This window comes from Diadema antillarum, unplaced genomic scaffold (assembly GCF_040938485.1).
Source record: "Diadema antillarum isolate AM-2024a unplaced genomic scaffold, OU_Dant_1.0 seq00000767_RagTag, whole genome shotgun sequence".
Lineage (NCBI taxonomy): Eukaryota > Metazoa > Echinodermata > Echinoidea > Diadematoida > Diadematidae > Diadema > Diadema antillarum.
The window spans coordinates 486546-547493 of record NW_027271657.1 but is presented as its reverse complement, the minus strand read 5'-3'; the positions used below and the strand labels follow the sequence as shown (position 1 = coordinate 547493).

Sequence of the window (60948 nt, the reverse complement as noted above, 5' to 3'; positions counted from 1 at the left end):
TAGCCGCAATCTTTCAAACAATTTTGATATGATCGAGGGCTTCAGAAGATGGAGACGTTGCGTTGGTATATCGGAAGAAACTACCTCAATGACTGCAAAATAGCGTCCTGCGTGTCCATTCTCGTTGACACGTTGTGATTCATTGTCTTCTAATCGCAACTGAAGAACACACCATGATTAGGTGGACATCTACATCCTTTCAATCAGGTCAGACAGAACAGGTTCCGAAAAGTTACAAATTCATATCTACATTCGATGACGCACTATGACAATCGAGTACTAGTAGTCCTCAATCCAGGGGGATAAATGAGTTTGTCTACGTACAATCCACAATGTCAGAATCAAGTATCCATTGCCACACTATAGCTGCACACTGGTCCTGCGTGTCTGTTTTGCTTCACCCGGTGCACAAACTGTACAGATGATCAGGCTTTTGAGTTATTCACCGCCTCGGCAAACACGCCTTCGCTTAGAATCAAGAAGCTCTTAATGTTTAAAGCTCTTTGGTGGAATTGTGTCTCGTTCTTTCCTATCTGTTTGATTTCACCGAATAGGTTACAGCGATATAAGCAAAGTGGGCAGATGTCAATAACTGCAAGAGGAATCACGAAAATAACCAAACACAATTGAAATAACGCCGCCGCCAAATAACTCTGGGAATAATAACCTGGAAGGGCAAACTATGGAAGTCAACACTAAGCCCACATTCCTGAGATATAACTGCTGATTTTAAAACCACCAAACCGTAGCGCATGACATGAGGCCTATAGGGGCAAAGGTAGACCCATGGGCAAGTATAAGCTACTTATTTACAGACACTCCTCTTTTTTAGTCAGTTCCATAGAAGGGAGAAATGCCGTCATTGAATGAATGATTACCAAGCCATGTCACTCTGTCCTTTCTAGATATAAAGCATGCAGGGAGACCCGGAAACCCGGTCGAGCAGCTAGGGACTACCTTTTTGCTACAGCTAGCCGAGATTCAGTCTTGTACGAGTATTCGTAACCATAGTGACGGTCAGCAAGTCATACTTAGATTTCATGGGTAAAGCTATTTCGGTGACTTATAGCCATTATCCGTAATCCCCTTCACATAATTTCCTCTAAAGACGCCGTTTCCCATCAGGATCGCCCACACACAAATCAACATGGAACTGTAATGATGACTAATGAGATGATGTCTTCTTTCCTGTCACTTCTTGTATTTGATTGTGGGGTGATCGACGTCTAGAGAGATGGCGAGCCTTTTTGACTTCGCTGATTGGGACTAGATCCATGATAATGTCGTGGGATGAATTGATGATGATGATGATGAGAATAATGATAATAGTAATAATAATAATAATAATAATAATAATAATAATAATAATAATAATAATAATGATAACAGTAATCATAATAATGATAATAATAATAATATAGGTTTTCCCATCCGTTTTCGCACTCTTGTCATTCAGTTTCAAAGATTTATTATTCAATTTCGTCCCGAGAAGCGCGTGGAACGCAAATCCTAACTTCAATTTCGTCAATTGTCATTGTAATTCGTTTTTCGTCAAACATTTTCGAAGACATAGCATTCAAAATCGTCTATTGTCATTGAAATTTATCCCTCCCGCTGACGGATCGCAGAATGTGAAGATTAAATTCGTTTTTGTTCACAAAATTTCATGACTCTTTAATTCAAATTAGCCAGATGTTGTCGGTTCTTCATTTTGAGGGTGAACCAACTTTAAGCCGACATATTTTTACTTTCTCTCGTAAATTGCATCGTTACACATTATTCCCTAACCATTTGCTTAGACAATACACACGAAAAACATGGCTACCATAATTATGTTATCCATTCTTTGACATTAAACAGGCTAAAATTCTACACTTAAAATTTTGTCTTTAATCATGTTTGCCTAGAAATCGTTTGTCAGTGTTTTCGTATGCGCTGTTTGTATATACAGTGTGTACTCGGATTGCTTGTGTGTGTGTCTGTATCTGTGGTTCTGTGTGTGTGGGGGGGGGGGGGGGCACTTGTGTGTATGTTAACTCCTGAATGTAAAATGTGAACGGTTTCAGAAAAAGAAAAAAACATGAATGATTGGGAAATCACACCGGATAGAGATATGAGACGAATATGAATGAAAATTTAACGAAAATGATTGACAAAAGACGAAATCGCGATCCTGCTGTTTCGAGTGCCGGCTGCGAGTGAGACTGACGAATTTGAACTGTAAATGACGAAAATGTATGCCAAATGACTAAATTGAATGGACTTTATTTGAAAATGAACGACGAAAGACGAATTTGAAAGTAAGATTGGCCTATTCCCGAAATCCCGCGACGTAACTGAAGTAAAAATTTGTGAAATTGATTGAAAAAAGTTGGAAAATGAATGGAAAACCTATAATAATAATAATAATAATAATAATAATAATAATAATAATAATGTCTACATCCATCATGGTAGCATTTTTAGTGGTGCTACTGCTCTACCATAAGTTTCAGACTGGACATCTAAACGAAGATAAAGGCAGGTATTATTATTGTTATTCTCCTCCATCTTTTCATTCATTATTGCTAAATGTTAAATTAGATGACATGCTGCAGTGCTGAGTTGAAATATGGCATCTCACATCCGTTAATCGTTGAACTCAGTGCTTGGTGAATTCGACAATTTCAGATGTTATACGAAACACATCTTCCCTTAAACTCCAGCGTTTTGCAATTTTTGCATGTAATGTCAGTTGTCTCAAGGGTGATATAATCGGTATCTTACTGCTAACTGTCGAAGTCGTTTCTTATTTGTTTTCTGTTACAAAGACCGAGTTTGAACTCCTGAGCTCTTCACTAATTGTTTCAAAACGAGAATAATCACGGAAAGCAGCCTTGCCATATTCTATAACATGCCTTCATGCCATGCATGTATCATGTGGCTGATATATTATTTCAATGTCAAAATTATGATCAAAATTTTCTTTCTCTTTTTTTTTGGGGGGGGGGGTGGGGGCGGGGTAGAATCGAGGTACCACTATGTGCGGGATAAAAGTACATTATGTATAGAACTCATGATAATGGAGAGAAAGACTACATCACGATTGGCCACGTTATCTACTTTACATCATACGATTCGGTATAAAGTATCTGTATATTTAGCTGACAAGCCTGTAAAAGACGTTTGATTAGAATATTTATCCAGGGATGATTCCGAGGATGAGCTGACAATGTGCAATCTAAAAGCTGAGGGTCAATAGGGGTGTAGCCTTCATGACTTTGACTTCGGCAGAGAATACGTGGGGTCCGCTAATTCTTTATATTGACACCGTCTCGTTAACGTTTGAATATTATTCTTTCTTGATATCCTTAAAATCGAGGGATTCGAAGGGATTAATTTGACCTTGTTAGTCTTTGCACCGTCACGTCGTAAGTGAAGATTACGGAGCACCTGTTATTAGTATTAAAGGATTACCGTACTATACAGGAGACAAGTGCTTTATGTTTTGTCTTGCATACATTCTGTTTCTAAATCTAGTGGGTAAAATCACGCGTCTAGTCCATTTTGGAACGTCTTCGGAAAAAGAATTTACTCAGTAATAATGTTATACCTTGTCAAATAAACACAAAGAAAGAGAAACAGCAGACCAATCATCTTGCCAATGCGCTCGAGCAGAGAGAGAGAGAAAAAAACAGCCCGAAATCCAACATTTATTTTGATGTCAATAAATTGCTTTTAATAGCCAGGGGTTAGAGTTAAGTTGGATTTTTTTTCCACATTTGAATGTGTTTTTGTTTTTGTTTTCGTTTTTGTTTGTTTTTTGGTTGCTTTTCGGGGGGGGGGGAGGGGTTCCCAGGCAAATGTTATTTCTTGGACTAACCGCTTCCACAGACCGTCATCTTACTTTATAACACTACATCTGTGCTTTTGGTTCGTTGGACGTTAGATTCAGTGCTTTCAACAGCCTCGAACAGATCTTCATTTTCCTTTCTTAAATTTCTATAATAATCTGACGCCCACCCGCAAATATCCCCGATTTGTTGGCTTCACGTCAGTAAGCTCTTTTCAATGCAAAACATGTACGTTTTATTCTTTCGTCACAGCACGTTTAATCCTGACCTGGTAATGCGCTGATTCAGAGTTTGTCTGAGTAATGTGGTAAGCTTATCAGAGCGCTCTCACAAAAGTCTTTGCTGCCCTCATTCGTAATTTTTTGTCAATGACTCTCTGTACGAAGGTCAATGGTCCTCGCAACAGTGCGTTCTAAACATTGAACAACAGAGTCAGACTCTCTATCATTGGTGAGATCCAGAGATTATGTAATCCTAATTCTCCTACACAAAATACTCAAACCGCAAATAATACTCACGTGGCTATTAGTACTTCAAGTTTGATATATCCCAAACTCATGTTAGGCGGCCTACTTTGAAGTTAGTTTACTCACTTAGATTACTCTCTGTATTCTTTTGGGGGTTTTTTCAGTAGGGTGACCATCCCAAAAAGGTAGGCCTATGTTCGTACGACGTCCATAAGTCACAAGATATTGGACAAACAAAGTTGCCAAAATATGAGTTTGTGTATTCAGTTAAGACGCCTTCCGTGCTAACCAGAAATGTCAAATGTGCTATTGTTCACTTCCTATATCATGGGTCCATCTCGGCCTATGCATTATAATACCCCATTCTACGACAAATCACTGAATGATCTGAAAGGGCAATACCAGTCCATATTCAACTGTCAGTGACTGTTAACCTTACAAAATACTAGAGTAGAAACAGACCAACAGAATGTTACTTTTTTTTTTCATCAAAAAATGACATGAAATAGCAATGACGTGTATTCTCAAAGTTTCACATGTTTCAATAGAATATCAGGAGCGGATCTAGCGTTTTGCTAATGGGAGGGGGGTTGAACCAATGGGGCGGAATTTTACGTGGAAGATCAAAAGTGACAATCATTGTCACTACTGATAATGGACAACCCTCTGTGTGTGTGTTTTTTTAAATTTATTTCCACACAAAGACATCTTTAATATTTCACTTTATATTCGAATGTGATTTTTTTTTCATCAAATAAAATCAGCAGTCCGTCCACAAGCCCGCTCGCACACGTACACACACACATACACACACACACGCATGAGCGCACGCGTACACACACACACACACACACCCACACACACACGCAGACGTACACACATGCTTGGAGCTTCGAGCTCCTTCCAATTATTTTTACGAATTGTGAATTGCCAGGGTGTGGTGGAGTGTATATACGCCCTATTGAGTTTTTTAAATTGTGCTCCTGAATTAGAGGAATTCATCATCGATGCCGTTTCCCGTTTTATTATCGTGTTTATTCCAGCATTTCTTCGCATTCACTACTGCCCCTCCCCTATTCACACTGTTTACTCCAACTCGCCTTTCTGCAGTAAGAGCTAACAGGATAATTCAAGCAGTAAATCTGCTAATGGGTAGTTCTTTATCTTCCTTTTATATTCCTTGTGATAGTGCTTTTCATGATCATTGACCAAACTCTAAGTTATTCTTTACTGTTATGGTAATTCTCCTCTAAACTTTGTTGCATTTATCTACACTGGTCTCTGTTTGTAGAAGATTTGAGTGTGACTCAACAGAGACTATTTTTACATCCTGATTTTCATTTCAAAGTAAATATGAAGTTAAATTTAGAATTGGCGAGACAGACTTGGTAAATATCTAAACATGGATATAAGTAGTAGCAAAGTTCGAGTATCATCAGCTATATAATAGTTTTTGGCTGTTACCCTGAGTACACTGTGTATGAGAATCAATGTGCTGAAATCTCAAGTTGGATTCATTAACATTTATATTGTACATGTAGTATGGCTTCATTGTAAGAACTGAAGGCCCGTGATAAATGATGTATAGAGGCATGGTAGAGAAGAGTTGGATCGTATTTTGACTAAAACTCTGAAAATGTGGTGTTTGTGCATATTATTTGGATCTGATTCAGGTGATCATCAGAGGAACAACAATCAAATGATAGTTCCAGATGATGTACAGTGGGAATGCTGGGTAATTAATTCAACAGCACAATTTATGATACCTGCATTTTATTACAAAATTTTGATTCATTTCTTTAATAGTTTCATTTTGATTTGAGACATGGAATCAAAAAGAGTAGTATTTTTCAAACATGTCAGTGTACATAATTGAAATCTAATATTATGTGGTATATTGAAATATTAATGACACTACTGTATTTCCGCTCCCTCTCCAATCAAATTTCATAACACTTGTACATTTCATGATATCTTGCTTTCAATACAGTAAAACTCAGACATCTATCTTATTGGCTTTCTTTATTGGACATTCATAAACATTCATATCATAACAATGTTTTACATGCCTATTCCTTTCAAAAGTAATCACTTTGAGAGAGACATTTTTTAGGTGAGCTCTGAATGTCCTCTTGCATCTCTCCATCATTCTGCATTAATGTCAAAGTTAATATTTTCTTCTAAAGAAGCAAGAGTTGATTAATGGAATGTAGAGTAAAGATCTTATTCACATGCAAAAAATAATTTCGTCTTTCACAGTATTGTCCCTTGTTATATATAGCATTTTATAGACCTATTCAGTCTTAAGGCACTGTAACTTATGTCAGCCGTAACTAGGGGTGGGGCTTCCAAATTAAGATCAGATGATTCACTGGGTTATACAATGAGTCAAGTGCATTGCTATAATCAGTGCATAAATTGAATATTGTTAGGCATGAAGCCCCTAGTTATGGCTGAATTATATACCGTTACTTTAGCATAAAAAGCAGCACACAGACCAAACAGGTTTATGGTGTACCTGTACAGAAACAAACATGGTAAATGATATTGTTTCTGATGCTGATGGCCTATGGCTTCACAATGTGGTAGAAGTCTTTATTAGGACTATTTGGAGGCAAGAGGGAAGGGAGATGAATGGACAGACAGTAAGAACACGGGGATTCTTGGAGGCTTCTTTAGACCACTCATTTGCCATCATCTGGTCAGTGTGACATCTAGTACCATATGTCCCAGAAAAAAATTACAGCGGGACCCTCCGCACCAATAACTTTAATAATAGCGAATTAATCCAAATATACTTTCAGGGTGTGAAACTATAACTTATTACCCACATTTTACAAAAAAAAAACCCATTCGATTTGCTTCAGTGGTCACAGAGAAATTAGGACTTTTGTAGAGCATGTTAGGACTCCCTTCCCTCTAAGTTCTGTCCATTGTGTTCACACATTGGTATGCAGTTACAAGAAAATCCAAGTGCTAAACTTGGAAAAATCAGACCCATGACCTGCTTTAAAATGATCGACATTTCTCTGTGACCATTTAATAAAATTGAATGGGGTTTCTTGCAAAATATAGCTATGATGTTATATTTCAAGACCCTGAACAGTATGCAGATAGTTAAATGTCGGAAGTTATCAATGCAAAAATCCGGTTGTAATTTTTTTGGGGGGACATCCAGTATAAACACCTTGGAGCATTGGGAGACTGTATAATAAAAAGGCTGGCCAGAATCAAATGTATTTTGGAATCTCTGTAACAAATTGTGCATAGCAGACATGCAACCAAAGAATCTTGCCTGGAGTTGACTGTACTGATGAGCATATACTACCATGCACTTGTACACGGACGTGCAATTCTATTCTAGTATATGGTATTCTTATGTATCCCGGTGAGCAGTGTGATGAAGATCAATTCAATTTGGCCAACCTCTTGTTCCCATACTACCCTGTCATTAAGATTGCTGGCAGTATCAATAAATATACATGTCTAGCATTTGGTCCTAAACAAGGACGTCAATACAGTGCACTCCTATTATAACGAACACGGTTATAACAAAATTATGGTTATGATGAAGTAAAATTTCAGGCTACATCAGTATCCGCTCTATGTATTTTATTGCTTATTTGTTCGGTTATAACGAAATTTCGATATAACGAAAGAAAACTGTTGGTCATCACGAGGACTTCATTATGACGGGAGTCCACTGTAGATACTGCCATAGTAACAGGCTCACTTGGTGACTCTGAGGTAGAAAATGTGAAATGGGTTCCTATTGTTAGAGTGAGAATGGGGTATACCAGTACAGCTCCTAAACTTCCATCTGAGTTGCCATTTTTGACACACTTCAGATTAATATTGTAGACTTCAATTCATGATTTTTAATTTTGGCTGATTGAGAGCGTAACATTTCACATAAACATACTTTACATGAGTAAGTGCAGGACATGCTTTAGGCTTCCTTTCAACTGAGCTAATAGAAAGAGACTGTGTATTACTGCAGAGGCATCATGTTACACTCAATTTTTTTTTTCAACTTGTCTTGAGAGTTGCTTCCTGTAAGGCAGCCATTACTCAGTGTCATGCACAAAAAAATACATTCATATGAAATCTTCTCAGTCTCCATATATCTATTTAATTTTGACTGCAATGTAATTAATATCCTATCACATTCTCAACATGTGTACTTAGATCAGTATGAAAATATATCAATACCAGCATAAACAAAGCCATACACATATCATATTCACACAAACCTGCATACACTGTATGCAAATGTCAGAGCTATTTTACAGAGTAATGCAAATACATGAATCAGCAGAATCTTACATACAAGTGTACATGTAGAGACTCTAATAAACTTCAAAAATAGGTCTCAATCACTAATCTCAGAATACAGGCTGCATGTATTCCAATACAGCTAAAATTAATCCCACTCGCTAATCCAAGAATACAGCTTGCATGCATTCCTAAATCTGATGCTGTGATCCACACAACATATAGGTGTTCGCAGAGAATCTGAAGTCAAGGAAATAATTTATAGTACAGTTTCTACAGGTCAAATCATATCTCTGTATAGCAAACAATTATATCAGAACCTATGAACCCCCTACGTACACACAATGTCAGTGCTAGGCACTGTGTGAGGCTTATGTAAACAGGTCATATATGTGTGCGAGATAAGGTGCATATTTAATGCAGCTTAGTAAGTTTATATTAGGCATCACTAATTGTAACCACAGTTACTAAGTTTAGCAACAATCACACAGATCACAGAGAGATAGAATAAATGATGCAGCATTTTCAGGTTCCATTGTAGTTCACTTCCTTCGCACATTATTGAACACAGATAAATGTTCAAATGCAACAGCAGCATATATCAATCTAGAAATACTGTGTGGTTAGATGATTCACATATAGACGACTGGATTTGCATGTCTAACTCTATTCTAGACTGTAAGTAATTTATTCCTTTAATGCCTCTGTAAGTGGGCTGGGTAGCAGAGATATTTTACAGGACTCCATTTAATACACTAAATCCACCATCATGTCTGGATAGATCAAATAATCACTGAATATCTTCCCTTCACCTCAGTCTCTGCAGCATTTATTCTTTACTCTTCCATTGATGACATCACAGTTTGGACTTGGGTCCACTATCCTCCTCATCATTCCAGCTGTATGCAGGCATGTTGTTGTGATCTGTACAGGCATATAAAAGCACTCGACAATTTACTTCACTGATATGGGCTCCATTTCATAAATCTTGTTATCAGTGACAAGTTGTGATAGTTGTTACAAGCTACTGAAATCCTTGCATCTGATTGGCTGAGAGCAAATTTGTCATAGATATGTGGCAGTTGTCACTGATAACAAGTTTTATGAAACGGGACCATGGTAAGTCAAAGGAATACAAGCGACCACTACAAACAGGTGACCAATAAAATCACTCAGTTGTTATGCATAGAGTGTAATGCTTGGACTTTTGGGATTCCCACAAATGGGTATGATAGGGAAATTAATCAAATAACTCTAGGATGGTAATTCACATTGAACAATAGTAGGTTTTATCTTCAATGATTGACACATAATTTTCTACACATTAACACAAATTCTGCACATTTGCAAAGTTCAAGCACTTTTTCAGTCACCATTAATGATATTCTGAACAAATCACATTCTCTTGATGTAAAATCAATACGAAATTATAAAAGTATGTGCATTTCACTTTAATAGGTATGACCCAAACCCAGGGCTTTTCCATTGGTGAACATCATTCCAGTGTCCAATGCAATACAATACTATCTGATTCTTAATTGATATACTGTAAAACATGATATATTCGCGGCATGAAAATTGTGCAAATTGGAGCCGACGGCCTTTCTTGTAGCATGGAATTTTCACGAATTGCCTCTAGCATCCAATGCATATTGTGTAGGCAAAAACTTTCGCGTGCATTTTAATTTCACAAATTTTGGAGCTCACAAAATTCGCGAAATTAAAAAGCCCGCGAACATTCCTTGTTTTATAGTATTCACTTGAAAAGTCGTGTGTATTTCTTAATTCTATGGGAATCTAAGCAAGAAAATTATGCAACTACAATGTCCAGTGAAATGAATCAGGGCACATAATTCACTTGGTAATGTTATGAATTCGTCGGCTGAGAATGATAAGGGCGTTAAGTTGCCACTAAACCCATAGTGTTCATGACCACTTAGCGCCCTTCTCATTCTCAACAGACGAATTATGGTCATCACTGTGACGTTGTAACAAGATGTTGTGACAAACTTTGATATTTTCTAGAGAACAACTCCTCTAATCTTTGCAAAGTACAACAATGATTACCTCAATGTACATCTCCACTGTAGCTGAAATGATCAATATCAACACATTATAATTACTTGTATGTTGTAGTCATCAATACCCTTTGATAATGCATGGTGTCAAGATTTCTCTGAGACACAAGCACACATTTTTTACTTTTAAAATATCACTTATTCTATCTTCACTGAGATAGACGTAAAGCCAAGTTTTCTTACCTCTGACCGTGTAGTTACCAGGCGGTCGGTATAGGCTGCAACCTCCATCAACCTTAATAGTTTCCCCAGTAATGTATGCTGCTCCTGGTGACAGCAGGAATGATACCGCTGCAGAAACCTTTGCACAAAATTAAACACAAACAATGAGATGAACATGTGAAGCATTAAGTTCATATGTATATAAGAAATTTCACTTCTACTTGAGAAAAAGATTGGCTGGTAATGTCGTCATCAACTATGGCTTTCAAGACTTCAATTACACCTTGCCACTGATATACTCTGAGTCCCCAAGAGTGTGGCTTTAGTCTCTATTTACTTTCTGGGAGATGAAAATTTGCAGAACATTTTCAGACATAACCTCTGATAATCATTTACTATCCCCAAACCATCATGTTTTATCAAAAATGAAATCAACTATTTGGCCTGCTGCAAAAGTATGCTGGCATAAAAGTTAATTCTTTTACTTGTGACAAAACAACTACTGTAAACATTGATATTTTCGCATGACTAATTTTTCGAGCTGATCGTCTCAAAAACATATTCGTGGGTTTTAGAGTTTACACTGCACAATTGTCAATCCATTCACAACATGCAGAAAAAAAACTGTGAAGATATTTTCACAGGTTTAAGAATTTGCACTAGCCAGAAGTTTCGCGAAACATGTGAAAATTACTGTACCGCAAAAAAATGTCTGTGTTTACAGTAATCAAATGGAGATAGATAAACAGAAAAAAACAAGATAAAATGCATATGACTTATGGTAAAGGTCATACCAGTGTTTATTCAATCACGATCAAACCCTGATACCAATGCATGGGTTTTAGTTTTCTATTTCTCATCGGTTGATTTTCACACTCTACCTCACAGCCATCCTCACCTCTTCTGGCGTGCCTAGTCTCTTTGCTGGGATAGCTGGTATGGCTAGCTTAAAGATCTCCTCTGTCCCATAATGCTCTGCGGCTTCCTTTCCATACACTGTCCCCTGCAAAAATATTCAAAGCTTTGGTAACATATGCAGCAAAATGAAAAAGGTCCATATTTCTAGGCTACGCAGAAGTCATATTACAATGTATCATGGTTTAACCCTAAGTAGGCCAGGCTATTTAGGTAGGTGATCAGATCTCAGCTGTCAGCCATGCGATCGCGATGAAAATCAGCAAACGCATTGCGTGCATGTGATGTAATCTAAAATCCAAATGTAATTTAAAGTTGATTTTTCAACTGTAGCACTCGCACAGGAAACCCGTTCGATCACATGTGTCCCCCGAACCCGTCTCCCATACCCCATCTGGATTACTTTTTAGGCCAGAATGTTGTATAATATGGCAACTGTCGCAGGATACAATAAAATCCGACAAGAAATGAGGCAGTATAAAGCACATACATGGAATATGACATGTCATCCTATAAAAGTTTGAACAATGAGAGCGCTGGCAATGAAAACTTTTGTTACCTAGAATAACTCCCTACAAACCCCAATAGCAAGTTCGAATAAAATCCGACAAGAAATGTGCCTGATAGAGCATGCACAAGAAATGTGACTGGCATCCAAGTTGGAGCACTGAGGGCACTACCACCACAAACTGTTGTGTCACTCATGACGCAATCTATAGGGCTGTGTTGTTAAATGTCAATAAATCGCTTTATTTTATTTTATATGAATTAATTATGTTAGTTTATGCATAAAATTCGAATTTGGCTGGAAATCATTAAATGAAGTCCCCAAACTTCAAAATATTTTGCTTGAGGACTCTTTGGTGAATTCTGATTTAAATTAGGTCAAAAAAAAATTGGTGTTTATCAATTTTAATTTCTTATGTATTTTATTGTTTTGATAATTTCTTATGTATTTCTCTGTTTTTTTAACTTTTTGATTTTTATTGTTTTTTCAATGGGAATCATTGGCAACACTATTTCAATCATAAGAAACATAAAATTAATTGTTTTTAATCACTAGAAGTAAAAATAATGATACAATTACGAATTTCAGATAGAAACCTGATTTGCATCGGTTTTGTACACAAAATCACGTTTTTGAGCAATTTTCAGTCTGACATGCACTTACATAATGTTGCATAACTTCGAAACCATGTACCCGGACGTTGCAAATTTGGTCTAAGTTGCGCAAGGCTTCAAGGTAAATTGTCATGAATCGCCATGTGGATGCGTTCTCGCGTTGCGGAGATGTCGCGCGAAGTGTCGAAGGGGGGCCATTATGGCTGCCTCCCCCCCCCCCCCCCCCCCTCCCCCCCGTAAGTTTGGGTTAAAATAAGCACTTTTGCAAATTTTGACATGATCAGGGTGACCTTAGACCCTGTAAAAGGTGAAACAGTGAGGGCAACATTATCAATAGGTATAGGTGTATAGATTTGACTATGATACATCTACTTACCAAATTTGAAAAAAAAATCGGTCAAGAAACAAGGCAAGCGTCGCACACACAAGCAGACCCTGTTAAATTTACCTTTTCATGTATAAAGATGGAACAAGCGAGGGCTCCACCACCAAAAACTATTGGCATCTTCATTTCACTCTAATGTACCTCTTTGCCAAATTTGAAGAAAATCTGATAAGAAATGTGTCTGATAGAGCACACACAAGAAATGTGCATTGGCATCCAAATCGGAACACTGAGGGCGCCGTCACCACAAACTGTTGTGTCCCTCATGTATCTGAATGTATTCTGAAATTTGGAATGTAGGGATGAGTACTCACCGGGGCAACAGAGTTGATTCTGATACCATAGGGAGCCCACTCCACAGCAGCAGTCTTGGTCAGATTCTCAATACCAGCTCGAGCTGCACTCGTATGACTGTCGGCAAAATTACATTACACAACCAATTTAGCACACTGTGTTTGAGCTTGTTTTCATTTAAACTTATTTTACATGGGAAGCACCTAAATGCTTATGAATACAAGGTACCAAAGAACCAATGGCTCTAGGGCCCCTCCAAAGGACAAGGCAATAATGATAAAGTACCTCACCAAGGGCCACAACTGCTGCTACCACAGGATTTGAACTGAGGACCTCATGCAGGAGATTCATTGGTTTTATCCCCTGAGCCATAATGATACCTTATAATTATATCTTCACTGATATACATCCTTCTGACCATTGACTAACAAAGATATTTAGCAAATGAAAGAACAAGAATACATTTGCCAAACAAAAAACAGAAACATCAAATATATGAAACAATGAAACCATTTATTTTCCTTTTAAAGATTTTGAAATTATGAACCTTTGTGAGTGTACAGTAAACTGTGTCAGCATAGAAAGTATTTCCTCATGACAACAAAAGGCCAGCACAGTCTTTGAACATTTGGCACAAGGTTCCAGTTTGATGTTTTGCAGCCAACAATTCTAATCACTGAATCAATTCTGGGATGATTGGTCTGTACTGCATGAACACGGAATATGGATATTGAGGGCTTCCACACTTTCACTGCAACAGAAAATACACAGTAGAAGATTTGTGAATCAAGAGTGTAAGTATACAATTGTAGGTATCTTGATCAAGAATACCCAATATTACATTCCTGCATTTTTGGTTCTTCCACATTAACCAGACAGTCAGTTATCCCGATCCCTGTTTCACTATCAATGTGACAAAAAGACCAGTGATAATGCAGTTCATCTCACCCCATCATTGGGAAGCCCTTCCAGAGATCAACGATAATGTTGACGATGGCTCCTCCATGCTCTCCCATCCAGGCTTGAAAAGCTGTCAACAAAAGTTTGAATAGCATATATATTTCATTTTGATTTTTTTTTAATCAATGAAATATACAAATACAGATAAAACAAACCGATGCTTGATACCTGAATGACACAAATCATAATGCTTCATATTAGACAAAATTGTGATGAGACAATCCATGTACATTCTGATCAATCGCAATACTGTGAATAGATGGGTGTCATTAGCTGAGAAAGAGAGAGATTTTGAATAATTTGTGCCTTGAATGGAAGCAGTTAGTAGATATTCAATTTCAGATGGAATCTGTCTGACAGAATCTATCTGATCGCGAAAGTTCCACCTATTCACTATGTTTCCACAGCACTATGAGTATATTTTTTAGATAGAAAGAGTGCTGGATATGAGTCCACTATTATCATCTTGTTTTGTTGTATTTTTAATTAATCATCAAATACTGTGTAATGTATATATTTAAAAAAAATGCCTTGAATGAGTAAAGTAATTTTAGGACTGTTTTTGTAAACTAGTTCATTGATAAGAAGTGATTAGAAGAGAAGACATCACAGCAGTGTACAAAATCCTCTACACAGCTGCTCTTACCTTCTCTACAACATAAGAAGGTCCCTGTAAGGTTAGTATCGATGACAGCATTCCATCCCTTCATTGAAATGTCTTCCAGTGGACTTGGGAACTGACCACCACCATTGTTGACCAGGAAGTCAATCTTTCCAAACTGCTCCACAGTTGCTCTCATGAGTGATTTTACCTGGCAACAAGAAGTGATGAAATGTAGTGATGCCATAAAAGGCATAACTGTTAGTGGTGCCACATACTTAAAGGGGAAATCCAGCCAAAATATAAGTTAGTCTAATAAGAAAGAGCAAAATATTACAAGTTCAACAGTATAAATGTGATTGAAATCTGATGATAAATAAGGAAGTTATGACATTTTGAAGTTTCGCTATTTTTGGGGGGAAACAGTTCTTGAACAGTCAATATGAATATTCAAATGGCAAAGTGAGCATGTCATTCCCTCACAACTTACCATATAGTTTGTACATACAATTTTGAAATTTCCAGTTTTTTTATGCCCGAGGCTCAAACCCTTGTATATCTAACTGATCACTATTCTGAAGTTATTCAACCAGGAATAACGTCATGTTTCACTCTTCAATGACATAAACATTGAATTTTCGTCATTTTTTTGTACACGATCAAAGGCAAATTGTGAGGGCATGACATGCATAGCTCACTCATTTGCATATTCATATCCACTGTACAAGAACTGTTTTGCAGAAATTATCAAAACTTAAAAATTTCATAACTTCCTTATTTTTTTACTGATTTCAGTCAAATTTTTACCATTGAACTCGTAAGATTGTACTTTTTTTTTTATCAGACTAACTTATATTTGGATTGGATTTCCTCTTTGAAACAGATACAGCAAGCCTTTTATTCCAAGCAGTGAAGAGAGCTTTGTTTAAATTTTTCTCATTGCATGAGGATTTTTTCTTTAATTATTATTTGATACCTAACACAATGTACTTTAGCAGGGCTCAACACTAACTTTTTCCTCTGGGGGGTGTTTCATCAACGCTTGTCAGCACCGACAACTGTCGGCACCGACCAATTTCAGCAGAATCCTCGGTTTTGATTGGCTGAGATGCTCTGGTCACAGACTGTTACTATGGTGATTCAAGTTGTCGGCGCCGACAAACGTTGATGAAACACCCCCCTGGTCAGTGGTGGTACATTCAGGCAACTAAAATCTTTACGAAATGAAAATATGAAATTTTGGTGACCCAAAAAAGAAATGTTAAGGCCCAAAATATATAGATATACACAACAATCTATTTTGAATCTTAAAGGTCCTGTTTACCTTTGGGAACAGTGATTTCAAAAATGTTCAAGATATCACTTTTGATGCATATGTGTAGGTCTGGTGTGTCACAAAACATCCTACCATGTAAAATTTTTGCAATAAAGCCTAAAATATAAGGAGATAGCAGTATTTTTCTCATTAAACCATAACTGTAGACGGTTTAATCTGGCAACATTTTTATTATAACAATTGTGCACATTATGTCTATTTAACAATACTTAACATTGATTATATGGATTCAAATTTTTACAGTGGTTGTTTCTATCCCAAACTCACATTTCAAAATAATTTTAAAGCACTAATGCTGGGTTTTTGTTTCTTCTGCAAATGGTAAATTATACCTTTAAGTGCCTGATCGGGCCACCAAAAGATAGCCTTTTTGAGAATGTGGTGGCCCGACATCAATCTTTAGTGGCTCCTGGACACCGCTACTGTCAAGCTCTGTTTAAGAAATTAAATGCATCATTAGAGCATCAGTCAAAAGGAGTAAAAATGGTTTATTGTTATGAATTCATGTGAATTCTCTACAAGCAAGAAATTGTAAAATGTCTCAAAATAATACAGGCAACTATTGGAAGACTTTAAAATTGCTTATTCCACCACTGAGTTGTATGCCTTTGTGACCAACCAGAAGTGCATCAAGGAAGTGATTATATTGATAGAGACTGATCGCTGAAGGAGTGTACTCTTGAGAAAACCTGGGTGCACGTCACGAGACCAACACCAACGAGTCATACAGCCAACAAGTTATACAGCCCACGAGTCATACGGCCCATGAGTTCAACACTAAGCAAACAAAGTCTACGAGACCGACGCATTAAACCCTGTGTTGTATCTGTCAAACTCGTGGGCTATTTTTACCTAGAGTCTGTCTCAAGGGCTTTATTTGCCTAGTGTCAAACTTGTGGGCTGTAGGATTTATGGGCTATATTACTCACGGGTGTCAGTCTTGTGGGATGACCCCGAAAACCCATGCCTACCTCTTCCTCCTGCCTGATGTTACATTTCATGGTCTGGATACTAGCTGTTGTTCCTTTTGGTAGTAAGGCATTGAGCTTCTCGGCTGCTTTCTGTAACCTATCAACTTTTCTTGAAGCAATAACTACCTTACAACCTGAAAGTAGAAATATATGGAATTCAAGAAAGGACATCAGTCATATGAACACTTTGCACAGGTTTGAGCTTATTTCAGCTGTACAGTTTTGTCATTGCTGAGATAAACCTATTATGTGACCCACCATAACAAAAGGATCTTAAAGTCGCTGATGGCTGAGCCAAGAAAATCGAGTTTTGAAGTAAGATCATCAAAATCAGTCAAAATGATCGGATTTCTGTTTTTGGCATAATTTTGTAGTGTAATGTATCATCTATCATCTGCCAAAATTTTGAAGCTAAATGATCAAAGGAAAGGCAAGAAATTAGCATTTTTCTGGGCCATGATTTTCCAACTTTCAACAGAACAGAAACGTGTCCAAAGATTTGGATTTAACGCCGCAAATAGACTCCGCCCCTAGCAACGAGGGAGTGATCTTATTGGTCAGTGCGTGGCATCCTGGTTACTAATTGGTTGTGCATAGACCGCTGGCGCTAAGCTTGAATGAACATTGTGGAGGTTGCTAGGAGCAGGGAGGTGTGAGAGAGAGCTAAGAGCATACCTTCTATTATGAAGAGGTGAAAACTTCTTGCCTCCCCTTGATCATGATAACGTCAGAAGGAAAACTTTGGAGGCAGTTTTCTTGAAACACTGATTTCCTTAACCACTCGACATGCGCTAATAAAATCATCTATCTCTGCAATCAGGTACTTTTATGAGTCGTGTTATATTATGAAATTAAAGAAGATGAGTAAGGGAATAATGTCATGTCATTTTCAGAAAATCGTCCTCCCCCGATTTTCAGATCCTTTAGTTGTAGCAGGTCACATATATTCCAAGTGTAACTAGATCTACAGATGCTAGTTAACTTGGGTGTGGACAAGTTTAGAGAAGCTACAAATTTGTAATAAATTTAAGATGTACCTACGATCAAACTAAAAGCAACAACAACAAAAAGGCATGCAGATGTAGGAAGTCTAAAATAGATATGGATTTGGAAAAGTCGACAACTCATTAAAACATAAAACCTTGAAATTTGGTGTTGGCCTTAACCAATTCTTCCTTCAAATCCAGCTAACACTAACACTATGGACAGTCTACGACAGGAAGATCTATACTAGCTAGATCTATGATAAACAGCCAAATGCTTCAATTCTTTCTTCTTCATTTTTTTAGTTGACAGTTAATGACACCTAGATGATAGATCTAGACGTATGTGGCAATGCCATGGTAAATATTGAATGCAGAGACATGATGTGCTTGCCTCTTCTTCGAAATGGTCAGAAAAGTTTCAAGGGATTCTGGCAACCCAGTGGTTTAGGGACCACGCTCTGCACATCCCCACCCACACTCACCACACACAGAGCAGATTGCCAGAGCGAGAGGGATTTCAAAGCAAAAGGAGATGCAGGCATGTTTATGATACCCAACATAAGTGACTACATATGGGACTACATACTTCGGACTGTTAAATTACAAAACATTTCCGATGCGATACGAAGCACGGTCGCGATTATTACCTAAAAAGAGCAGCTCCTTCGTTATGGCACGTCCCAAGCCTGTTCCACCTCCGGTAACTATGGCAACTTTGTTTGAAAACAATCCTGACCGGAAAACACTTCTGCCGGCTTGATTCATCTTGTCTGTAATGTATACGGTTGACCGTACCCCACCGTGAAGAGCTACCTGTACCTGCAGCTAGCTAGCGACGAGCGCCCGCGATCCCGATCCGACCCGATGGAGTTATCCTGAGCTAGCACTATGTACCTTGTGTGCTTGGTGTGAGCTGATCGGCGAGACTGACTGACCTAGACACTGCATCACCTGTACCTCCCTCGCTCGTATCGTAATGGAGGTGGTACCTTGACCTGATTCTACGCGGCTGGCACCTATTAGTGCGACTTTTGTCGGGAGGATTGTACAGAATCTACCCTTATCTGCGGGTGACTCCATGCGACCTAAATTTCTCCACTTGATACATCAATGAGTAACTCGACCTGTCTCTGACATGATCTGTATAGGCACCCTGTATAATATGATGCCCCGGCCATCCCCTAATGACTGTCTTTTTTCCCAAAAAAACATCAAAGGGGGGGGGGGGGGAGGGAGGTTAACGATATGTACATAGAATCTGTATCGGCTTAACGGTGACGGTCCTGTAATGTTATAGTAAAACTTAAAGAAAAACAAAAATATCCAGATTACTCACTCTCGCCATCTTACACCGTCTTCCTTCCTTTGGAAGATAATCTTGGGGATTGGACGGTTCTTACGGATCCTATACTGTCTAGTATGCATCCCTAGGTTGGTGAGAATGATGTACAATTTGTGTGAGCCCCCCCCCCCCCCTCCCCCCTCCCCCCGTGGTATGTAGGGCCTAGGCCTATATAGGCCTACTAGTAAAACTGGTTGTGAAAGTCGACATCAATTAGGCCTAAACAGCGTTATATTTCGATTTGTCGAATTCATTTTCATCCATTAAGACGCGTAGCACTTTAAAACTATATACGTGATGTAGTACACTAACATTGCGATTTCTCCTCGTATAGGTAGTCTCTCTACAGACGTTGACATAATGCATATTGATCACCATTCATTAAGCGATTTGACACATTTTCATCCCCTCCCCCCCCCCCCCCCACACACACACACATACACACACAAATAGTTTTCTTTTTCAAGTTTCGATCTGGTCTGATAGATGATAATGGTTAATCGCAAAGATGTATTTATAGAAACACTCAGACTCAAATATAGTGATCAATCGAAAAACAAACACTTACTGTTAACGATTAGAATAATAACATGAGTTCGTTATAGGTACATTGAGGCAGAGTCCTAAATTTGGAAGCATTGTTTACCCGAGCGGTTTATTGACTGATGTGATAATAATACAGTCACATATTATACTGTGAAATGTCCGTTTACATTATTTCAAATAGTTTCATCCTTCCAAACCAAAAATACAATCTCAAGAAAATTGTTTTCTTCTATTGCTGATAAAAGTAGAATATCGGGAAGTATAGTATAGACAACCGCTCATAAGAATCCGACACATTTTTGTGAAGGTGATGGTCATAAAACGTCAGTAAGTAAATCAAGCTTGTACCCTTGATGTGCGGCACGTAATACGTATCTGCTATCAGGTGGCAATTAAATTCGTTGTCTATTGACTTCTTGGCTATAAACTAGTGTGTGGAGTGTAAGCTATAATAACATTAGTGTATTCAAGTTTCCACATTAGCTCTGCTTTAGTTTATTTCACCATTACTCTCCTGATTTTGTTTTTCCTTTTAATCACAGAATCTGCATCTTCCAAGAGAGCTCGCACTTTAAAATCACGCCCCTCCTCCTCACGCGGGATCCATGAGCTGTGACGTAATACCCATGTGAAACATTGCATGGCTCGCCAACTATAGTTTTAAAAGGTCGATACTATAAAAATGCATCAATTAATATGAAATCTGCTATATAGTCACGACTTTTATAATAGTCACGCTTAACCAATCGGATTTCAACCGAACCCCCACTCACAAAAAAAAATATGTATAAAAATATGATAATGATAATAATAATAATAACGAACAAACGCATGAAAACTGAAATTATCAAACGCGCATACACCCATTCCATTCATGCATCACATACAAACATGTACACCATGGGCCCCAACGAAAGTTTACAACTGTCTCTAAAAGTTGTTTGCTCAAAAAAGTGGGAACCAGTCGGAGGGAGGAGAAAGAGAAAGGAGAGGAAGCGGCAGACCACCATGAAGTATCTTTATTCAATCTGTTTATTCACATTGCCACTAAACCTGATTGTCCATTTTATCCTCATTGCACTCGGTTTGCGCAAATTGATCGCGTTCTGTGCGTAAAAGTGTAAGCAAGCACTAGGGTTCACGTCACGAGACCGACACCCACGAGTCATACAGCTCACAAGTCATACAGCCCACGAGTCATACAGCTCACAAGTCATATAGCCCATAAGTTATACAGCTCACGAGTCATACAGCCCATGAGTTCGACACTAAGCCAATTAACAAGGCCCACGAGACCGACACATTAAGCGCCGTGTTGTATCTGTCGAACTCGTGGGCTGTTTTTACCTAGTGTCGAACTCGTGGGCTGTTTTTACCTAGTGTCAAACTCATGGGCTTTATTTGCCTAGTGTCGAACTCATGGGCTGTATGACTCGTGAGCTGTATGACTCATGGACCTGTTTTCAATGTCGAACTCGTGGGCTGTATGACTCGTGGGTGTCGGTCTAGTGGGATGACCCCTGTATATTATACATGTATTATTGCAATACTAATATAAAATATCATTTTGAGCAAGGCTTCACTGCTGTTTGCGCTTTTCCAGCTCATAATCAATAGTATACGGGTGACTATGGAGCAGAAATAAAATCGTATGGTACCTCTACTGCGTCACGCTTATTATAAATGTTTGAAGGTGACCAGTTTCTATATCGTCCATGAAAACACAGTATAAACAAACAAAAGATGATAATGATATGGACACTGATGTTGTAGATTTTGCAGCCATGACGATGGGAATAATATCAAAATGAACTGTTTACTACCAAGCTCATGGTACGCTAACATGAAGGAACATCGGTAATCAAAAAGAAAGACATTTCCATATCAAGCAAGTGTAAAACATTTAATACAGATGCATCAGAGCCCAGGGTCATGTCGATATTTTGTCAAAATCTCTTCGGTCATGTCGGTATCTCGAATTTAGATTTGACATGATACGTAGAGCCACAGTGGAATAAAACTTTGTGTAAACAATGATATGACAAACGATACCAAACGAGAGAACAATCATTAATGAAAGCAATCGACAAAACGGAGTTATGTGTTCTATGATGCAATGCTAAACGAACGAAAATTAGTTAATGACAGATCATTTCCAACACATGCGGGAATGACTGTGATTATTGCCCATCCACGTAATTACAGTGAGCCCAGGTCTTCGAAGTGCCAAACTGAAGGCAATCTTGAATTAAAGCTTAGCGGTTTCTTGACAAGTTAATTGTATCTGCTCTTAAAAGTACTTTGACTTATCCTCATGATGCAACAGAATGATTATCGTAGGACGTGTAATATTATGTTCTAACCTCTGGATCTGAAATACTCATTTAATGCTAGAATACTATCTAATGCTAGCATACTTATTTCAAATGTGTGCACAGAATAAAACATTCCATGAGTTCCCTCTATACCGACAGTTACAAGCTACACATTTTCATCTCAGAATGTAAATTGCAAATTTTATTTGTATTATCATCCAAAATTCTCCAGGATGAAACAAGTTAAACAGAGAATCATGGGTAGACCCTGCTTTAATTATACACAAGCATGACAAATTATTGAAGGGTGCATTAATGTCAGATAGAATATCCATGAGCAATGAGTGGCAACAGCTATACCTGTATACACTATAAAGAAAAAAAAAAGATCATATTATTACTATACATTGTCTTTGATAACAACTATATAATATAGACTTCACTCAAGATACTCATTTCAATAGTGTCAGTCACACAAAAAAAGGAATTCAGCGTAAAAACAAAGCCTTCACTTCAAAGGTATAATTCTATCTACATGTATTTCTTTCTAGTGCCACTTACGCCCCCCCCCCCCCCCCCGATTCCGCCGGCCCTGCAAGTAACACACTACACTGTATGTCACAATGTGGGTCTATAGCAGAGAGCTCAGAGGCAGCGGATTAAACAGGAGATAACTATGACCAGTGCACCTGGTAGCCATTTCTCAAAAACCCAGGAGCATAATATCGTATGCCTCGACATGGCAGTTACATTTTGCTCTTGACACACGTTACAATACAGATTGCATTGTATCTTACATAAAAACAATCGATCCAACGCACCTCCAATGTAGTAATGACAGCGGTGGAATCATAACAATAACGGTAATGACAGCGATAACAACAATGATTATGATTAAGCCTCAGCATTGATAACAAGCATTTTTCGTAGAATATGGATTGTAGCTTCCAGGACGAGAAAATGAGGATTATATTTTGATGATTTCCTGAATTAGCAATGAGCAACATAAAGAGAGGAGCACTAATCTGCTCTATCTCTGAACTTTGGTCAGAATGTGGGTTTTTTTTCTCATCACCGTGTTACTGCTTCTGAAGTGTTTTATTGACGATATTAAGTGGCCGTAAAATGTGCAGCCAAATTGTTTTCTGGTTTTTAATCATCTCCATGGGACCCATGTTTTCAATGATGATATTTGAGAAGTATTTTGTCCTTTGCGGCAACTCTGATACCACTTGGTTTCAGACAAGGGTTTTCTCTGTAACCTCCCAACCTTAACGTCCCGGATGTGAGGCAATAATCTGCACAGTGACTCCCTTCGAAAGGGGGGATATGCCTTCTTGATTGATCCCAAGCTCCTCCACTTAAAGTACTTGAGGTACAATCCGTCATTCTTGGCAACTACCTTAAGGTAATCGGCGAGCGCTTTGGGTGAAGCAAAGTCAGCAGCATGTATGTAGGAGCCTGGTGGAGCGAATTTGAGGAAGCTGACTTTTCTGGCGCCGTATACTACAGGAATGGTGTAATGAAGGAGGGCAGTTTGCCAGAACTGGTTCGTGATGTACTCTTGGCATTCTGCGTCTTCAAAGGCAATGAAAAACTTGTACTGACCCATTAGCATTCCACATTGTTCTGAATCCATGGGAAGACAAGTGAGATTGGTACAAGGGCCGTATCGGTCGATATGAATGTGTTTGGAGAGCTCGTTCAAGTATGCGTCTCGAGGCCAATATGTGTCCGTCCCACAGTTATTACCCATCCACGCCATTATTTTACGTTTTCCTGAATGATTTGGAATGACCACATTGGTGTCCATTGGTTCATCTGGAATGTAATACCCAAACGGTGTCGTCAGCTCAGATGCAGACATATATGTCCAAGAGAGATGAACGGGAAAGCTTCCAAGCTTGGGATTTAGTTTTATGGCTTTAAGTGGTGCTAACATCGACATGAAAACCCAGAGCTGGTTGGGTTTATGTAGGGAATCTGATTTCAGACCGTCTATCCTTCCTCTCAACGATGAAGGAGACAGACCAAAGATAACTACATCCCTGTGTTTGAGGTCAGTCTCATTGGCAGATACACTAACTTGGAGAGAGCATTGTACTTGCTTTGGCTCCGCATCACATTCAACCTTGATATCACGTCTATGACCAGCAACTTTCTTCAATTGTGACGTCAGACTAAGAAACTCAGACTGTCGACTCAGCAAAATTGGTTTAGCGAAGATGAGGACGTCATAGACGCACTCCGGAAGTGATCCGTCCGGAGCTGACAAGGCCACTCTGTCTTCCAGGGCTCCTTGGAACTTGATGACGTAGGGTGGATCGATGAGGTTGATGACTTGGAAGACGGCTACGACGGTGACGATTCCCAAGAAGAAGGCGTAGGGATAAAGACATGACCTGGACACCCATGCCTGTGTGCAGGAAACAGAAAAGTGCGTCTATCATATTGCTAAGAACTGTTCAGGATAACAAGTGATACAATCGAATAGTAATCTATCGTTCAGGTAATGAGTACAGCGAAATGTAAGCTCAAAACAGTCCTGTAGGTCCTACTTAGTCTGTCAGGTAGACTGGAGGCGAAATCTTTCTCGACGGAACTTTTAATAATATGAAATCGATGCACTCCACGCAATGGATTATAGTAAAGTTTCTGGAAATCAATCAAAGGAATTTCTTGTGTTTTCAGAACACCACGTGTGATTATAATTGCAGGGAATCTATGCCCAGATTGAAAGTTTATGCCCGGCCAATAACCTATTAATACCTCTACTTCTTGCACTGTCTTGTGGCCATCATTCTTAACATTTCTCGTGGTCTACTGACAGTCCATTCTCTACCCCATTTACTAATTCACGTCCTTAGATTTTTCTCCGACAAGCATCATTTTGTCACGTAGTCAACCCTTTCCCCCATCACCTAAATAATGCACTTTCACCATAAGCAGTGATATCATGTAACCACTCTATGTACAGTTCTTTCATGCTTTGTCTCCACATTAGCCGTGCCACGCATCCTTATTGAATCAGAAGTCGTAAAATAGAAACACAACTAGAAATGTCGCTGTGGCGACTGGAATGCCTCCGCCATAATGCATGGTTCTCCACTAGGTCTACGTATAGAATGACTTGACAATGCGTGATGGCAGTTTGACATAACTGGGAAAATATTAAAATGACATGTTTGTCCCAAATGTGTTGATTGTTCACTTTCCTTGAACCAGGTTTAATTTGATGACTGGCTATTGTCTATCAAAAAGAGCAGGTATTGGGGTTTTGAAGAATTTTACTTGACTTTTGATCCTTTATGAATTGATTTATTTCCAAGGTATGGAGAAAAAGTGTAATTTCAGTATTACATAGTAAAATTTTAGCATTTTAACATTGCATTTGACCCTTGACTTTTCACCCTTATAACCCTAAATTCCCATGAGAATCACTGTCAGGCAGTACATGCATACATATGTACAAAGCTTCATAATGATAATGATACCTTGAGCGATTTTCGAGATATGGAGGAAGAAAATGAAATTTAGCATGTTCACTTGACCTTTAACCTTTTGGCGAAAACCTTTCCAAGCAAATCTCTATTGGGTAATATGTGTATACACTAAGTTTCAGAAAAAACTTGCAGGCATTGCATGGATATGAGGGAAATAGTGAAATTTTGAGGAGTTGACCTTAACCTTTGACCCTTCACCCGGTGACCCCAAAATTCCCAAGATAATCTGTGCCAGTCAGTACATGTATAATTATGTACCAAGTTCCATGAAGACACCGTGAACCACTTCCAATATATATGGAGAAAAAAGTGAAATTTTAACATATTCACTTGACCTTTGACCTCTGACCTTTGACCTCATAGCTCGAAACTCTCTCTAGAGAATTATTGGGTAATACATGTATACACTAAGTTTCAAGAAAATACCTCCGGCATTACATAGATATGGGGGAAATAGTGAAATTTTGAGCAATTGACCTTGACCCGTCGACCTTTGATCTTGATCATGTGCACCTTTAAGTTGATAGGCACAACTTTTCCTACTCATACACATACATGCCATGTTTCATTAGGATACCTCAAACGGTTTTTTAGTTACCCTGCCCACAAGATTGATTACGGACGGACGGACGGACGGACGGAAGGACGGACAACCCGAAAACATAATGCCTCCGGCGACACTTCGTGGCGGAGGCATAAAAACATTTACGACATATTATTTACCAATAAGTAATTTAGCTTACCACCATTCTGTAATGACATTGAATAGCTGACAACATGACCATGGCGTAACTTACGCAGAAATCATTATTCGTTGTGTTTAATAAAAAGTCAAACTATAGCAATATAGCGGCAATCAGTCAACTTCTTGTTTGTTTGTTTGTTTGTTTATTTATTTTCTCAGAAAATACAAGGTGATAGTTCAATGATTTTAATGATATCTTCGTGTTTTCATTAAGGTAAAAGTAATGTTACCATAAGCACACAAAATTAGGAAATGCAAGTGTTAGTGACGTCACAGACAAGAGACGGAGCTGAATGTCTCTGCAGATTAGCATGATAACAGCCTTTGGAGTGAGGCAGGGAGTTAGTTTGTTTGTTTGTTTGTTTGTTGTTGTTGTTTTAAATCAAAAGGGAAATTGAACTATACCTCTCTCTGAAAGAGTATCATATTCGATCTGTTTTGAAAACTAGTGTCTTATCTGAACACGGATTGTTAAATTCGTATACTTGATGTATCGTAGGATGATTTTAGGAATGACATGGAAAGCGTTCACGTGTGTTAGTTCAGAGAGGTGGGAAGAGATCTTCCCATCTCTCTGGTTAGTTCCAGTATTACACTGTATATAGTAAAGCAAAATATATCTCTTTATGCCTCTTTCACAGTCACCATTGCTCCTATCAATATATTGCCTTGCTTTATATATACCCAAACATAATGGTTTGATTAACTCATTAGACATTTTTTCTCTTAAGTAGATGTAGACGTGTTAGAAGTGAAATAGGAAAGTTGGTCGCTCTCTCCCTGAGTCTCCCACTTTCCGGATTGAGTTAAAAGGAGACAGATGGATGTTTACCGTCACACAACTGACCAATAGCTGCATTGCCCGTCTGAGCGCCTCCAGAAAAGATTCCCATCTCGCACTCTTGGTGGCGCTTGTCATCATGATGCAGGTGATAAATTAGACTTGGTCAGGATGTCAGGAATCCCCGAAATCGGTTCGCGGCTTTTCATTGGGAACATTTTGAGTGTCTACCAACATCAGGATCTGTGATCATAGACGTCATAAAATAAAAGTTAGAAGCATTAATGCCATCAATATTTTTCATCAAATAATTCAGATACAATTGCAGGTTTTGTCCATTATCGGTATCAAATCATGCACACCAGGCTCGCTATATGGACAAATCGTATTGAAAATCACGTATATTAAACACACGCACTCAAACGCAAACGTATACATACACTAACAAACATACACATACGTGTAAGTATGAATTATACTACAATGTTTAGTTAGTTGTAATTTGGAAACATTAATTATATTGAATGCCACCGTAGGCCTTTAAGACAGCAATATAAGAACATGGCGTATACAGTGTTTCTTTACTAAGATGCATTCTGATTTGATGTTTACCTGATGATCCCTACACGATAAAAGATACATTGCTGTAATTTGTTTTGTGGTTCCTTTTAAATTTTGCAGATCTTTTTCACAGATCTTCAATGCAGGCTATAATTCCAATCACACATTTTCCACTCTGAAGTCACACTTCATGGTTGCGCTGCAAATTTGGGTCAAAACCCACACGAAAATAAGGACTGAGCTAAATGTATTTGTAATGCAATTAACGTAATTGCTCGTCAAGAGAGTGGCATGCAAATAAGATGGGATCAAAGTTTGATTTCTCTGTGAAACATTGTGGCCACATTGACATTACGATTAACGTCCAAAGGTTCAGAGATACGCCACAACAAGTGCATAACACTAAACTGGTCAATTATGGAGATCGGGGGAAAGAAGAAACTCCTTCATGCAATATGATCATGATGATCGAACATTCAGTTATGTGTGTGTGTGTGTGTGAATTGATACCACCTAATATGCAGCCACATAACGTGTACACAGTCATCCGCATGAGACACTCAGGAAATTATTATGAACTTCTTAATCAGTGTCTCGCATTTGTTACAGAAAATGCATCAGTTATCGTGATTCATTTATTCATGTTAATGATTTGATGAACGACCACGCAGAAAGTAGAAAGCATTCGTAACATCGATGCCCCATCGACAGGTATACAACCTTCTTAATATTGCCGCTGTGAACCAAGGCATGAAGAAATAATGATACCTGTACTGGATAACCTGTCGGTCTGTTGGCCCCTATGAAACCCAACCTGCCTTTGGGCAAACATAACTTGTTGACCAAAGTCGACATTTCAGTTCGTAGAAGTGGTTGCTTGGATCGAGAGGTTGGGCAAATTCATGCACGGCTGCTAGCGCACATACCTATTCCACACCTAGAAAGAAGTGGGGATAACCGTCTTATAGTGTGCTGCGTTTATGATCGAGTCTTCCTAAACTCTTTCCTCAACCTGAAGCTATTAAGACACCCATTTTATGCGATGTCCTTCTGCGATCAACAACTCCATTATCCTATTGTGAGTATGAAGAATCTGTTTTGACCTTCGTTTATTGTTCACATTTCTTGAGTAGGTTTCATCGAAGCAAGGAGCTGTTTTGAAGCTCCTTGATCGAAGTTAGTGCCTGGACTGCTTTAAGGCGTAAATGAGCAACACAATACGTGAGTTTTACGACCGTGTCGTATAAAGAGCAGTCTCAGGAAAGAGTTATTTGGCATTGGTAAAATGCCAAGTTATAATTCGGCCGTTTTGAATGCGAGCTCGTAAGGTCAACAATTGAATACTAGTAATGAATTCTGTCGAAGAAATCGTCCCTCTTTTTGATATTCCCTCACTCTCTGCATATCGTAAGACATTATGTCATACAATAATTATTGATATCATTATTGTGCCATGGTTTCGTCAAGCAACCTTACTACCGTTTACGGAAACGCATCTTTTTTTTAATTCCTTGATCTATTTCTGTTTTGTCAGTCTTGTATAATGTCCATTATTCCAGATTGCGTCGACATGTTATGGATCAGTCTGTTACTTCAAACCTTCTTTAAAGAGGCAAGACGAAAATGATTGCCATAATAGTTATAAAACGTCTCCATGATAAGTCACATTGAAAACGATATTCTACAAGCAGTACACATAGCGACATAGCTATCAATCCCATTACTGCAGTGGCAACCTATAATAATCAAATAAAACTTCATATCTTGCCTTAAAGGGGAAGGCTAGTAACTGATCAGTGGGAATCAGTGGAAATGCTGGGAGATAATTGTTCCAATCCTTATGGGATTCATTCAAGAGTTCATTGTATATCTATTGTTGTGTGAAAATGATTTGCTTCAGAACGGTCTCATATTCAAGTAATGTGCAGATTAATGCTCCGTCACTGACCAGGGACGCTAACCTGGAAGCACTAAACTGCACATTACTTGAATATGAGACCATTCTGAAGCAAATCATTTTCACACAACAATAGATATACAATGAACTCTTGAATGAATCCCATAAGGATTGGAACAATCATCTCCCAGCATTTCCACTGATTCCCACTGATCAGTTACTAGCCTTCCCCTTTAAGAAAGTTATACAGTGATAATACAGGTCCGGTCAATGGAGGCCCACTGATTTTCAAAACCACACCTCTGCATATACAAAAGTCAGTATGATTGTGATGATACATTATTACACACTGTATAGCAAAGTAAAGACCATGCCTTCTGCTGAACAAGGTTGTTTCGGAGAAGGACGAGTCTACTCTTTGCACTGTAGCCGGGGATTCCAATGGCATTTAACAGAGCGTCACGAAGCGTTGTCATTTGAATGTTTTCACAAAAACAAATATGTCATTTAGGGGTCTAGGGCAATTAGCCCCTGGGCAATTACCCTGCACCCTTCCCCTGGCCCTAATCCTAATCCTAATCCTGAACCTAATCCTATCCCTAACTCATACTCCTAACCCTAACCCTAACCCTAACCTTAGTCTTTACTCTATAAGCTTACCACTAACCAGTATTTAGTCGGGGGGTAATTGCCCTCTGGGGGTAATTGCCCGGATACGGTCATTTAGGCCTACAGCTAGCTAAACCACGAATACTTGCAACGTGACAACTCTCTTTCTTGGCTATTTGTAACAGCAGATATAGCGTGTTGCTAAATTATTATGAAAGTGCTCAAAACGTGTTGATATCAGCGCTATAAGGCAATTCCGATGGACCCTCATTTTTCATTGCCCAATGAATATGCAAAAACAAACAAACAAAGAAACAACACAAAATAAAATGCACTTCTGGACTTAAACCCATTTTCCTAGAAGACTGACACTAACCCTTGTCCAGGGAGAAAGGACTTAAACCTTCTGTTGAACAGTTAAAAGGGTTTAAGTTTTCCTTTACTGCACAACAGAAAGTTCGATCGTTTGAATCTTGCATTTAAATGGTGAGGGCTAAAATTGAGGAGATGAGAGCAGATGGCATATAATCATCTATCGTATATTGGTACTCCAGAGGAAAAAAAAAAAACCCAGCGAGTTTACACATTGTTCTCTAAGCTCATAATAACTCACGTTTCTTCATTATTCTGTATTATCACATAGATCTGATATTTGATTTTTAAAAATGCTACTAGAATAATGTGCACGATTTGTTTGTGTGTTGCTGTTTATTTTTTTTTTATCGCATCATTACAATGAAATGTATGAGTAGTGGGTTTTATGTATGATTGATCCAAATATAAAACCCACTTCACCTCTTTGCGCACAATCATGTCATAATTATACTGACTATTCATTTTCAGTGCTGACACATCGATTCCAATGCATATGACGTCATGACCCTTTACATTAGAATAATCGTATTACGATTAACCACAAATCTTGCAATAGTTGCAACATTGATGTGATTCATGCATTTGAGCATTGCAGTCAACTGTTCCTTTCAAATTTGGCCTAGTTAATACTACATAATTATGGCCGACAACTAGTGATTGCGATAATTTATGATCGAGTCCAGAACTACTTTGTATGTCACGATCACACTTGTATACCTCACAACTCAACTCAAATGTGCAGCCTTGTCCACTGGCTAACAGACATAACAGAGACGGTCGATACTGTACTATCCTTCTCTTTTCTACAAGTTAATCTCTGCTGCAAGCGGGAAACAGAAACAATAACCACACAGTCTAAAGACGTTCTTCCTCTAGGCAGTCTCTTTGTTTTATCGTGTCTCATCATATCTGTTAAATCCGTCTGTCAACAGCTATTATAATGCCGTCTCTATTTGCAGGCCATTCTTGTTGAATTGCATCCATTGTTTGTCTTCTTGGTTGAACTCCCTTTCCCATCTTTCCTAATATCTTTCTTGCCCAGCCCTTCCACTCTCGTCCCCTTACTTTCTTTATGTGGGCCTTTATCTTTTCTACAATCACTGTTCCATTGTCCTGCAATCGGAGTCAAGTGTCATAGCTTTTCTCAACTGAATGTTTACCCGCCACTTGTGACGTTGGAAACCATGGTCTCACCATCCAATGCGTTTGTGGGAAGCGGGATAAATATCAAGCACCATGCTGTATGCATGCTGTACCATTTATCAGGTGTACCAGAGTATACGAATGATAAGAACGAAGTACAGATAGATAGGGCCTATTACTAGTAATCGATCCTAATGGAAACAAATACTCAAAATACTCATGTTACTGACATTCTTATACCACTTTTGATGCTGGCATTGGTCATCTATATGTTTGTGATTATATTCATAGCATGTGGTTGATAATCCATTTTTTCAAGAAACGAATACACGCAGGGATACTATTTCAGTCATGACACTCTTTATTGTTGCCGTCGTCGTTGTTATTATTATCATCATTATCATCATTATTATCATTTTGATTTTTGAGGGGCGTATCATTCAGTTGTTTATTTACGCCTAGATTGAAACGTTGGATGCAATAGTTACACGTTTATTTTAAATGCGTTGTAAGGACGATGTAGTTATGTGGATTATTGAATGTAAAAACCCTCTATCCTCGATATCTTAGAAAATTATCAAGCAACATCTAAATAACGTGCGCCATCGCGCCTTGGGATAGAGATTTTATTTTGGTAAATCGGAATATCTGTTTACGTAGCAATAATAATCCGCTGTGCTGTATTATCTTACAAGTGTAGCTGCATAAATCATCACTTTTGACGGAAAGGGTTGTTATATCATTGATCAAAAGCATGATTTTATGATGTCATTTTGCACAAACCGACGGGAGCGATAGAAGGTGATGGCATCATCTAAGGAAATTTGCAAAGTGGCAGAATTGATTTGTAAGCAATATCACTATATTCCATTGCCTGTCGGTGAAAACACATGCAATTTTAACATTTGTTAATTTTCATATCCTCAGCCCGATTTTGATCAAACTTCTACATCTTTTTTTTTCTGATATTTACTCTATGAAAGTTCAAATGTCGCGTAGAATTGAACTTCATAGTATAAGCCTATTCCTTTGTCTCTACAAAGAGTGACCGTTGTCGTCACTTTAAAGAATAGCACTTTAGATAACACTTATTATGTTGAAAACATGTAATGCTAGTAGTGCTTGTTCTAAGCTTTACAGACCTTTTTCCCGAACCCAAATAAGATAATTAATCGAATAATGACTACTCTTAGAAAACCAATGTTGTCTTCTAGCTAGCGTGCGTATGACGATGTCCAAGTTTGTGATCGAAAACGCACATTTTATACTCGACAGCAACCAATAGCTTTAGTCTAGTTCACTTCTAACTAATTCACTTCTAAGGTGAGTTCTTTTTTTTCTTGCACTTAAAAAACAACAACATGGAAGGTCAAAGTAAATCAATAATCAATTATTCCGTCACATCCAGGCTGAGACAAAGCTACACACTGTACATAAACACTGCAGCAGTCCCGGGGAAGTATAGCCAGCGTAAAATCACAGTCAAACAGAGCTGTTGAAGAATAACTGACAGTACATAATAAGCTCTTCTAGAAGTGAACGTAAGCTGAGATTTAAAGCCAAGTATTGTTATCTTACCTTTGATTCATTTCCCATGTCTAGAAATACTGGACGCACTAGTCTTGGAACAACCAATAGGCTACGTAGATCGTGTCATGTCGCAGCCTTTCTAACTTTAAAATGAAAGAATGTGGGCACCTGTTTCTACGGACGCCTTCCTACCGTCAATCTTTTCCTTGAGTCCCATCTCTTAACTCACCAGATATTTTAAGTAAGGCGTATTGTTGACTCTTGTTTGCTTTTTCCCCGTAGGGCTGATATCCCTTGATTGAATGGAGAAAAAAAGTCGTGTGCCCATTCATAAATGACAACCGTAGGCAGGTTGAGAAAGGGGCCTTACAACTCCTTCAAGAAGCCTGGTAAACGTGATCATCAAGTGACAAGAAGACAGCAGCCTATCGTTACGTAATTAGCAGACCGTCCTTACTCTGGCTTAGCGCATAACAAAGGGCAAATACTGGTGTACCACTTGTTTGTTTCCCCAAATCACCTTTCAACGAACCGGAGAAATAATGCCTGTACAGCTAACAGGCGCTGCATGTGTTCGGGCATGTATTCGTAAGACTTCTATAGAATGGCCGACATATAGGCCTATGTCTGCTATGCAACAATGAATTGTTCACTATAGGCAGTGGAAGTGTTTTCTACACGAGGCCTTTAGCGCTGCTGTACAGATTGCTCCCTGAAGTGTAAAATGCGGAAGAAGGCGAGGCGTTTCAAGATGCAGGGCGCCGTGAGTAGTATATCAGACCTAGTACGGATGCATACTGCTTTTTCTCAGATCCGTAGACCGAGGTATTCATAATCGTGTCGGGGTATGAAGGGAACCCTTCAAATAGAACATGTGTATTTCTTAGCATGATCGCAATACGACCTGTGAATCGGATGATTAACGGCGTATGTATTCACCGGTCTATTATGTATACACTTCACCCATGCAAACATTAAGTTCCACGATTAAAGGTTTCTAAAGGAGAGTATGGTTACTCAAGATGTAATGCAATGTGATATTATGCAGTGTAATGACCTGTCGTTTTGTTGTGGGTACCATAATGGAAGATTTGATTATTTGTATCCTTTACGAATTATCAAGGCGATAATGAAATGCACTGTGGTGGGAAAATAAATAGCCAAAATATAAAATTGAGATACAGACGTATTGAAGAACGTTCCTTCCAGCCACTGTAGTTGATGTCTAAGTTTGAATCAATAAACACTAACCGTGGCATAATCTACTCTCAAGTACGGTTCCACAGACTCAGTGACAGTTACTATCTTAAAGTATTGCTTGAAGTGAAAATGCTTTGACGGCATATACAGCACTAAATGAAAACTCTTCCGAGGATCTTCACTCATGCAGTCATCTTCTCCGACAAGAGTCCATGAAAATAACAGGGGATTTGAGCAATATAATTTGTTGTGTTTTTATCTTACTCATTGATTATTTTGGATATAGAATCAATATGTTTTGTTTTCATTTGAAATATCCTGATCTTTTGTTATTTTGGTTTTCAGATATTGACGTTATTCTGACGGGAGACCGTTCCTGTATTCCTAACGTGACCTGATGAACGGAGAGTCTAGACAGCCAGACACGATGGGAGCCAGCAGAACGTGTAAAAGATTACTGGTAAACCTTTTTTTAAACATTTTTTACATTTTGCGGACAAGAACCCAAGCATTCATAATCATGATCAAGTCATGTGAATGTCAAATAATATTACTGTTGGTGGTTGAGTATCGGACATATGAATAAAAACTTTCAGAACTACATGATGTATATTGAAACTAAAATTTTCAAACATGCTTTTCAATAATTTACAAGATAATTTAAGTCTTTTTATTCGATCGTTAATTGTCTTTATTTCGATTTTCGATTTTTATCCAGAACACCTTCAATATGGCAAGGCTTGCAGAGCCGTTTCATGTTTAATTGATTGTTTTTCGAGGGTCCTGTTTGAGCATACACCGACATACTGTGGTACATTTATTAAGACAAAACAAAGTAGGGCCTACCATCGACAACATACTATAAAATGACATAAAGGTGACATAAGTGTCAAAATATAAAGATAACATGTAATATTTTACGTTTTAAGACAACATAACGTAATCAAACATTACATTTATTATATTCAATACGAAAAACATACCGAAACGTAGAAGTATACATAGACGTATATATCTTTCCTTTCTTTTCATATTTAGCATGATTCTTTTTGATTATCAGTTCAGAATCAGCAAACAAACATTTTGTTGATGATATGTAATCGTTAGATTATGATTGTCATTGTTCTGATTTCTGCAGTGCCGGCGAGTGAGTCTCCTCCATCTCAAGGCCACAGCTATAATTCTTGTCTGCATCTGTAGCTTCTTGACCTTTACTTACATCGCAGTACCGGGCACGGGGCATCACAAAAATGGCGCCAGCAGAGACAACGTTCGAACTAACCAGGAGCCAGAGTTACGTGATACACAAAACGGCGATGAAACGAGAACACATCTTGGAAAACGCCAATCAAGCAAAGTGTCTCGAAAATCTCATCTGCCTAAAAATGTTAAGCGTCGTTTATACATTTACTGCGAAATGAGAGCAATATTGACTTGGCACGAACTCCAGGACTTGGTTTTGTGCGTACGGGTGAAAGAAGGCGAGCCAGATACCAAGCCCTGTATGGTGCGCTGTCCTAACCATGATCAGCAATTAGAGATAAACCTTGGAACAGACTTGCAGGAAGCTAGGACCATGGATGGAATCTTGTTTGGTCTGTCTCCTTTCACCATGGTTCATTCTTTTCAAAAGGTTCTTGGCTACACACCACCAAACGACCAGCTGGTGGTATTTTACAGCATGGAGAACGCGCTACGTATGCATAAATGGAACTCCCGACTTGGTATCATGAAGTATCATATAGACATGACTTACGGTTCATATTCCAACATCAGCATCCCATACGCGTATTTCCAACCATACGAACACAAAAATACTAGCATGGTGAATAGGAACTGGCTGGAAGGAAAAACAGAGCTTGTTGCGTGGATGGCCAGCAATTGCAAAGAGGTTTTTTGGCCTCGAAATGAGTTCATAACCGAGCTTCAACGATTTATAACTGTCGACACGTATGGTCGTTGCGGAAACCTCACCTGCCTCCCGCGCCTATCTGAAAAGTGTATTAAAATGTTGAGAAAGTACAAGTTTTACCTCTCAATCGAGAACTCAGAATGTGACGATTACTTGACAGAAAAGATCTGGGCGTCGGCTCTCGAAAACGATGTCATCCCTATCGTGTACGGTCCACGAAAGGCTGACTATGAGAAGTATGCTCCACCAAACTCGTACATTCATGTTAGTGACTTTTCCTCGGTAGAGGAGCTGGCTCGATACATCCTGCGCGTGGCAGGCGACGCCAAGCTGTACAACAGCTACTTCCGATGGCGGGAAGATGGAACAGTCTTCCAAAAATACCCCAAGCTGCAGACGCATTACTTTTGTGACGTGTTACCTTACTTGGACTCTGTTCCAAATCACAGAACGCAGCTGAAGGACTCGGAGTGGTTTAACTCTTGCAGGCACGATATCAAGATCTACAAAAGACACAATTTTACTGAAATCCAACGGCTGAGCGAATGGAAACCCTGGAAGTAGATGTAAATGGGCCTGTATTTGAAGGAAACATGCTAATAAAGTAGAAAGAAGCTAGTATGCGTAGTACTTCCAGAGATCATTTCCAATATGCATTCGAACATCCTTAATAACTGTCTCATGAGTAACTCCGATGAAAAACTGAACGTCTGCAAGACCTCCAATACCTGCAATTCAATGCGTTGGTATCCTCAAACTTTTCTCAGGTACCCTTGGATTAAAGTAGGTATCGTTTACAGAAGAGCCCAAACCAGCGTTGGCTCTGAAACGTAAAACAAGAAGTGGCCAACTTAACAAGTGAAAATATCTCAGAAGGCCTAAATGTTCAAAGAGGAACCTAACGTGTACAAGGTCTTTGTGGAGAGCTCTAGAGATCCTCACACAGAGTTTACAGTTCGATTCCTACCCAGTGCATTACGTGTTATCCTTGGACATGGTGTTTCATTGGATGCACGTCAAAAGTCCGACACCCGAGAGTCATACAACTTATGAGCCGTACGATCCACGAGTCATAAAGTCCACGAATCATACGTGTCACGAGCTATACGATCTACCAGCTCAACACTAGATCCACGAGCTTGACGATAGGATAACAAGGCTCACTAGCCCGACACTATAGGCGAAACAGACCGACATGACACTACCGGGCTAAATGAACACAGTGTCGGGCTCGTGGGCCTTTTTTGCCTAATGTCGAACTCATGGGCCTTACCTCGTTTGCCTATCTTCAAGCTGGTAAGATTTTTTTTTTTTTTTTTGCGTATAGTGTCGACCTCATGGGCTGTATCTTAACGACTCGTTGGCTATTTGACTTGTGGGCTGTATGATCCATGGGTTAATTGTACGACTCATGAATCTTCTTTTTCCAAAGTCGAGATCGTGGGCCGTATGACTGTTGGGTGTCAGGATGACCCCGATGCATTCACGATGTCCATCTCGATGATGTAGATCTAAATTGTGCACTTGGCAGTGTTGGCGCCATAGCAATAGAAGGGATTACAATAAAGAGGCCACCCAAGCTATTTCAGGTCACAATATCATCGTCATTCCTATCTACAAAGTGTTACTCAAGATCCAATGTGGCCTGTTTTTTATTTCTTTGTTTGGTTGGTTGGTTTTTCTCTCTTTTACTTCAACGTGCATGTGCACAGATGACCAAGTTTTACTATTTATTTGATTGAGAGTCGTTTGCCTGGGATACAAAGAAACGTCTTGCTGGTATTTATCATTAATTTATTCAATATTTAAAAGTTTCTGTCAACTAAATAGGTTGGAAATATCATTGGATGTTGCAGTCGTATAAGATGATATACTGTAATGCATGCAGTGTGTAGAGGCAATTAAAGATTTAGATAGAGGGACACTCCACTTCACTCCACTCCACTAGGTTTTCAAGTTGGTGACACGACATTAATTGCTCCTGTGAAAATGAATCCGGTCTTAGAACTTAGGGTTAGGGTTAGGGTTGTAATAGGGTTTGAGGTTTAATTTGATGTGAGAATAAGGATTATTGTCCTAGGGTTATGTTTGTGGATAGAATTCATGTTTGCCTTAGAGTGCAGATATTAATGGGAGCAATGCCGGGTGTTGTGGCGTGCGCCTGTAATTCAGCTATACTTTGGGGGCCATCCGCAAAAGAAAACGGGCGAATGATGCCGACCCCTCGTGGTTCGCCCCAAGTGACTAGCAGTAGTCAGCAAACGGTATCAGCAGACACATTGTGCCATATGCTTGAATGAATGGGAGCAGTAACTGTCGCAGGAGAAGAAGAACAAGGAACCGCTCAAGTTAGACTACAATAGAAACCAAAGAATAAACTTAACCAAACGGAACGGTTCCATTTCTAACGCACAAACATGAACTACATAGGAATTCAAAGTTTCGTATGTTTTACAAAATCAGTGCTATGTGTTTCAATAACATTTACACACCCTAATAAGTTGAGCAAGACTTAAATGGTGTCAGCTAGTCTCACACTGCTTCAAACGGTTTGTTTTAACAAGATATCTGCTGCATAAAAGTCATCAACTTACTCCTAAAGTTGCGTTACCATGAACAACCATGATGTTACAAACAATCTTCAGCAGTATAGCTCGTCACTAGTTAATTTTCCATATATAAACATGATTAAAGTCTTATAAATGAAGAGATTTCATCATGTAGACGTCCAGCAATATGTCCAGCATGCATGTCAAAGCAGGGGTCAAAGTTTGTTTTTAGTCATTTGTTTACTCAATGATATTCATTTTTAATCTTATTTTTTCATGTGAAGAATCCATTCCCTGTGATTCTACATTGCATTATAAGAATTCCTAGAATTAACAAAGCGTTATATAAAATGTCTGAAATGGTATTGGGTGTATAGCAGTGCCATAAAAGAGCGACCTCTGACAATCCGCGATTGATTCTGAGTGCGAAAGATTGAGTTTTTAATATTTTTTTCGCACGACATGTATGTTTACACTGATGCAGCATTAAGTATGTAATAAAAATGTGAAGAAAACTCGATGATACTGAAATGTTTAGAGGCATGTCATTTTACGCAATTCCTACAATTACCTGCAATGTTGTTTGTTTTATTGACTTATCATGGGATCAATGAAATTGGACTCTCTGGAAGCTGAAAACTGACACAAGGACATGAGAATCTTGTGCTGGTCAATGATTTTATTCTGATCTTCTAGAATTATAGAAGTGCGGTATACCGTTAACGTTTTTAACATCACAAAAAAAAATCACGTATTATGTGAGGATCTCAATATGTAAAATGAATGTAAGAAATTGTCTCCTTACTCTGGTCTATTTAAGCTTGTAAATCTTAAAGGTAAACAATCATTCAATCAAAACGACTTTGAAAATAATGTCAGTTTCTTCTCCTGTTCGACATTAACTGTTTAATTGGTGCTTACAATATGAGACTTCGGTCGATGGAGAAAGGATATTCGCATAATAATGTCATTGTCTTTAAGTTGTTACTTTACAGCCCATGTTTTGAATGTGAACTTTCAATAGCACGTCTTATCATGATAGTGCCTTACTTCCAGGAACAGCAACTGTGGTTTCGTGTGAATCATGAACGTATAAGTGACAGCAATTTTGTGGCAAAGATTATTCCGACTGATGAGCCGTACGACCGGCCAAAGAAACTGCAGAGTCTATGAAAAAAAATGAGCGTCCATGGTCTTTACTGTCATAAAAGCGTGTAGTATGCAATTGCATAACAAGGTACTCCAACGAATGGCGAACAATGAAATACAATTTAAAATTTGTTAATGTGCTGCAATGGATGAGTATGGTCATACGTAACTATGTATAGTAGTTATGTGTGTGCGTATGTGTGTGCGTGTGTGTGCGTATGAAAATGTATGTGAGAACGATAACTTTGTATTCCATGACTTGTTTCTCAATTGATATTGCAGTAAAGTTATACATAAACCAGCATTAGAATTGTAAAGCCAATTTTGTTGAAAAACAACAATGCCGTATCCTGATTCCGCCTGATTCTGATAAATTGAGATTGGATATCATTCCTGAATCGGGTACCCATGTAGCTAGAGCTTGTAGCAAAGTAACAGCCCATTTCATTAGCAAAAATTTACAGCTAAACGTAAAAAGTGCGAAGTCCAACCTATATTATCTAAACAAAGAATATATAGATATATATACATATACATACATATATAATTTTTATGTATAAATATATATATATATATATATATATATATATATATATATATATATATATATAAACATGTTGCCGAAAATGCATTACCATTTTTATTTCTTCATTATATATATTTATATATATAAAGGTTCGGTTGATTCGTATCATACCTCGTATAGCCCAGGGGCTAAATTGCGTACAACATTACAAATCCTATGTACAGACAAATTCAGACCTTCAGACAGTTAAGAATATAGCATTTACACACGTATGATAAAAATGAGTGAGAAAATATCGTCATTACAATAGTATTATCAAACTAAAATAATCATCCTAAAACATGCATATATAAACTAAAATATCCCCAAATATGCATATTTTAACTAAAATGCTTCATAGCTTACACTTACTTATGATTTTTTATTACTACTACTACTACTATAAACTTAAGTTGATGCATTTATTTCTGAAGTTACAAGCTCAAATTCATTTTCGCATTAACGAATCTCATTCCAAACAAATCTACATTTCATTTTTGGATTAACAAACCCACATTCCTTTTTCGAACCGATAAACCTTTTTCTTGCATTAACAAACCTCATTTGTAACAATATGAATATCTGAAAAAAAAAAAACACACCATCGAAACAAAAAGTTGTAACCAGATGTACATGAAACAGAAGTATGGGTATGCAGAAAAAATTAATACAGAGAGAGAGTTTGTATGTGTGTGTGTGTGTGTGTGTGTGTGTGTGTGTGTGGGTATTACTACGTGGCAGGGGAGGGGGGCGGAGGGAAAATTCTATACCTGCACCCCTATTCTTTTCCTTTGAATAAGGGTTACAAAGTGTACGTGAAATAGCATAGTATGAAAGTCGTTCGTGTGCTAGAGCGTCCCTCTCACCACGCTTGGACGCGTCTGGTATCTTGGAGCTACCGATACGGAGTTTGTTACACGGGATTTGTAGGTGGCGATCAATGGCACGGTGACTCCATTTTGTAGTACGTGTACACGGCCCACAGTGTGATGAGCGGAATCTTTGTTGTTCCTGTTAGCTATCGTTGTGACAGCATCACACAGAGAAGGCAAATATAAGGTATGTATAAGACAACAATTTCTTTATGTTTGCCCTGACCAAAATCTCAATTTCTTATTATATCTGAAAGTCAGGAGAAACCAGTAATTGTTGAGTGTGTGTGTTTTTCTTTTTTTTATGTGTGTGTGTATTAGCATTTGTAAGCTGGCCGCATGTTCATACAAGTTAAATGCGGACTTTCATCAAACATAATTATTTGGATGCTTGCTAGATTCAGCAGTGACGCCACTGACGTTGTTTTACTTGTTGCTGTCGTTCTGATTTCCAGCATTATCTCAACTCGTGATGAACGGCACCGTAAAAAATCTATATTTGTTGGAGTTTAAGTGGTGTAAATGCCAGATTTTGTCCTGAATGTTTATCTGTGGAATTGAATGTTCTCATGTACCTGTATAGTAAAGCACACATACACACACACACACACACACACACACACACACATATATATATATATATATATATATATATATATCAGACGAATAAAAGAAAGTCTTTGTGATTTCTCACACCTTCAGACTGATCCAAGCAGGACAATGGAGATGGGTATGATAACCTCGATTATTAGTCTGAAATTTAGACTAGAATACAACAGAGCATTGTTTTCAGTATAATGTTATAAGATCAATAGCTGCACGTAGCTCCTTTGCACTTGTCTACGTGATCAGTATTAGTTATTGCATCATAAGTTGCAGGGGCGAGTAAAAATGATGTAAAGACCAGCCATAAGATGGTGCAGGACGCGGATGATGAGTACACGACTATGCATACTGTATGTCCGTCTCTGTAAGAGACTGTCTTCGTAGGTTTGCGGTCCAGACTAGCACATGTGGTTTGTCTCAAATTGTACATGTATATCCCTATATGGAGATTTCAATATGATAATTATTTGGGAAACAACACAAAAACCGTCAGTAACGTATCAGAACTCATGAATCCAAAGCTCTAGTGTTAATAGGAGCTCAAGAATTACTTCTCAGAAAGATCCTTTGATACAAGTCATGTAGGCCTAAGATACAGGCTGCGCCACTGATTTCCCTCAACAGTTGCTAAGGCTGTTATGTCTATACGATATCTCTCACACACATAGACACAGCACACACACAAACACGCACACACACACACACAAACACTCACACGCACACACACACACACACACAAACACACACAAACACACACAAAATATCCAAAACTAATTCACTGACAATTACTTCACACAAAATTCCCATTCTGAACCTACATTCAGGAATTCAAATTCTGTTTGGTTAGTTAACATTATTTTGTACAGTTTTATTTTTTGATCTTCTTTTTCTTTCTTATTTTATTTGAACAAAAATCGTCCGAATCATTTTTTCCTTTAAGAGTTGTGAAGACTATGAAAATATAAACAGTGATTCATTTGAGGAATGTAATCTACGACTATGTATATGATTTCAGACATTTTTTTATAATTTCGAAAGCAGAGAGCATCTATTATTCTCTTTGGCGTCGTTGCTTGGAGTATTTACTCCCATGACATGTTGTAAAAAGTATCACTAAAATGAACTAAGAAAATTGCACTTTGTCATCTGTGGCGAACAGTACAATGCAAGACATTAAAGAGGAATTTCACTCTAGTTTAGCTAACTGTAATGAACAGAGTAAAACCGTTATCAAAAGAAAAATAGTACCGGCCGCACAGAAACGCTGTAAGTTGGGGCTTACTTCGTTCCATCATATGATCGCATTCGCGTCGGGTGGTCGCGTTTACAACACGACCTGTCGTAGATTACATATCCTAATATACGAAGGGTCGGGTGGTGCATTTGAGAGTCAGAGCCCTCTTATTTACGAAGTATCGGGTCCAGCTTACCCGAATTTTGCGAAAAAATCCAGTGCAAATTTACGAATATTTGCGTGTTTTACGCGATAGTACTGCTATGCCTTTACTCTGAGAAAAAATTCACAAGCGTTCGTACACAAGCTAGCAGCACAGTAACTCATGGCACTGCATGTTAGTTAGTTGATAAACATCACCACTGCTGTAAGCTTCTGTGCGGCGTTTAATCCTAAAAGGGCCGGGAGCGGAATCCGCCCCTCCCCCCTCCCCCCCCCCCCCCCGACGTTTCGCGCTAAAATCCTGTAACGCGAGAAGGCCTCGTCGCGAGGCTTCTTGACTTTGTTTGTTCAATTCTCGCGCAACTTTTGAGACCAAATTTGCAACGTCCGCGCATATTTTTGCGAGGCCACGCCCATTTTTGTAACGGAATGTTGCCCCAAAACGGGCACAATTTTGTGATGTTGTGTACATTTCCTATGGAAAACAGTGCTCTGTCATGAAAGTCATAAAAACCTGATTATTTTTACAATTAATCACTTTCATTGTTTAATTTGTGCTAATTATGGTAGAAAAGTGGTCAGTGACAATTTCCACTGAAAAAAACAAAGAAAAAAACAAAGAAAAAAGTTGAAAAACAAAGAAATATATAAGAAATTCTGAAAACAATAAAATAGCCTGAAATACGATCTTGAGCTTAATTTGCATAATTAATTAATCAAAATTAGAAATTGATTGTTTCAAAAAAATCTTATGACACAATCTTGTAGATTATGACGTGGGTCTCACGCATGCAAAATTTCATCGCGATCGCACCACCAATGGCCGAGATCTCGGGGGGGCGGAATCCACCCCCTCCCCACCCCCGTCTGAGCATAGCCAAAAAAGCCCGGTCCTTTTAGGGTTAAATGGTGGGCTAACAGCGATATTAGTGGATTCGACTACTAGTAACAGATTTTGTGCAGCCAAAGCATTGTACTGTCAGTGCGCTGTTAGCGCTAATAACGTTTCTGTGCGGCCGGCACAGATTAATAGCAGTTTAAAGGAAGGAAACAATATAATACATCAGGTGATAACGTCATAACATCTATCTTTGCATGTCGTCTTGGTCGTTGCCATTGTTATTTCAGTTACATTTTGTCCAAACAAGGAGAAGAACTTAATACTCAACTGTTGACTGTTTTATCATCAAATTTTGTTACAATTTATCAAAACGTCCTTCCATATTTTTAACCTATAAGCTTCCTCTACATACAAGTCAGGCTGAGATGGAGAGGAGTTTATCTTTCGTTATCTTTATTTGAAATTGTTCTCATCCGCCTTACTTCGCTGTTCCTCTTTCAGGACTGAGGACTACTTCATCGTCATCTACACAGAGGCCAAGGGGAATGCATGAACGGGACAATATGCCACGCTGCAGAAGGTTGCTGGTACGCTTATTCATGTTTTTGAACGATTTAATTACCTTTGAAATCGAAGTTATATTGATGACTACTGACCTTACATGACTGAATCTGTCATAACACAAGCATGGTAATTTCTGTGACTTCCTAAATCGTTTACAGGGTGATAGTTTGGCATTGACAGCCAACATCATATGACAGAAAATTCACATGGCATGTGTCGTTCTGGAACTCTAGATTTAAAAAAGGAAGTCCAGTCCAAATTTAAGTTCTTCTGATTAAAAAAAAAAAAGAGTAAAATCGTACGAATTCAACGGTAAAAATTTAACTGAAATCGGAGGGAAAATAAGGAAGTTATGACATTTTTAACTTTACTAATTTCTGCAAAACAGTTCTTGCACAGTGGATATGAATTAGCAAATGAGTGAGCTATGTGACCATGTCATAACCTCACAATTTTCCATTGATCGTGTACAAACAAAAAATGACGTAAGTTTGATGTTTCTGACATTGAAGTCTGAAACATGATGTTAATTTTGGTTGAATAACTTAATCATGGTCAGTTGGATATAATATGAGGATTTGAGCCATAATCGCGTTTGAATGAAAAACGGGAAATTTCCGCACAATTTTATGTACTTTAACAAACTATATGGCAGGTTAAATTGTGAGAGGATGACGACATACTCACTTTGCCGTTTGCATTTTCATATTGACCGTTCAAGAACTGTTTCCCGAAAAAAAAAATAATGTTGAAATCGTAATAATTTAATCTTTCTTATCAGGCATACTTATATTGGGTCTGGATTTTCCGTTTAAGCAGCTCGTACAGAGCTATAACAAGGCATATCCGCACACAATATTGAATAGCGCCTTCTGGTTACCTAATTTGCATGTTCTATTGAACATTCTTCATATGCAAGTGTATCCTACAAATACTCACTGAGTCAATATAATTGATCATAACTTTGTCGTTTTTATATATATCTTCCTTTTATGTCAAGCATAATTAGAATATGCCAGACAATATAAAAGTAACATTGTCAATGTTTGCAGACCTCTTGTCTTTGACCTAGCAAACTTAGAGTTTTTATTGGTTTAAAGTGGATAACAGATTGCATGACTAAGGCAAATGATGAATATTATTTCTCTCTTGATTTGCAGTGTCGCCGTTTCTCCGCGACCTACGCTCTTGTTGCGTTCATAGTCTCTATCACAGTCTGCTTTGTACTCCCTGCAACACGGCATAAACCCCGTACTCGGTGAAGCAGACCTACTCGTTCGGTGGAACCTTCCTCAGAAACCACCAGGATCTTGATGAGATCGATGACCTTAGTCTTGGGTTGCCTAATCGCAACGGGGAAACGGACTGGAGAGACCAAGCGAATCTACATCCACAGCAAAACTAGAGGGCCATCCTGACATGGCGCGAGCTGGAGAAATCTCGTAGATTTGTGTCCGGGTGGACGGAAGCAAGACCGAAGCCCAAACCTTGCCCTGTCCCAGTGTCCGAGCGGGGGACCGACTGGAAAATCACTATGGACAGCGACCTGGACAAAAGCCAGAGATAAGGGGACGCTGTGATAGTCGGTTTGTCGCCCCTACACTATGAATCGCCCCTCTGGAGGCCGTTGTAAAACTATGAACCGCCACCAGGACAGCTTGTGGTCTTTTTACAGTATGGAGAACGTAATGCGAATGCATCACTGGCAAAGCAGGCTAGGGAAGTTCAAGTTTCACATAGACCTGACATATGGTTTATTATTCTAATATCACGGTGCCGTACGGTTTACTACCAGCCCAGTCACTGGAAAAGTGCCCGACATCAAAACCTAAAAAAACAGACTGGCAGGTAAAACCAAAACTCATTGCATGGATGGCTAGTAATTGTAAGGAGACTTTTCTGGCCAAGGAACGAGTTTTGTTGCCGAACTGCAGCGGCACATTGACGTCGACACTTACGGTCGTTGCGGGCAGCTACAATGCCAAACCGCGCCTTTCTCTTGACTGCAGTGAGATGCTTTCAAGTTTATAAATTTCTATCTGGCACTGGAGAACTCGGAATGTAAACGACTACCTGTCCGGAGAAGATTTTGGAATTCGTCCCCTTGAAAAATGACGTCATTTCCCGTTGTCTATGGGCCAAAGCAAAAGCTGACTACGAAAAAGCTCGCACCCCCCGAATTCGTTTCATTCACATCAGCGACTTCGATACTGTGGAAGAACTCGCGAAGTACATTAAGCGCGTTGCAGAAGACGAGAAACTGTACAATAGTTATTTCTATTGGAGGGAAACAAGGCAAGGTTGTCCCAGGTGTATCCGAGGCTGCAACTAAATTACTTCTGCAAAACTGCTACCGTACATGAAAAAATGTCCCAAACACTATGATTAAACTGGAAGATTCTGGTTGGTACAATTCATGCAGAAACAAAACTCCAGCATGGTATTTCCAATAAACCTCACCACACTGCACCAGTTTGACAACTGGAAACCTTGGTAGGAGGGCGTCACATACACACTTTACACCACCAAACAGATGTCAATCACCACTTTTTCTGGGGGTCTACATGCATCTTAGATGACGCTTAGGAACACAATAACCCCCTTACATCCCACCGACCTGTACATGACACCAAGTCGTGAAAAACCAATTGTTTCTTATATTCGTTCTTAAATTATGAGTGGATTGGGGACTATCTGGTCTTTCACTGTTAATGAAATCTAAAAATCAGCCTGCATTTGTTGTTGCTTGGTCCCAGCCAACATCAGGAAAAACCACAAAACAAGTTCATTTTTTCATTACAGATAAAAAAAAGAAGTGTGTGTGAAGTATTAACACCGTCGTACACTTGGAAACTCAAAAATAATCTGCACTCTTAAAAAAAATCCGTGTCAGAACTGACCCCGGAAACGGGGGTCCCGTTGGGGGTCACACCCCCTTCCGGGTCGAAAATGACTTGGAATTTGGTCATGAAGACCAGCAAATGGGGGTCACCCTGGCCCAATTCATGACTCTGATTGGGGGTCATTATCTGACCCAATTCCTTGTCATTTTCTGACCCGGAACGGGGTGTGACCCAAATGGGACCCTTTCCGGGTCAGTTCTGACTCGGATGTTTTTAAGAGTGATGATTGTTGTTTCATAAGAGATACTGTGGAGCCGAAAAGCTTTTTGCCTTAGACTTTACAATCTACCAGATATACAGGCATGTAAGTCCCATTTCTTGCTTGCTCTCTGGTATACTGTAAGTTGACTGCTTCAAGGAAATGAAGGTTAGCTATCACACACAGGTGTGAGTTAGAGGGAGGGGCTTGGTGAGGTAAAATGTTCTTAAGGAAGCGAGTCCAGGGCCCCATTTCATAAAAGACGTTAGGATGGGCAAACTCTTGCTGGAATGGCAACTTCCAATGGCAAACAGCCAATCAGGAAGCTGGATTCTTGTCGTTTACCATGACAATTGCCATTCCAGCAAGAGTTGCTAAACATATCAACTTTTTATGAAATGGGGGCCCTGGTGGACTGCATACAAGGGAGCATATGGATACATTAAGAAACTAGCTCATCGAATACATTTCTCAATTTCAGGAGTTGATCATTTAATCCTGTCTTTGCATTAGATTTTCTATACCCAATGTTATTTATTCAATATCTGCAGCTGGAATTTCTACAAATTCAGACAGGTTTTAGTTTTGGGGATGGTATTCGATAAGTGGGATGCACTTTACTACTTCCCCGCTGTGATTTAGATTGTATAGAGCTATTTGTGACCCTACAAAAAACAACACAAAATTGACAAAAATTTAGATTCTAAAAATAATACGTTCTCATATCTGAAACTGGTATGGGGACTCATAAAGGGTGGATAGGTTTAGGACCCCACCTGCATGCGAGCCGGAAAGTAAAACATGTAAGAATCCTGCCACCAATACCTTTCAAGAAAGAGGACTTGAAAACTTAGGGGTCTTTCTAAGTGATGTTTTCATTTGTGTGACGAAAAATGATTTAAAGGTCCATGGCCACTACCGTGAAGGGAATTATTAGATTATTAAAAACCAAAACACTTTTGTGTATTTATTAATAAACATTCTATTTATACGAGTATATCAAATTATCAAAGCTACTACTGACTCTTTTTGTTAGATATCTGAAAGGTTCCATGTAAATTTTCACAAATTTAATCTCACGTGGGGAAAAATTCAGAAAAGAAAAACAAGACTTGGGAAAAAAATGATCATTTTTTTTTATGTTGAAAAATTTTAATCACGGGCCTATGTTCGAATGGGAATGCTGATAAAAATGAAAAAAGGGTAACTTTGTCCAGGACATGTCAAAAGAAACCCGAATGAAAACATTGAATCAGCCGAGTTAACTCACAATGTAAATTAATTCTCGAGTACCTGGTAAATCAATTCTTGCGGCTTCATCTCTTTTTATAATGCATTGTAAACACTTAAATGTTACTTGGGCTTTAGGGCATGGCCAAAAATCATACGATTTCCGTGGGAAAGTGTTTGATTATGCATAAAAAAACTGAATTTGCCCTTGAGCTTCTCTGTTGTCAAAGAATCTCGAGTTTTTTACTATAATCTGAATAAGATGTTTTGAGTACTTACCTATACTTCAGAATATTATATTGGCCTTTTTGTTTTTCGTTGCTATAGGTTTATGCGAGTATTTTCTTTCAGTTTTGTAGCTACTAATGCTGATATCAATCTTAAAGGAGGTGAGAGAGGATATTCGGGCTTTAGAAGGGAAGAAAATGTGGGTTTTTTTACGGAAAAGGTGAAATGATTTTATGTAAAGCTTGGGATGAAGGTTGATAGATTCGTGGTTACAATATGCATAAATATATCTATAAAAATGGATTGATTCAAAGGTAGACAGATCTGAAGGAATATAGGTTTCCTAGGAAAGTAGTTATTGACATTTTAAGGTTTTTTGCATATTGTTTCCCAGTGAGTTGACGTAAAATGTAATTCTTTTTTTTATTCTTCAGCAGAATTAATACCGGAATAATAGAAATTGTTATGTAAGCTCTCATCGCAGATTAGTCCTTGGCATGCGTTTTGATAAAATAAGAAGAATACAAATTGTATATAACTGAAAGTTTTCGTCCGCAAGATCTATGATTGTTTTGTCATCACCCTGTACTCTTCAAGCACGTGTTGTATGAAATTGAGAATAAGTTCTTAATATGTCAAAACGATTGTATTCATTGCAATTTTTATATATTCGACAAATAAATTCATTTTGTCAGATGTTTTACTGTTTATAATGTTATCCCATACTTTTTCGTAAAATATGCTTACAAACGCTAGATTTAGCTTCTTTGGTGAATTGTGGTGAATCATCGGAGTTAGCTGAGTACGTTTAAAGGTATTGTTTACCAGTGGGAGTAATGATTTAAAAAAATGTTCGAGTTTATCACATTTTTGATGCATATGTTGTAGGTCAGTTGTACAGAAAGCATCCTACCATATAAAAAACAAGAAATCGTAAAAAAAGCCTAAAAATATAAAGGAGGTTTTCACTATTTTTTCTCACTAATCTACAGCAATAGGACGGTTTTAGTCTACAAAACAATTTTATCGTGGACTATTGTTCTTATTTTTGCATATTCAAACAATAACGATTGTAATGATTAAAAAGTTTTTACATGGGATGCTTCTATACCTAACTCACATTTAAGAAACTATTTTTGAAGCACTAAAGCTGGGTTTTTGCTTCATCTGCAAATGGTAGATAATGCCTTTTTATGACATTATTGGCATTCAGAATTCTTTGAATAATCTGGATTTTTTTTTCCCCCGAGTAATCGGTTTAAGATACGAAAGGGAAAAAACGTACGAGAAACTAATTGATACACTCAACGGTACCCTAAATATTAGCTGACTTCTCTGATGGATAGACTAAAAAACAAAACAGAATGATGGAAGATTCATTACAAGTTGAGAAAATTAAGAATGTTGTCGAGTATCATCACCTGTCACTCAAAGATTTTCCACCTTCCTCTTTTTGAAGTTTAGTGTTTATTTTTCAGACCTAATTTTTTATCATAAGCAAAACCTTAGCAACCTTGGGCAGCATCATTGTAATACAATAGATCCATGGTAGCATGGGGCGGAATCGGGAAGGGGAAAAGTTGTTGAAGGTCTTGTTTACCTTTGGGAGGCAGTGATCTAAGAAAATGTTTCAGGATATCACATTTGATGCATTATATGTTTAGGTTTTGCTGTATCACAAAAAACATCCTTCCCCTATATATATATATATATATATATATATATATATTTATATATATATTTTTTTTTTTTTTGGCAATGAAGCCTAAAAATATAAATGGGATACACTGTATCACTATTTTTTCTCATTCAACCATAAACTGAAAAACTGTTTTAGTCTGCAAGCATTTTTTGGTTTAACTATTGTTCACTTTTTGTAAATTTAACAATACTTAACATTGATTATACTGGTTCAAATTTCTACATTGGTTGTTTCTATCCCTAACTCACATTCTAGAACTATTTTGAAGCACTAATGCTGGAGTTTGTTTCATCTGCAAATGGCAAATTATGCGTTTAAATAGTGTCCTCTTTGCAGATTTCCATTCAACACTAAGCTCACGCAATGAGACCACCCCTCTAAATTGTAGAAATTGCTCTGGCGATGCGTCACATCTCTGTACGTGTTGTTCATTGTTGTTGTTTTGAACATTTTTGACGAAATAACGTTAAATGTGCGTTGCGACGACTTGGTACACATTCATATTCATTGTAATATGATATTGTATATTCTTTCTCAACATTTACCTGCACTATGATAATCAGTACGGGGAGACAGCAAACCAGGCACACACACACATACACGCACACACACACACACACACACACACACACAACACACACACACACACACACACACACACGCAACACACACACAACACACACACACGCACACACACACACACACACACACACGCAATCCAACAAACACATTCTGCCATTCTCTTAGCTCCCTCTCCCTTCCTTTTACATCATCCACCCCCCCCCCTCTCTATCTCTCTTTATACATTTATATGTTTTTATGCCCCGATATACCCTTCTTCAGTATCAAATGGGACGATTACTTTGGAATTTTATGCAGCTTAATCGTGATTTGTCACACACCATTAACACAAACAGGCACTATCTTGACTAGTATAGTAATCATTTGTTCTGTACGTTTGAAGCTGTCTCAGGTTCAGGTCATACTCTTCATATGACTAGGTGTTTAAAGTGTTTACATTGTTGAGTTTCAATTTCAGATGACGTGAAATATGCTGAGACCTCGTGTGAAGCACACCTATGTAATGTTACTGTCTTTTCTTGGACAAAATTGTACGATTAATATAATGCCTGTGTATCACCACATGAGTTACTTGTATGTTGCTAATAGAGCTATCGCTGTAGAGAAAATTCGAATACTATGAGCAAGAGAAAAAAATCAGAGAAAATAGATCAGGTTTTGATCAAAACTTACAGCTTGATGACACAAAGACAAGTGAATTAAAGATGAAAATAAAGTCATGATCACTCCACACCTTTGTGAAACACGAACATTAATCAATGAAACAGTTCGATACAACTAAGTTCAGGTATGTTTTATTTCGAGCAAGGCCATTTTCGTTGGTGTAACAGGGTCCGAGTTCGGACGCAGCGGGCTGAGAGACAATGATAAGCTGTGCGAACTGATGGACAGAGAAATATGCCAATAGAGTATGCTTTTATCTCAGAGTTTTGTCAGTGTGTGGTGCACAGTAATTGATACCGATAACTATCAAGGTGAGAAAAAGAAATATTCTTTCGGGTCTAACGGACACTCTATCTGTCTTTTGACGTTCACGTCTACCTCAAGCATAATTATCGTGTCACTGCTTTGGGAAAAAACAGAAGACAATCCACTTCTTTGTGGATGGGAATGCAGCTGTGTTTAATCTTGGAAAGTGGCGAAAGACTGAGCATGCTGAAAAACCAAGGTATTTGTGAACTTGGTTAGGATTGATTCTGCAATCACATGAGTGGATTAAGTTTTGGATTATTTCGCCCTCAGACGAATACTCACATTTTAATCCTCCGATATCGCAACTCGCTAAACGAACACTAAAGAAAAAGATATTTCATGCATTACAGGCGATGTACGGTCTTAACTAGAGATAGCAAGAGAGGGTGGTATTGCTAAAGTGTACTTAGGGTGAAAAAAAAAAAGTTGAACTAGCCCTGAAAGGCCGGTAAGGGTAGGTTGAGTTGGAGAGCCATTACTCTGCTGGCCACGTTACGCCTTGTTGAAGAACCGTTTTGATGTCACGCCCTCCCAATCGTAGGTGATCACCATCTGTCCCCCGACGATCTCCCTCGTGGCCCCGTTGACTCCCTTGGGTCCGGTCAGTCGAAGCTTGGCCCCGTCCCACGATGGCGTCACCGAGATCTCCTTGCCTCGCAGCTCCAAGATATCGGCGTCAACGAAGGGTTTGCCGATCGTAAAAGTGACCTGGCGACGAACATTAAATCACAACTAGGTTTTTGAAACTTAGACACTCAGATCTCTCGACTTTTCTTTTTTGCTTGGCACAAAACTCGAGATTTTTTTTAAAGTTTTCGTTGTCGTTCCAGGGCTTTCATTTAGGTTGCAAAAAGACACGAGAAGTATACAGTAAAGAGGCACGGATTTGGGGGGGGGGGGAGTTGTGTGTGCGGCTTGTAACGTTCAATTCGTAGAAACACGCAACATGATGTATACGAAGTTGTAAATTAGGTAACCCAACATCTCAATGAAATACAATGAGTAAACATGAACAGCGCTTGATAGCTTATACTTAACATAGACGACGTTAAAAAAGTGAAATGGCCACGGAGTTAAGACTATCATATAAAGGGCAGCGTCGTTCTCTCGCTATTAAAGTGTTCAGTATTCGGGACTTTAACCAATACGTAAAACACGACAGTTGATCCTGAACAATGTACAGTAGATATATTATGACGAGCTGTCACGTGATTCCAGAAATGATTGCTACAATCTGCTGTGCGTTTAACCATCAATGCATCTTTTCAAAGGAAACTGTACATCGAAACACATTGTGCAAAAGAATGAAAACCGGTCGTGCCCTGTCTTCTAGTCGCATTCTCTCACTAACCATCTTTTCCCGTTAAGTGAGTGCTGTAGTGAGTTACTTACAGGAGTATTATTTGATAATAGAAAGACACTTAGTAACTCGTCACTGTCCACGTGTACCATTCAATGAAGCCTCGACCTCATGCAAAATAACTCAACTCGCCCGAAGGAATGAATTGCTGGCAGTTTGTGATTCAATACTGTTCAATACCACTTCAAAGACATGGTTCGATCATCACGTAACAGCAGCGTTCGACACACTCACTGCTGAACGGGTAATGGCGCTTCCAGAATAAGCATACCGACTTTTAGTATTTCACACTCTTTTATCTCAAAATACTAGTACGAAACAACTCAATATCCTGACAAATCACACAAGCCAGACAAGTGTCTTGGTACATTATTTCTGATATATAACAAGCAAAATCCCAATGTATGAAACATGAATGTTAAGGTCCTGCCGAGTACTGTACTATGCTTTAGATTTAACGTAATAAATAGCAAGATTTTAGGATAGTGACGACATCCCAGTATTTTATTTGAAAACCTGAGCGGTTCACTGTGAGATTTATCGTTATAAGGTCAAGGTTAAGGTCCTGCCGAGTACTGTACTATGCTTTAGATATAACGTAATAAATAGCAAGATTTTAGGATAGTGACGACATCCCAGTATTTTATTTGAAAACCTGAGCGGTTCACTGTGAGATTTATCGTTATTAGGTCAAGGTTGAGGAGAGTAATAAAAAACTGTATTGCAAGATTATGGGTGAAATGAAGCATTCTTATCATTATTTCTTCCAGGTTTGAGTTTTTTAAGATGCTCTTTTGACTCATTGGTGGTTGAGCTTGCAAAGAGTAAATTTCTGTTACAAAATTCGAGTAAGCCGAAGAAAAAAAAACCCGAAAAAATTCCAAATTCTTATCTGTGAACTTAACTTCAATACAAGACATGCTACGAGAGCATTTGCCAAAATGTTGTGTTATTATTTGTGTGCTTTTTTTTCTGCCTTATCAAAATTATTGTTCTGTCATGGTAGCTTCTTTCACTACTTAGCAAGGTTACAATAATCTTGGCAAGCATCCCGTGGTATCAATACATGAACCTGATAGATGTGATGGGTACACATGATATGAGATGCATTGTACACTGGCAAACCAATGATATACTCGTAAACAAAGAAACAAATTAAGAAAAAAAAAAAGAACTTACGTCGCGTTTCCTGCCTCCTCCTACCGACACGATGTGGAAGTTGTCACCATTCTGCGTGATTTCCGTGGTCGTACTCTTGTCCTTCGGGATCTTAGCGGGATCGATGTTCAGCTTGTCGACCAGGGCCTGCATGTTTTCTCCGTGGTCGAAAACCCATTTTCCGGAAAAGTCGGTCATTGTTGGTGTCTGGAGTTGACGTAGTCAGGAACCAAACCACGCTGAAAATAAATATCACATCAAGGTTTTACTATAAGCCCAGAATAATTATAATTGCAGTAAAAGAAAGGTCAGGAACGAAGTTACATTAATGTAAGCAAATACAGTAGAAAATATGATATTCATTTCTCTCAAAGTTGACTTCTCAATGGCTCTTAAATGATATTATGTAAATGATGACAAAAATGAAGTAGTTCCGGACAGCCTACATGAATGGTCACTCTTGCAATTCAGGAGGCCTCCCCCCCCCAAAAAAAAAAAAAAAAAAAACAACAACAACAACAACAACCAAATAAACAAACAAACAAACAAACAAACAAACGTATCTACATATGTATGCAATTTATAGTTATACAATAAATAACTTCACAGAGTAACTCTATTGATGGTTGAACTTTGATTCTATGCAGAAATACGAATAAAACCATTTGACGCTGCGGATAATCCTCGAATCCTGATTTCCTTCTCAACAGATCTGCTAAATGATTTATAACCATTATCATGTGCACACCTATATCATACAAGATTATACAAGAAAATACCCAAATATATAAGTATTGCTTACTAGTACACAAACAAAGAATGCGCGACAATGATAATCTCGACAAGGAATTAGGCAAAGCGTCAAATAAACGTAATTCTTTGAATGCAATATCTATAAAGTAATAGGAGAGGAAACGCTGATTTAAAGCTAATAAGTCTTACTTTCTGCAAGAACTAGACCTATCAAAGAAGATCTATCAACTTACAAAGTGAAGATAGAAGTGTGGGGTAGGAGCTGGTCCGGGCCTTGCTGAGCTGTGACGGGGTGAAGTTGGCTCATCTGATTCTCCCGCTTTTATACCGTCGAAGGCCAACCTTTCAACAATGCATCACGTGACATACTCAAGTGGCGTCTGCAAAAGTTTGTCACGTGGTCTTTATGACACCTTGTCGTTTGGAAGTGTTCCTGTAACCTGTCCCCCTAAAAATAAGTATGTGCTAACAGTTGTGGGTTTCATGAGAAAAAAAGTTTGTGTAGACTGGATTAAATATTTGTTGATCGATTACTATTAAGTTTTATAAAATTTTTCTTATTACCAGAAGTTTTTCTTTTTGACTGCTTTAAGTTACCGTGATGTCGATGTAGATTTGACCTTGTTCTACTGTTTCTTTTTTTTTTTGCATTAACATCTTCATATGCACCTTTGCAGTTACCATGTATATCCTTCTTTCTTTCCCTTTTAATTTATGTGCCTGTCGCTTCTGATTCCAGTCACCTGGTTAGTTTTAGACGTCGGTTTTCCGTAATGTGTGTGAAGTCGACAGCAGGGTTTCACTGCTCTTAGTACAACACAAGGGAAGTGGTGTATTCCTCGTACATGTGGCTGTGACTCTAAAACTATTTCATATTCGAATATGAATGACACGGGTTTACATCTAAAAAGAGGGGAGTGCGCTTAATTGCCCCCGCTAGTCTTACTCAAACTCGAATCAGGGATCCTTTTTTACACACCTTTCGCAGACTTTGCAGGCATCGTCTAATTGTAATCAATGGCTCGGGAAGATTGATTTGAAGAAATGTATGCGCTTCAATCAAAATTCATTTGACAAATATTGACACATGATTGTCTGTAATCATCCTTGTAATAATCATTAAAAAATTATGCTTTATGACTATAGAGTGTGTCTATACATTATATACCGTTCATTTCTTTCACGTAGTCCCGTTTAGAGTTACATTAAGTAGAAACACTGTATCCGATTTACACTATCTACGTAACTTTGGGTCAACCCAACAGTTTATTGAAGTTCAATTAGCAAAATGCTGCTATCTGATGCATGTGTTAACTAGAAAAAAAAATACAAAATGAGCCACTCTACCACCCGAGCCTTACTTTCTTCACCTTTTCTGGTCCGAGGAGGCGAAAAGCCGAGATGTGATATTATTGTCTCTTCGACATTACGGTTCCAAGGGGACGAAATGTCGAGCTGTGTGATCTTTTCTTATCACCTTTTCGGGTCCGAGGAGGCGAGAAGGCGAGATGTGAGATATCTTCTTCTCAACATCTCGGTTTGCGAGAAGGCAAGTCTTCTCGGCATGTCTTGTCCGAGAAGGCGAGTCCTCTCGGTATGTCGTGTCCGGGAAGGCGAGTCTTCTCGGCATGTCAGCATGTCGTGTCCGAGAAGGCGAGTCCTCTCGGTATGTCATGTCCGGGAAGGCGAGTCTTCTCGGCATGTCAGCACGTCGTGTCCGAGAAGGCGAGTCTTCTCGGTATGTCGTGTCCGAGAGGGCGAGTCTTCTCGGCATGTCAGCATGTCGTGTCCGAGAAGTCGAGTCTTCTCGGCATCTCGTGTCCGATAAGGCGAGAGGTTCTGGGATCTCACTTCATTTCAACTTCTTTTATAGTTCTGTAATAAAGCAGAGAAGGCATGCCAACTTTTCCTTCCTTGACTTCTTGGTCCCAGAAAAGACGAAAAGAATCGATGTAGTGCTTTGACGTGCTGATGTGAGTGAAGCTTTCAAGGTCATTTCTGAAGGAATTTGAAAATAGAATTGAACACTCAGTTAGAGTTAGACTGAATTTACAAGATTGTCGAAAGGATGACGACTGCACATCAACAATTAATTCTTTGTCAAGAATGACCAAACATGACGATTTACGTGAAAGACATTACAGTGTAAAACATAGGTTTGAAATTACCTTCCACTGAATTTGTCGTATTGGAAAATTTAATGTTATGAAACAGCACAGGCAATATCAACTTGTTAAAATGACCACCTTGTAGAACAGAACTAAGAATGTAACATTACGACTTTTACAGAAAGATTTAAACCCTGTGTATCAGACTTTTTTTTTCTTTCGTTGTCCGAAAAGAAAATCATTCTTGAACACTATTCTACAATGGATGAGTAGTACTATCATTGTTACACTTTGTGAGAATCGAAATAATTCAAACCATAAAACGAGCATTTTACATTTTAAATGTTAATGTTGATGACAACATAATCTATATAGCCACCACTTTTCTTGCAGCTGATTCTCAATCGGCGCTGTTTTGTCTGAATTCAGTGTTCAAGAATATTGTTTCCATTTTGTTACTTGACATTTATAACACTTTACCAATGCAGTCACTAGGTGCTTTCTTATCTACAGAAATTATCTGATTCATATCAAATGTTACTATCGTCAAGAAATCCCCAAGGTTCATTACATTCGCTCCTTAAGTGTGGAATTGTGGTAAAAAAACAAAACCCCGAACAAATTTGCTTAGTCAGTGTTAGTGTGTGAGCAACAACTTACAGAGATCCTAAGCCTTGTTTCTATCTCTCCATCTCTCCATCTCTTCCATCTCTCTTGTTTGTTTGTTTGTTTGTTTCTAGGGGAGTCGTGCAGCTGATTCGAGATTGGTTTTGTCTTGTCTGGATTCAGTCTTCAAGGACATAGATTCCATTAAATCACTCGACGTCGTGAACATTTTACCAATGTGCTTTCTTACCTATAGTAATATCTGAATTGTATCAGATATTATTAGTATGCAAAAAATGACCAAGATCCATGAGGTTTTCCACAAGTGTGGAATTATCGTTAAAAAAACGAACAAATTTCCGTTAGCGTCTCAGTAACAAGTTACCATGGTTACAGAGATGTTAAACCTTGGTTCTATCTCTCTCTGTCATTTTTGTTTCTCGGTACTCTCGTCTGACTAAAGGCATTGTCACCATTTGCAGATGAAACAAAAACCCAGTTTCAGTGCAGTGCTTCAAAATGGTTCTAAAATGTGAGTTAGGGATAGAAACTACCAATGTAAAAATGATAATCAATATAATCAAAGCTAAGTATTGTTAAGTCTACAAAATGTTAACAATAGTTATAATGAAATTGTTTCTAGAATAAACCGCCTACAGTTATTGTTTATTGGGGAAAATAGTAATATATCCTTATATTTCATGGTTTATTGCAAAATTTTTATATGGTAGGATGTTTTGGGCTACAACTGACCTACGCATATGCATCAAAACGTGATAACTCGAACATTTTAAATCACTGCTTCCCATGGTAAACAATACCTTTAATGGCTTGAACATTGCTGAACCCACTCGAAGTCCTGCTTTATCATCTCTCACGTCTTTGATATGATCTTATTTAATGGGCAAGTTCAATTGTTCTGTAGGCCTTATTGTTTTACCTTAGTGATTGCAATACAAAGTAGTTTGTTATCCCTAGATAATGATCGAAGCTGAACTGTCTACGATTGTTCCAATGGTCTGCGCGGAGGTGATAAAGACTTGGTTAACATTTTCTGGAATATAAAACTATAGATGGACATAATTATCCTATCGTCAACACAGACTTTAGGCAGACACACTTCAGAGAGAAAGAGAGAATTTAAAAAACCTCCCAGGCCAATTCATCAATCAATCAATAATAAATTGTGATTTTTATGACAAGTAAATGTTTGAAGAGGGTTAAAAATGTTTTTAATTCCGGTCCCTCGGTGAAATTACATCGGATGCCACTTGAGACGATTTGCTTATGGTTATGGATACTCTCAATCACGCAGCCGATCTTCGATAATGTCGAGAGGAAATAATTGCTTGTATACACACGGTTGTCGGCAATTAGAAGCCCTTTACGACAGGGCATGTTTGGATTAGCGATGAAGCTATGCCCAAAGTGCAAGGAAAAGAAAGACTTGTTGATTTTTTGCAACATCGGAAATACTCACCCACTCACCTTGGTGTCCTAGTTTGTACCGTATATCGATGAAAACGATAACGATAATCTTAAATGCAGTTAATCAATCAATATGCAATTTCGAGGTCTGAAACTGTTAAGTATTACCTACATCATGCACAAATCCCATTCGATTTACTGTGGTGGTCATAGAGAAATGGGAATCTTTGTCAAGCATGTCAGAAGTCCCTTCCCTTTAAGTTCGGTAAGGGGACGCGTTGGCCATAGTGTTCACGCCTTACAAATACCAAGTTGTTGATTTCGTTCTCTGAC

At 38.4% G+C, this 60948-nt stretch overlaps 4 protein-coding genes across 4 annotated transcripts; 1 reads left to right on the top strand and 3 right to left on the bottom strand.

The window, feature by feature from the left end:
- Nucleotides 1-9386: 9386 nt before the first annotated feature.
- LOC139738767 (peroxisomal trans-2-enoyl-CoA reductase-like) lies at nt 9387-19174 on the bottom strand. Its single transcript, XM_071649407.1, has 8 exons — nt 19033-19174; nt 17400-17533; nt 15138-15303; nt 14480-14561; nt 13552-13648; nt 11714-11818; nt 10837-10954; nt 9387-9499 (listed from the first exon to the last, which is right to left on the bottom strand). Exons 1-8 carry the CDS (start codon nt 19148-19150, stop codon nt 9432-9434), a joined length of 888 nt encoding a protein of 295 aa, XP_071505508.1. The 5' UTR covers nt 19151-19174; the 3' UTR covers nt 9387-9431.
- A 4570-nt stretch (nt 19175-23744) lies between these two features.
- Nucleotides 23745-27755, bottom strand: LOC139738752 (3-galactosyl-N-acetylglucosaminide 4-alpha-L-fucosyltransferase FUT3-like). The gene is made up of 2 exons (XM_071649394.1): nt 27684-27755; nt 23745-25004 (listed from the first exon to the last, which is right to left on the bottom strand). The coding sequence occupies exons 1-2, from the start codon at nt 27753-27755 to the stop codon at nt 23745-23747; spliced, it is 1332 nt and encodes a 443-aa protein (XP_071505495.1).
- An 8489-nt stretch (nt 27756-36244) lies between these two features.
- Nucleotides 36245-37501, top strand: LOC139738765 (glycoprotein 3-alpha-L-fucosyltransferase A-like). The gene has a single exon (XM_071649406.1). It carries the CDS (start codon nt 36350-36352, stop codon nt 37406-37408), a length of 1059 nt encoding a protein of 352 aa, XP_071505507.1. The 5' UTR covers nt 36245-36349; the 3' UTR covers nt 37409-37501.
- A 16193-nt stretch (nt 37502-53694) lies between these two features.
- LOC139738764 (fatty acid-binding protein, intestinal-like) lies at nt 53695-56758 on the bottom strand. Its single transcript, XM_071649405.1, has 3 exons — nt 56707-56758; nt 55742-55959; nt 53695-53910 (listed from the first exon to the last, which is right to left on the bottom strand). The coding sequence occupies exons 2-3, from the start codon at nt 55916-55918 to the stop codon at nt 53695-53697; spliced, it is 393 nt and encodes a 130-aa protein (XP_071505506.1). The 5' UTR covers nt 55919-55959; nt 56707-56758.
- Nucleotides 56759-60948: the final 4190 nt, after the last annotated feature.

Excerpts from the sequence above, each read along its gene's own strand:
- LOC139738767 (XM_071649407.1), bottom strand. The coding sequence starts at position 19,150 with ATGAATCAAGCCGGCAGAAGTGTTTTCCGGTCAGGATTGTTTTCAAAC. Across the intron at positions 15,304-17,399 it reads ACATCAGGCAGGAGGAAGAG|GTAAAATCACTCATGAGAGC; the intron begins GTAGGCATGGGT and ends TCTTGTTGCCAG. Across the intron at positions 9,500-10,836 it reads TGGTAACTACACGGTCAGAG|ATCACAACAACATGCCTGCA; the intron begins GTAAGAAAACTT and ends ATGCCTGTACAG.
- LOC139738752 (XM_071649394.1), bottom strand. The coding sequence starts at position 27,755 with ATGACAAGCGCCACCAAGAGTGCGAGATGGGAATCTTTTCTGGAGGCG. Across the intron at positions 25,005-27,683 it reads GACGGGCAATGCAGCTATTG|GCATGGGTGTCCAGGTCATG; the intron begins GTCAGTTGTGTG and ends TCCTGCACACAG.
- LOC139738765 (XM_071649406.1), top strand. The coding sequence starts at position 36,350 with ATGAGAGCAATATTGACTTGGCACGAACTCCAGGACTTGGTTTTGTGC.
- LOC139738764 (XM_071649405.1), bottom strand. The coding sequence starts at position 55,918 with ATGACCGACTTTTCCGGAAAATGGGTTTTCGACCACGGAGAAAACATG. Across the intron at positions 53,911-55,741 it reads GAGGAGGCAGGAAACGCGAC|GTCACTTTTACGATCGGCAA; the intron begins GTAAGTTCTTTT and ends GTTCGTCGCCAG.